The sequence below is a fragment of the Amborella trichopoda genome, chromosome 11 (assembly GCF_054954075.1).
Source record: "Amborella trichopoda isolate Santa Cruz 75 chromosome 11, AtrichopodaSantaCruz75HAP2 v2.0, whole genome shotgun sequence".
Taxonomy (NCBI): Eukaryota; Viridiplantae; Streptophyta; class Magnoliopsida; order Amborellales; family Amborellaceae; genus Amborella; species Amborella trichopoda.
This window is the reverse complement of record NC_142346.1, coordinates 40,344,547-40,416,635: the sequence shown is the minus strand read 5'-3', so window position 1 is coordinate 40,416,635 and position 72,089 is coordinate 40,344,547. Positions and strand designations below refer to the sequence as shown.

The window sequence follows — 72,089 nt, the reverse complement described above, 5'->3', positions numbered from 1 at the left end:
TGGAATTAAATATGATATCTTCATATGTAGGATGCAAAGTGCATAGATCAATCGAAAGTTCAAGTCTATCTGAACTACTCATTTTCAAGTGACATCCACATTATTCACAAACATTCATTTTAGACCTAAATAATTTCTTATAATTCAATACATAACAATTCTTGCATTGAACCCATAATTTTTTAAATTGTTTATTTTTCTCAAAATTATTGCATCTTCCTCTTATATGGTAAGAACTGTCACTCCTAGTACTAGTTCTAGTTCTAGTTCTTATACTAGATGTAATAATCCTAAAAAAAAAAAAAGAAGAAGAAAAGAAAAGAAAAAGAAAAGAAAAGAAAAAGAAAAGAAAAGAAAAGAAAAGATACTTTTAATAAGTAATGGTCCATATGACCATGATAGTTCTTAGGGACCATCACCATTTCAAAGCTTTTAGTTTGAATTTGTTTTGTTTGCTGCTGCCTTGCCACGTCCAGTGGACATGGGCTTTAAGCGTATAAGAGGTAATATAAACGTCACACCTCGTGTATGAGGTGTAACTTAATAAAATATTATTATAAAGTGTCGTAAGAGTTTAAATACAAGAGGCGAGGACTCCCAACCTAGAAAATTTTGAGGTCTCTCTCTCTCTCTAGCCGAATTTTTATCGAAAGCTCCCTCTCAAAATATTTTATGTAAGTGACATCGTCTTCCTGAAAAATAGTCTATTTTTAATAAATAGTGATATTTCCGTCCAAGATCTTTATTATATAAGTTTTGTGTGTAAGTGATTTCATTATCTTGAAAAATAATCCGCTCTTTTTAAAAATGAAATGAAATAATTATTTCTGCTTATTATCATGAATTTTAGGCACGATAAATTTTATGCGCAAGTGACCTCATTATTTTGAAAAATAATCTGTTTAATAAAATTGTGATATTTTAACTATGTTAGAAATTTTAAATACTGTAAAATTATTAGAAATAAATATGATATTTCTGCTGTTAGTAAAATTGTAAGATTTCTTTCTACTATTTTTGAATATTTAGACATTGTAAATTTCATGTGTAAATGACTGCCTTATTACTTAAAAATTGATATTTTTGCAATTGATTATAGCATTGTTGTGAAATGTTTATTTGCAAATTAACATCCCATAAATTGTGATAATTCCGTATTCTTGAATTTCTATAAGAGTTTTTCTATACATAATAGATTGGCAATTATGCTAAAATGTCTTTACGAACTGTTACCTTTTTAAATTTGAGCCCAAAATATTTGATTGGTTGAAATGCTATTGAAAGTGACTGTTATTAATGGTGTTAGTGAGATTCACATTAATGATTTCAATGATATGTTGAGTACATGATCTTTGCTACTTTCGAATGTTTAAAGAGATTTAGAAATAATTTAAGTATGCAAGTGGACTCATCCGGTTCGCCGGTGATGTATAAGTGGACCTATCCGGGACGCCTGTAGGGATTAAGTAGACTCATCCGGTACGCCGGTGAGGTATAAGTGGATCTGCAGGGATTAAGTGGACCTATCTGAGACGCCGATAGGGATTAAGTGGACCCATCAGGACTCTGATGGGGTATATAGGTGACCTACTTGGGACGTCAGTAGGGTATTTTGTGAAATCCTTTGAATTATGCATTGCCGTTAAAGTGTTATATGCATTTCAATTATTCGGATTATACTTAATTATGCATTTATTGAAAGTGAAACTGTTGATGCATTTCTGTTAATAGATCTTCTTTTTGAAAATATTGATATCTTTCAACCATGATTATTTTTAGGATTATGATGATCACTTACTGAGTAGCCAAACTCATCAAACTATGGTAAACATTTTTTCAGGATAACTGCGGATTCATTTTGAGTGCTAGTCAAGATCAACCTTGGAAGATATTGTTGTTGTGCTAGCTTTCTTTATTTACTTTGTAAGACGTCGCCACTGTAAATTTGTCATATCAGGAGATGTATATATGTTTTGGACTGTCACATCTCAAGAATATCTGTATTGAAATTTCTTGGGGTGTGACAAATTATGGTATCAGAGCAATAGGTTTAAGATTCTTAGGAAATTTAAAATGAATGTACTTAAAATCACATTTATTGTGTGTATTGACAAGGACAAAGTCAAGATTCAGAATAGTTGAAGTCAATATAGAAAGAATTCACAAAGCCTTGGAAAATATGGTTGCTCTAATGCAACATCAGATGGAAAATAACAATCTACCCAGGCAGTCAGTTATAGGAAATGATGGGAGTAATATCGAACAATTTAAGAAATTGAACCCCCCTTCTTTTAAGGGTGCTGTAAACCCACTGGAAGCCGAGGGATGGATTATGCAATTGGAGAAAATATTCGAGATAATGGAATGTCCTGATGATAGGAAAGTGGCCTTGGTAGTCTTTATGTTAGAAGGTGAAGCACAACACTGGCGGCGAATGGCAAAAGGAGTATTGGTCAAAGAAAATAAACCCTTGACTTGGGAAGTATTTCTAGAGGCATTTAGTGAAAAGTATTTCCCAGATTTTATTCGTGACGAAAAAGAAATGGAATTTTTGGAATTAATCCAAGGAAATCGAACAATAGCACAATACGAGGCCAAGTTTACTGAATTGGCCAGGTTTGCACCACATATGATTAACAATGAGGCAAGAAAGGTGAAAAAATTTGAAAGGGGTCTCAGGCCAGCTATCAGAAGCAGCATATCAGTCTTGAAATTAAGAACTTATGCCGAAATAGTGGATCGAGCCCAAATTGTCGAAAAAGATTTTGAAGATTACCAAAAGGCGAAAAATCAGAAAAGCCATGTTAGACCCACACCATCTAATCGACAACAGTTTGAAAGGGCAAACAAGAAGCCAAGGCCCTTGCCACTTTAAAGCCCAATAGAACCATGTAAGAAATGTGGGAAAAACCATGGATTCAGCCATTGTTATTGGAATACTAAAGCCTGTTTTAAATGTGGAAAATTGGGACACCAGATTAGACAATGTCTTAGCTTACAGATGCAACAGCTTCCAAAGCAGGGAGAGATAGCTCAAAAGCCGCTGATGAAGGGAAGAGTATTTGCAATCACCGAGCACGACGCTCAGGCCTCAAAATCAATAATGCAAGGTATTCTTATTATCTTTCAAAAAGTAGCTCATGTTTTGATTGATCTTGGATCTACTCATTCATTTGTGTCATCACACTTTGCATGCCAGTTAAAGGTAGAACCAGAACAATTAGAATACATTCTAGAGGTAGCCACACCGATGGAAAATTCAATTAACACCAATATAATGTACAAATCATGTGTAATAAAGATAGAAGAAAAGGAACTGTTGGTTGATTTAATACTCCTAAAAATTCAAGATTTTGATGTAATCTTAGGCATGAATTGGCTTTCTGCATGCCATGCAAGTATTGATTGTTATAAGAAAATGTTTACCTTTAGCATTCCGAATTAACCAGTATTTTACTTCAATGATATTAAAGAAGACTCCCCATCATATTTAATCTCTTGTATTCTAGCTAATCGCCTCCTTCGAAAATGGTGTCAAGGCTTTCTTGCCTATATCAAAGAAGATAGGAAGGAAGAAATAAATTTGGATACCACTCCGGTTATCCGAGAATTTTCTGACGTTTTTCCAGAAGAATTGCCAGGATTACCGCCTGACAGGGAAATTGAATTCTCCATTGAATTATTGCCAGGGGTAGCACCAATTTCTAAGGCACCTTACAGAATGGCACCTGCAGAACTTAAGGAACTGAAACAACAATTGAAAGAATTATTAGATAAAGGTTTTATCAGGCCCAATGTGTCACCTTGGGGTGCTCTAGTACTGTTTGTTAAAAAGAAAGATGGGACCATGCGATTGTGTATCGATTATAGGCAATTGAACCAAGTGACAGTGAAAAATAAGTATCCATTACCTAGAATTGATGATTTATTTGATCAATTACAAGGATCACAAGTATTTTCAAAAATTGATCTTAGATCTGGATACTATCAACTTAAGATTAAAAGTGAAGATGTTCCCAATACAACTTTCAGAACAAGGTATGGGCATTATGAATTTTTAGTCATGCCTTTTGGATTAACCAATGTACCGGCTGCATTTATGGATTTGATGAATCAGATCTTTAAGCCCTTTTTGGATAAATTTATTGTGGTATTCATCGATGATATTTTAATTTATTCCAAGAATCAGAAGGAACATGAGCAGCATGTAAGAATGGTATTGCAAATATTAAAAGAAAAGAAATTGTATGCCAAACTTAGTAAATGTGAATTTTGGCTTGAACAAGTGACATTTTTAAGATATGTCATATCAAAAGAAGGTCTATCAGTTGATCCTTCAAAGGTTGAAGCCGTTGTTAATTGGAAACAACCAAGTAATGTGACTGAAGTTCGAAGCTTTTTGGGATTGGCAGGATACTACAGAAAATTAGTAGAAGGATTTTCTCGAATCGCAACCCCATTGACTCGATTGACATAGAAAAATGTCAAATTTGAGTGGACAAGTGAATGCGAGGAGAGTTTTCAAGAACTAAAAGTTCGATTAACTTCAACACCTATTTTAACTATTCCTGAGGGGAGTGGGGGATTTGTGATTTATAGTGATGCTTCACATAAAGGCTTGGGCTGCATATTAATGCAATATAAGAAAGTAGTGGCATATGCATCCAGACAGTTGAAAGAATATGAAAAAAAATATCCAATTCATGACTTGGAGCTAGCTGCAATAGTATTCGCTTTAAAAATATGGAGGCATTATCTATATGGTGAGCAATTCGAAATATACACGGATCATAAGAGTTTGAAATACCTCTTCTCTCAAAAGGATTTAAATATGTGGCAGATAAGATGGATTTCTTAAAAGATTACGATTGTACAATTCATTATCATTCAGGAAAAGCTAACGTTGTGGCCGACGCTCTAAGTAGAAAATCTATGGGAGTTTTAGCTCATCTAATGATCCAAGAAATGAAATTGTTAGAGGAAATAGTGGATTGACATCCGACTCTGTCCATTAATGGTGTGGTAAGTATGATTGCCAACATTAAGGCGGAACCCCAATTAATCCAACAGATTCGATTGGCACAAAAGAAAGACCCTCAGCTTATAACAATTATAGAAGAGATGAAGCAAGGAAAGAGAGATGAGGATTTGCTAAGATTCAAAGGTCGGGTTTGTGTCCCGAATGATGAGAGTGTGAAGAAAGCTATGTTGGAAGAAGCACATCATTCTCGTTATACGATATATCCCGGAAGTATTAAAATGTATTAGGACCTGAAGAAAACCTTTTGGGGGAATAATATGAAAAAAGAGGTAGCACTATTTGTATCTAAGTGCGTAACATGCCAGCAAGTAAAAGCTGAACATCAAGGGCCCACTGGGTTGTTGCAGCCTTTACCCATTGCAGAATGGAAGTGGGAGCACATCTCTTTGGATTTTGTCTCTGGCTTGCCTAGAACAAATTCAGGACATGATAGCATTTGGGTCATTGTGGACCTGTTGACCAAAGCTGCCCACTTTCTATCTATTCGCACGACATACACTTTGGATCGACTGGCCCAATTGTACATTAAGGAAATAGTGCGATTGCATGGAGTTTCGGTCAGTATTGTATCGGACAGGGATACTCGGTTTACTTCTAAATTTTGAGCTAGACTACAGTCAGCCATGGGGACGAGACTCACCTTTAGTATTGCCTTTCACCCTCAAACTGAAGGACAATCGGAAAGGACCATCCAAACCTTAGAAGATATGCTGAGGGCCTGTGTTATTAACTTTACAGGAAGCTGGGATGACCATTTACCCCTGATTGAGTTTGCTTATAATAATAGCTTCCAAGCCAGTATTGAGATGACAGCATATAAAGCCCTGTATGGAAGGAAATACAGGTCACCCATCTATTGGGACGAGGTTGGTGAAAGAAATCTTTTGGGGCCAGAAATTGTCCAGATAACCACAGATAAAATAGCATTAATTCGTGAAAGGCTCAAGACAGCTCAGAGTCGGCAAAAGAGTTATGCCGATAACCGACGGAGAGATCTTGAATTTGAGAAAGGTGATCGAGTTTTCCTAAAAATCTCACCAATAAAAAGCATTATGAGATTCGACAAGAAAGGAAAGCTGAGCCCACGTTACATCGGACCATTTGAAATCCTGGAAAGAATCGGAGGTGTCGCTTACAGACTTGCCTTACCACTCGATATGGCAAATGTCCATAATGTCTTTCATGTATCTTCACTACAAAAATATCAGCTCGACCCATCTCATATCTTGAAATATGAACCTTTATTGATCAGGAAGGACCTATCCTTCATTGAGCAGCCAATTTTGATACTGGATAGAAGGGTGCAAGTGTTGCGCAAGAAGGAGATTCCTTTAGTCCGTGTATTATGGCAGTACCATTCAAGAGAAGAGTCGACTTGGGGACGAGAAGACAATATCAGAGAAAAATATCCCTATCTTTTTCAGTAATCAGGTTCATAAATTTAGAGGACTAAATTTCTTTAAGGGGGAAAGAATGTAATAATCCTAAAAAAAAAAAAAAAAAAGAAACTTTTAATAAGTAATGGTCCATATGAGCATGATAGTCCTTAGGGACCATCACCATTTTTAAAACTTTTAATTTGAATTTGTTTTGTTTGCTGCTGCCACGTCCAGTGGACGTGGGCTTTAAGAGTATAAGAGGTAATATAAATGTTACACATCGTGTATGACGTGTAACTTAATAAAATATTATTATAAGGTGTCGTAAGAGTTTAAATACGAGAGGCGAGGACTCCCACCCTAGAAAATTTTGAGGTCTCTCCCTCTCTAGCCGAATTTTTATCGGAAGCTCCCTCTCAAAATATTTTATGTAAGTGACATCGTCTTCCTGAAAAATAGTCTGTTTTTAATAAATAGTGATATTTCCGTCCAATATCTTTATTTTATAAGTTTTGTGTGTAAGTGATTTCATTATCTTGAAAAATAATCCGTTCTTTTTAAAAATGAAATGAAATAATTATTTCTGCTTATTATCATGAATTTTAGGCACGATAAATTTTATGCGCAAGTGACCTCATTATTTTGAAAAATAATCTGTTTAATAAAATTGTGATATTTTAACTATGTTAGAAATTTTAAATGCTGTCAAATTATTAGAAATAAATACGATATTTCTGCGGTTAGTAAAATTGTAAGATTTCTTTCTACTATTTTTGAATATTTAGACATTGTAAATTTTATGTGTAAATGACTGCCTTATTACTTAAAAATTGATATTTTTGCAATTGATTATAGCATTGTTGTGAAATGTTTATTTACAAATTAACATCCCATAAATTGTGATAATTCCGTATTCTTGAATTTCTATAAGAGTTTTTCTATATATATTAGATTGGCAATTATGCTAGAATGTCTTTACGAACTGTTACCTTTTTAAATTTGAGCCCAAAATATTTGATTGGTTGAAATGTTATTGAAAGTGACCATTATTAATGGTGTTAGTGAGATTCATATTAATGATTTCAATGATATGTTGAATACATGATGTTTGCTGCTTTCGAATGTTTAAAGAGATTTAGAAATAATTTAAGTATGCAAGTGGACTCATCCGGTTCGCCGGTGAGGTATAAGTGGAACTATCCGGGACGCCGGTAGGGATTAAGTGGACTCATCCGGTACATTAGTGAGGTATAAGTGGACCTGCAGGGATTAAGTGGACCTATCTGGGACGCCGATAGGGATTAAGTGGACCCATCAGGACGCTGATGGGTATATAGGTGACCTACTTGGGACGTCAGTAGGGTATTTTGTGAAATCCTTTGAATTATGCACTGCCGTTAAAGTGTTATATGCATTTCAATTATTCGGATTATCCTTAATTATGCATTTATTGAAAGTGAAACTGTTGATGCATTTCTGTTAATAGATCTTCTTTTTGAAAATATTGATATCTTTCAACCATGATTATTTTTAGGATTATTATGATCACTTACTGAGTAGCCAAACTCATCAAACTATGGTAAACATTTTTTCAGGATAACTGCGGATTCATTTTGAGTGCTAGTCAAGATCAACCTTGGAAGATATTGTTGTTGTGCTAGCTTTCTTTATTTACTTTGTAAGACGTCGCCACTGTAAATTTGTCCTATCTAGAGATGTATATATGTTTTGGATTGTCACATCTCAAGAATATCTGTATTGAAATTTCTTGGGGTGTGACACTAGAACTCCCATTGTCACTATCACTTACCCCCTCACTACATATGCAACTTTAAAAATAATTGTCACTACAATTGTCGCTACCACTTGAAATTGAATTATCACTACTGATTGCACAACGAATATAACTATCAATGTAACTATTAATGTTAATGTGATTATTCCAACTATAACTAGTGTCATGCATGTAACGATTACAGTAGCGGTTGTATCTCTTAGCTACTATTGAGATAACTAGAAATGAGATAACTAGAAAAAGAACTTTCTAGAGTCACTATCATTGTCAATCTTAAAGATCTTATTTTCAATACCAAAATATATGGATTAACTTTCCTCATTCCTATCCCTAATCGAAAAATTTCACCATAGATAAAACTCTAATGTCCCTGACATCGAATAAACGATGAACATGGCTACAACTAGAACTGCCATTATTACTCCAACTATAAATGTTGTTTTTTTGTATCATTTGGAATAGGGCCTCCACTTGCACCGCTATTTCCAACAGGACCAAGACTGTCGATTTACTTAGTTCACACTTGCGCCATAACTCTTCATTAGACAACATTGAATTGAACCACCATTTTTCCATAGAGCTCTCATGCCTCCTGTTTGGGAATATAATAGTATATAGATCGAATTATTAGGATCATTAAAACTACGTAATAATTAGTGAAAATGAGAACCAGTATTAAAAAGAATGATTCTCTTTTTTTTTAGAATATAGAGCATCGCTCATTCTATATGATGATGGAACCATTTTTTCAATAAAAATGAGATTTTCCTATGTTGTGGGCAAATCCCCATCCAAAAGATAAATATTTGTTCCCTCCTCTATGAAATTTATTTTCTTGGAACAAGTCTAGATTCCAACACGAAACAAAAAGGACAATAAACAGGATGGGTAGAAGGAATTGTCATCCTTAGTTTCATCTATGATTCGAAACTACAAGATCTAAAATGATCTACCAATCACAAAGATCTATAAGATTTTTTATGAATCCATTAATAAACAATAGAAGCATTGTGCTACTTAGTATTAGTCTTAGAGATGAAAGAGAAGAAAATGGATTTCTCCTTCGATGTTGCGATATACATATTGAATATTGCCCATTCTCTATTCGGCTCAATCGTTTTAGTAAAAGATTGAGTCGCATTTAGTTTCTATTGGGGGGAAAGAATAGGAATCACTAGATTACAAAACGTCCATTGCTTCAAATTCGAATTTGATCTCCTTCCATATCTCACAAGTAGCAGCTAGTTTTGGGTTCCACTGGCTAGCTTCACGGATAACTTCATTACCTTCACGAGCAAGATCACGTCCCTCATTTACAAGCTTGTATGCACATATCTAAAGCCACCCAATTAGCTATTGCACTAGGTGCATTTCCCCAAGGGTGTCCTAAAATTCTTTCGGCAAACTATAATACAGAATCATCCCCAAAGATCTAGGTCAGGGTAGGCATATGCCAAACGTGAATACCACATGAAGCCACATGTAGAACACCTGGCAGAGATACCCAATCTTGAGTGAAATAAATACCACGACTTGAGTGAAATAAATTCCACGAGTTTGTTCTTTTTCAATAAAATCATCACACAGTAGATCAACAAAACCCAAAGTGACATCTCATTCCCCTTTCAGTTTACCTACTACAGTAGCAGAGTAAATATGATCCCACTAGACAGATGCAATACTTTAGCTAGTACTCAAAAGTGTATACTATGATTCCTTTGTCTATCAATAACTGCATACATCGTTCGATAAATATGAGGAAGTAGGTCATTTTCTCAGCAATAATGGGTCAAACTAGTACTTACAGTGAATTATCCTGTTAAGTAGTCATGCATTATGATAGGAACTCCCATTTCTCTGGCAAATACAACTCTTTTGATCATTTCTTCATATATACCTGCAATAGCATTCAAGTAATGTCCTTTGATTTCATTGCCTCTGCATATGCTTTATAAATAGCTTCGGCATAAAATAAGAAAGGGTCCCTCCAACGCATAAATGGTTCGGAGTTCACGTTCTCATCATCCATGGAAACTCAAGTCCACCAGGAAGACATTCATAAACTGCTTGTTGAAGTTTCAATAACATAAATAGAGAAGAGAAAATAAATAAATCAACACATCATCTACGTGGTTCGACATGGTGCCTACTTCCATAGAGGGTAAACCAGTATCTCATTCATAGGGATTACTCTAGTTTACCTGAGATTTATAGAATTACAACTCTTACCTTTTAAGAAATAAATCCCATAACAATTGTAATCCCACAAAGTAGGAAACTCAATATAGAAAACTTAATATCGTGCAATATACAAGATAGGAAACTCAATATATGCTTTCTATAACTATCAACACCGCTCTACTGTAGTTTTTGGCAGATAACTCCAATATTGGTTTAATAGTACATCCTAATAGGGGATGACCATACTTGTTCAATATATCTCTCTCGACTTGGATGCCATGAGGAGGTCCTTGGAAAGTTTTGGAATAAGGAAGAGTAATTTGCACATCCTCTAGATGTAGAGCTCGTAGGGATTTGAACCCAAATACACTACCTACAATGGAACCTTTCTCAAAAAGATCCAAAGTATAAGCTACATAAGCAATATATTGATTTTTTTCCCCAACGTCAGGTTCGATGAGGTAGCATCGACCTTTGTAAGGATCAAGGCTGGTATGTCTGCCGGTCCACACAGTTGCCCATGGAACAGTGGAAGATTCGGTTGCTCCTGCTTCTTCAAGTGGAACTCCAGGTTGAGGAGTTACTTGGAATGCTGCCAAGATATCAATAACTAGGGTTTCATAGGCAGGAGTTTAATAAGTCAATTTGTAATCTTTAACACCAGTTTTGAATCCAACACTTACTTTAGTCTTTGTCTTTTCGTGACATTAATCCCTCCCTACAACTCATGAATTAAGAATTCTCACAAGGTTAAGGTCTACTTGACATGGATTACGTGTGAATGAAACTTTTCACAAAAATCTTTCACAAAATTTTCTACTATTACTCATATATGTGATTCAACATTCTCACGATCACTCCTAGCCATGGATTTCAAATTGGATGGTGAGGGGTATGTCAAGAAGTTTGCAACTTTTTTTTTGTTTTTTTGTTTTTTTATCTTTGAGTGTCGTTAATGACATGCTTACACACTCTCTATTTAATATTTAACAACCAAAATTGAATGTAACATCCTTGTACAAAAAGTAAATAGTTTATTTGTATACTATTCTATTTGTTTAGTGAGAAAGCATAGCCAATCAAAAAAAAAATCTTTAGGATATTTTTTGTTTGCAAGAATCGCTATATATGAGAGATTTCCAGTGACTAATCCACTTACCTCTGTAACTGCCCCAAAAAAATCCATCTACCTCTTAGTATTTTAACAGAAAAGCATCAACCATAAAAGAAAAAAATGTTTAAATCATTTTGGGTGTATTTGTTTTTGGAAGCCCCATCTTCCAGGGAACTGGATACCCCAATTTTCATGGTTCCCTATGAAACTAGTGGTATCCACTTTTTAATCATAAATAAAAGGCAAGTGGATGCCACAATATCCACTTTACTATAAAATTTCCTAGTTATCAAATAGGGAAGTACTACAGTACTTGCATATGTGCTTTCGAAAACTACATTTTCCATAAATCAAATACGCCCCTATAGAAAATCAGACATTTTATGGGAAAGTAACTTCATACCCATGGTAAGAATCGGGGTTTGAAAAATAATAGTTGGAAAAAGGTTCGAATGATGATGATGATGAATCACTGAATGTTTCGGTTCAGTTTTGGACAGTTATCTCATAGAACTAGACGATTCTGTCAGAGAAATTGCCAGAACCGGCCCCACTTAATTTTCTTTTTTTTTATATTTGAAATTTCTAATTCGATAAACCGAATTATCAATATGCCAAATTGGATAAAAAATTCAGATGAGCGATCTAGGGCACTGATTTGTTTAGCTTAGTAAGAATGAAAATCAAGACGTTATATTGTGACACCTACCACTTCAACCACATGCCTTGAGTCAATTCCCAAAATGACCATACCTTGCAAACATAAAACTGATTTATCAAAAATTCTCTCCTTGAAAGATATTTCAGTTGAAACAATTAGTCGAGAGAAAGAAAAATGGTGAAAAAATCAAAATATTTAAAAAAATTCGATAAGAGTAAAATATGGTTATATATCATAATCATCAAAACTTTTTTCCAACTACAAAAATTAACCGCTTCAATCTTGATCCACTATTCAGCTCTATCTTCAATCTTGAACTACTGTTGAGCTCTATCCAGCTACGCTTAGAGTTAGGGGTCCCATTATCTCAACTCACTACTTTCAGTATGTCCTCTTGGGCCCTTGGCACGCCTTCCACTTGAAAATCAAAAGTCTTACCATTCTTTATCCCCAATGACAGCCTGCATCGCGCGGTACATAATATGGCAACATCATACTCCGTGGTGCGCGCCTTCTCTAAACGCTACACCCCCTCTTTTCTCTCTCCTCTTCTTCTAAGTTTCAACGTCTGCAATTTGAGCTTCTTCCCTTCCTCTTCTTCTTCTGTTGCTCTCTCCTCTGAAGCCAAGAAGAGCCCAGCTAGGGCATGCTCTTCTCTCTCTGCATCTGCAACAACCATGTCTTTTTCCTCCTCTTATGAGAAAGAGCTTTCCGTGGCCAAGAAAGCTGCTTCCCTCGCTGCCAAACTATGCCAGGTAAGACCCATCTCTCTCTTGGTCTTTAGGTTTTATATGTGGAATAGAGATGGTTTTCTACATTGTGTATGAATGAGATTTCTTACATTGTGAATTGCCTGTAAATGTTTTGTGTGAATCAGGTTTCTTACATTTTGAATTGCCTGTATATGGTTTGAGCATTTTTCATGTCAGAGATGGAGTAGATGATCTCATTAAAAGATTTCTCCTCTATGCACTGTACATTACATGTTGGATTCAGTTGTTTATGAGGAAATGTTGGATAATGCTAGTTGCTAGACTTCTTTCCTTACCTCTTTTTAACATTTAATCCAAATGCTTTTGTTTGATGCAAAAAAAAAAAGAAAAAGAAGACCAGCAAGGAGATACCGAATTCTCGACAATGGCTTCGAGTGAAGCTGCGGTTATGATTTCCTTTTTTGTTAATCAGTGATGAATAATAGTGTCCACTGGTACACAATCGAATAACAAAGTTCCATTGACTTGTCCTTTGTTCCAATAATCTATGCTGGACCAAACCGTGAGATAATGTGGAATGATTTTCACTGAGAGAAGGTTCTGTTGTAGGAGACAAAGCCTTTTGGGTTGTAAGAGGAAATGGCTCATATATGCTTAAAATCTTTATCAATTGAAACCATGAAGTAGAAAAGCATTGATGCTTGTCTAGCTTGCTCATGTCGATCAAAACACTTTGACAATTCAAAGCGGGAATAGCAGAGATGGCAAGGCGTGCTTGCTGTAACTTTAAACATGGGTTTACGACTTTCTCTTTCTACTCTAGCTTTTTTTTTTTTTGGGCGAATTCTTGTATTCTAGCTTTGATATGTATAGAGGTGAGTTTCTTTGTTTTTACTTTTTTCAAATATACCTGCTCACACACTCACACGTAATATGGACCCTTCGACTTGAAGTTTGACATTGAGACCTTTTGCATGTTTAGTTATTTGGCTACAACTTACGATGTGAGTGTGAATGTGGTTCTTTGTTACCTCCATCGCTTTCGCGTGTTTAGGTTGTTTGAACTTCAACCTTGAAGAGGCTATTATTTTGTTTTGTAGTTTACTGATTTCATGCTATAACACATAGATTTTATTTTGTTGCTTCCAGGCAGTACAGTTCGAATTATTGCAATCGGATGTCCAATCAAAATTGGATAAAAGCCCTGTCACCATTGCTGATTATGGTCATTTCTAAACCCTCATAAAAGTTCTGGATTGTTTTTGGTAGGGCTTATCTTGCTTATGAGTTATAATTATTCTTTTGGAAAGATGTTTGTGAGTTGGTTAGGAAAAGTACTGCATTTTATCATTTGCTTAGTGTACGATGGATATATCTCATGGAACATATTATATGAATTCCTTCAATATGGATTTTTTATGAGAATGCTAGCACACGTTTGCAGAGTTCTAGAAAGAAATTTGGAAGAGAATACATTTTGGTCAAGTTACATGCAAAAACTGTGATAATGGTGGCCGAAATGGGGATTCAGAAGCTACCACATCAAAGGATACCTATAGGCCCTAATGTTTTCGTCTAGTTCTCGACCATCAAGTCAAGTTTTCAATCCTTGAAGTTATGACCTACCCGTTTTATTCAAACCTTGCTAACCTACCAAAAAAGAAAAGCATTCTTGACATGCAATTTTCTGTCTTCAAACAATAGGTTGACCACTAGGCAGGGGAAAAAAGAAAAAAAGAAAGAAAGGAAGAACATGTTCAACATTATGCTTCTTTTCCCCTTTCTCACCTTTGGGATCCACTAGAGCTCCTGCAATGTAGTGAAAGGAACTTTAACAAATACAAAATAATGTTATAAATCCAGGAGTGGCTATTAAATAGAGATGGTTGTGTGTCATCATTTCCCTTGTTTTGCTGGATTTAGATTTCATTGGCGTTAGTCCAAGATACCCATTGATACTTGATACTCCTTGGATACTTGTAAATATTAAATGGTTTAAATTTAAAAGAACAAAAATGAATAGAAATTAAGTTATGCGTGATGATATAATGTATCAAAAAATATGTCATTTCCAAATAAAAAAAGTTGTCTCATATTTGAACTACGCTACGAACATTTAAGATATATAGGTCTATATCTAGGACATGTAATATGCTACAGGTAAGTAACCAGAAAAAAGATACAGGTAAATAATATGATATCAATAAGGTAAAGATATGCAGTAATTTTTGTGTATGCATGTGTTTGTATGCATGAGCACGGGCGCGCATGTGTGAGTGTGAGTGTGTGTGTATGTGTGTGTGTGCGTGCATGCATGTGTGTAGGGGATAAGATACACATATATTGCAATCCATATCATTGTCCTAGAGTTTGTGAAATGCTGAGAGTTTGAGACAAACCCCTATACCTGTCTCGCATCTTGTCATTTTGGATATGAATTATCCTAATGCATTGACAGGCTTGGATAAAGATGGATAGGGCATCGAGCTTTGAAAGTCTCTCTATTGGATGGCTGCGTTCAAGGATACTGATGGCTGGTGATTACTGCTCTTAAATGGGATAGCCTTTATAAACCAATGGTTATCACTTTTTAAGGCTGGATTCACCATTGTCTATGTCTTATCCTGAGGATGGATGATTCAAATTGAGCAGCATAGATTACTATGATGAAGTTTTCTGGAATCCTAAAAGTCTTAAGGGCCTTCAGGATGGCTGCATGGTTAGTGACTAAGAGTTTTTATCCTTTTAGCCTGATCTCTCTCATTCTTTGGTGCTGAAGTTGGGTGGATAGTGATGAAGATCTAGTATAACACCTATTAGGAGGTACGAGTTAGTTCAAGTGGAAGGCTCAAAAAGAGCAAGGGGTGGGTCCAAAAGGATGGGTCCAAAAGGACATGGTTGGAAGTAGTAAGAAAATATGTGGGGACTTATAGCTTCACTGAGGTATGACCCTTCATAGAGCAGAATGGCAGACCAGGATTCGTGTAGTTGACCCCAGATAGTTGGAAAAAGGCTCTGATGATGATGATGAACCTGATCTCTCTCATTCCTTGGAGCTAAAGTTGGGTTTGATATTGTTGATTTATGTGGTTTGTGATGAAGGCAGTGGTGGGAGGGTTCTAGACTAGATGACATTTTGTGTAGTACTTGGAGTGTTTTGCGAGGTTATTTTCATGGTCGGTTTATATCTTAGACACCACATTCTTTCCAGTGTATGATTTCCATTCGGAAATGTGATGATTCCTTTCATTCTTATTAAAAACTCGCTGTTGCAATGTTCCATAGAAGCTCCCACTTTTTTCTCTTCTTTGCAAAATGGCTTCTATTTTCTTGATGCATGATTTTGGTGAGGCTAGTTGGCAAAGTTCATGGTCATGGATGTGCCTATTTTGACTTGGGTTGTTGTTCTCTTTGATGAGAAAAGAAGTTGTCTCGTGAGTTGTGAAGAAGTGGGATTTGGGCTCCCAAAGTCTCTCATTAGATAATGTACTTACAATATGACGAAGCCTTTGGACTTACGAACAATCACATAAAGGTCCTAAGGGCAAAGAGCAGTGTCCTAATCGTGCAAAGTGAGGCCAAAAGGTCCTATAACATATTCATAAATAGTATACACAATATATTACTGCGCTTCCCCTGAAGTTGTTGTGTGAATATCATGCATGCCCCACTTGGTTACAAATGTGTATAGGCGTCCTCTACATAATAGGCTAGTTGATCTCTAATTTAAACTTGAGGGCTACAAATGGCTTTAGACACCACCTTTTCCCCAGTAACATTACAATTCATTTCAATGTGTTTGGTCAGCTCACGAAACACAAGATTAGGGGCAATATAAATTGCTGCTTGGTTGTCACAAAACATTGGCATTGGGAAACGAAAAAGAGAAGTCCATATAATGAAGACGTAATTGAAGCTAGACGATCTTACAAGATGTTGAGGCCATGGTTCAATATTTTTTTGAAACATTGGTATGAACAACAAAATTTTGCTTTTTGCTCTTTCAAGTAACCAAGTTGCCTCTGATAAAACCTGCAATATCTTGTGCCAGTCTGGTAGGTCTTCAATCTATAGGGTTCCCAGCTCAATTGGCATCTGAGAAACCCTCTATCTCGGCACTAGAATTGTTTATGAGCTGAAGTTGCCTTCGGGTAGTCTTGAATAGTGGAGAGTACACCTGCATCCCATTGAGTGGTCCAAGGAGCATGCTATGAACTGATTGACCACGCTGACAACAAACATGATGTCATGTCGTGATAGCGAGGTCGATCAATCTACCAATTGTTGGGATTTGTGGGTCGTGGATCTGTTGGGTTGGTTGAAGTTTAGGGTGTAATTATAATTAGACATGGAGTGTGTAATTAGGATTTTATCTCGTTGCCAGTGTACTCTCTTAAAGGTTTTTTAAGGGAATTTCAGAAAAATAAATACCCTTTATTTTCTCAGTTTACTCACCTTATTTGGTATTTTAAATTTGTTTTTAAAAAGCAAATGTTATTTATGAAATTATTTTTTTGTATATTGATAAGGGATTTTTCTGGAAGTAATTTTTGTTTAATTGGGGGAGTATTTATGGGGTATTTGTGAGATGTGGACCTCCAAGTTGGCCTTGTTGATTGGTGGGCTATGTGGGAGGGTTGGAGGATCATGTGGGTCCACTGGTCATGGGGCCCATGCGGCATAATATTTTATATCATATGTTTGGTTAGACTTTCCAATGGTTGGTGCATATCCCATAGATGATTCTCTAGGAAGACTTAGTTCTAATATTGACATGATTTCTGAAAAGTGACTAGATTATGGAATCAAAGTTAGTTAGAATTTCATCTTGGAAAGCTTTTAGAAGTTTTGGAAAGATTTTGAATTGAAGATAGATTAGAAGATATGCTGGACAACCTATTAGAGTTGGAGATCTACTAGGATTTTTAGAGAGTGAAAGATATATCTAAATTGGGTTAATGGTGATTATTTACCCTTGGATTCATGATGGCTGACCAAGGATGGATGTCTGGGGCATCACATGAAATCATTTAGGCTAAGTGTTTGTAGAGAGAAAAGAGAGAGAGGTGTGAGAACCAGGGATTTGCGAGAGAGAAAATGAGGGAGAGGAGGGGCAAGTGCGTGAGAAAGACCCAAAGAGAATTTTCTTCCACGCTTTGTATGTGAGAGAAACTCTAGAAGAAGGTCCTGCAAATGCTTCCTCAAATGGAAAAACAGTAAAGCTATTTCGTTCTCTACCAGTGTGCAATCCGGGGAAATCATTAAGGGTGTACAAAACTCTTGAGGGTGATTCATGATGACTTTTAAGTCAGTTTTTCATTTCAGTTTTTGTCCCACATGTTTGTAATTCTAGCAACAATCGTGTCTTGCACTTTTTAGTTCTTTCTTCCTGTTTTCTTGAGTTTCATTGTACAAAGTTTCAGAAGCAATATCTGAAAAACAAGTGCGTTGTAGGTAGGGGTTGCTGAAAAGTTTTATAGTCACACCGCAATTTTCTTGTGGTTCTCTTGTAGCCTGCAATAATTCATGTTCTTCCTTTGCCATAGTGAATAAGCTTCCCTTACAGCCTCTGAAGCATAATGACCAGGATTCCTTGAGGCTTTATGCAGTCAATTTTGAACAATATTAAGGCAACCTTTATTAGTATTTCTACCACACATATATTTTGCAGGCGTTGCTTCCATGTTAAGGGTTCTTATCGTAGCTTGCGTTCTTATCATATCCAAGATATGATAAGACCTTAAAGAAAACAAGAGATTTGTTGCTGCCATGTTCACAAATATAACTCTTAAAACCTACATGAACAACAATAAAAGATTTACCTAAAAATCACCTAGAGTCACTCTCTAGGATTTTGGCCACCCCTTATGATTCCCTGGAATCCATGGTGCACCACTAGGAAGACAAATGCCTTGACCTTTTCTCTGTTTTGGAAAGATATGCATGCTGGTATCTCTGGTTTCAAACCTACCTTCCTCTAGGGTCTCTCTTAAACACAAAGTAGAAGAGAATTCTTTCTGGATTTGTCATTATGCACAACACCCTTGTGCCTTTTCTCTCTCCGTAAAACTCTAGTTTCACACACTTTCTCTCTCTTTTTTACTCGGAAAATAATGTTAAAAAACTCAGCCTAAAAGTTTCCAAGTGAAGGGCCGAAGCCTTGGCCCTTCTGGTGGAACCCCGCCATTTTGATCCCTCTTGGGGGACTACGCTGGTGGTTGAAGGGGATTCCAAGAGAGTCATAGCTTGGGCATCTAGATCCTTCCTACGTCCATGGAGATTGGAGTGCATCTTTGACGAGATTCTTCACCTTTGCAGTGTACGTACGTGGTTTGACAGCATACCTGGAGGAAGGCCAATGCTGCAGAAGACGCCCTAGCTAAGGAAGTCGCCTCACAGCAGCACATGCAGGGGACTTTTGAGCATCCTTTTGAGTCCTAATCAGCTCTTTTGTTTTATTGTACACACCATATGCATGTATAGCATTTTTTGGACCCTGTAAGGGGTTTTTGATATATGAACACCCGGGCTGTGGGTGTTCCGTTTTTTGTACACTTCCCTTATCAATAAAAAAATTAACACTCCCCTTTCCCTCTCACATGGCCCACCAGTTGACCTCAACAGGGCTCTACTTGGAGTGCCATGTGATCTTCCAAATCCCTAAAAAAAATTCTTTCCATAGTACTCTTTCTTTTAGAAACAAATTTGCAACACCAAAATAAGGTGACCAACTTGAGAAAATAACATGTATTTTTTTCACTAAAAAATCCTTAAAAAGATTTTGGAATGAACATTTAAGAGAGTGTTCTATCAATGAGATAAAATCCTAATTAGGCACTCCATGTCTTCCCCACAATTATGCCCCAAACTTCAAACGACAACCTAACAAAACCACGGCACACTTGTCATGCAAGGGCTTATGATTGACCTATTAAAGTTAGCTGGGGCCTAGTATAGCCATAGATTACAGATGTACTCCCAAGGACAAGTCTAGTCCAACCTGGATGATATGTCTGGACATGAACTCTTCCAGTGCAAGGGTATGCTCTTAGCACATGCCTACTGCTGATCCATCACTGGAGTACTGGAGTAAAGAAACTAGAGCTAACAATAAGCATACTGTGTAGGATATTATGTCCTGGATTCTACCACTTGCCCTTACAGGCCACCTTCCTATCATGCAGGAGTGTCTTGGTTTCCTCTTTGACCAACAATCCACCACTGAGCTGATCTGAACCCCTAATAGGGCAACTTTTTGGCCCACCTCGACATATCCAGGGATTCTATTGCTAGTTTCTATCCGACCCTGGCTCCACCTCCCTAACTACGGCTCAGCCACATGCCAAGGTGACAGTGACAGAGACCTCCAAGTCCCAGCCATAGAGTCCACTCAAAACCAGCACTCATGCCCAAAACTACCCTAAATCGGAGTGCCTGCACTAGATTCCATAGAGCCTGCTCTCATGGCCTGTTTTATCCATGGAGCCCAACACTCCAACGCAAACTGGGAGTCTTATTTTTATTGATATAATAAATGCATGTGTTCATGAGATGCGCGGGGAATATACAAGCCGTGGAACAAAAGTCACATGCTGAGGCCTTTAATGGCTACAAATCCCAACACCAAGGCTGATACATATACGGTGTTTTCCATAAGAGCACCAAATATCAGATTTAATTTGGAATTGGATCCTTAATAAGGTTGAGGACATTAAGCGGTCTAAGATCCTTAAGGTGAAGATGCAGAGATAAGTATTGCTTCAATTGATCAATGCCACCAGAATCATCATTTGTAATGACCATATCATTGACGTGTACAAGGATGATAGCAGTCCCTGGGGCTCTTAAGTGAATCAACAACTGAAGAGAAATGGGAAGAAAGAGGGGTAATTTTGTGGGTCTTCTTTTAAACTGAAAAAATTGTTGCACTTGGGCGAGTTTGACTGACTTGACAAGTCTGTCATAAACTCATGGGGTTTAATCTAACTCGCTTGAGTTACTACAGTAACTGTAGTAACTCAAGCGAGTATGTGAATGGCCGAAATCCAATCCACGAAAGAATTTGATCTATGAACAGCATCGTTGTGGTAAAGGTCGTAATGCCAGAGGAATCATTACCGCAGGGCATAGTGGGGGGGGTCATAAGCGTCTATACCGTAGAATCGATTTTCGACGGAATGAAAAAGACATATCTGGTAGAATCGTAACCATAGAATACGACCCTAATCGAAATGCTGCTTTAGGAAAAGGTGTTCCGGGCTAGGCAGGCTGGGGTAACTCGGATGAGACTGACTTTTTGAGCACTGGTCCTAACAATACAACATAAGACCAAAAGTCCTATAACATATACATAAGTATTAGGCTATAACATATACATAAGTATTAGGCACGACTATATCTTACAACAGCAAGATATAGTCTAGGGTACATTAGGACATCTTCGTGTTGAAAAAAGAGATTCCAACGATTCTAGACTAGGTGTCGGACTGGCGGTCGCGGTGATTGCAAATCTATGTGGCTGATTCTTTCATTTGGTTATTGTGGCTATAAAATTAAGTTTGAGCATGACTCCCTTGTGTGGAATGGTTAACTGGCATGCTATTTTCGAGACTGAGTAGGTAGAAGAAGGATTGAGAAGAAATTGGGATAAATGGTTTTCATGGACCGGAGTGGAATTTGGGTGTCATCTGATGGCAGGAGGTGTAATTGCAATCTGATTGGGCCTGTCTTGTCTTCATTGACATAGGTTTATTGGGTTTTTGGGAGTAGGTATCGGATTAGTATGATATTGTTTTTTGGGTCCAACCAGCTGGCAAAGTGAGGTTGTTGCTGCAGTTTCAAACTTTTTATTTTAATAATACAAGGCTCTTTAGAGGAAATTCGTATGATCTCAGGAAAATTGATGGTTTGAATACTTCCTTGGTTGTTGGAAGCGCAATGTTATCAAATTCGCTTCGCTTCGGCTGAAGAAGCCGAAGCCTTCAGATTTTAAACATAAACTGAAGCGAAGAGAAGTGTGGTGTTGCCGTTTCTGTTAGATTCGGACCGCTTCAGGCTGCTTTGGCCTGCTTCGGTTTGCTTCGGGTCTGCTTCGGCCGAAGCTTCGGGCTGCTTCGGTCAGAAAAGAAATACCTATATAAAAGTTCTTTTAAAAATACTTTTTTTAATTTTTTAAAATTTGAATTTTTTTATTTTTAATTTTTTCCATTATTTTTATATATTATCTATAAATATCTGATTTATTTCTATTAAATTAAAAAAAAAGTCCGAAGTCTTCCCCTGAATCGACCGAAGCACCGAATTGCTTCATTTTTCTTACTAACTGAAGAAGACTTCGAAGCGAATCTGACAACATTGGTTAGAAGGCTGAGATTGAGATATTCAGTTCTAGGTTCTTAAGCTTATCTGGCTTAATGATTGCCCCAGACTGAGAGGGTTTTGATCTATAATTTTTAGTTAGTAGTATACGAAGTTCATGGCTCTCCTGCTTTGGGAAACCTATTCTTCGAGGATACTCACTGGACAATTTCATAAGAAACATTATATATGTTTCTGTAAACCTCACTTTTAAGTTGTCTGTCTGCTATGTTATTGTCTTCCCCTAATTGATTCTGTGTGATAGTCTTATTACGACATCTCTTAGGTTTATTAACATGTAGTTGTTTAAGTTATTAAGATCTCTGTTTTTTGCCCTTTTATTCTGTGGTTTCTCAAAGTTGTTATTCTACCATGTTCCACTCACTGTAAGAGATGGCAAGTGAGAACTTTACTATTTTATGATAATTACATGAATTGGCAGTTTTGATGCAATTTGAAATCTTATTCAGATATGGGGATTTAATCTGCGGATTTGGAAATTCCCTGAGAGATGCTCCTTGCTATAGAATTCCCCTCTGATGCTAGATAATTTTTATCTCCATCTTTTCAGGTTCACAGGCTTTAGTTAGCTTTGTATTGGAGAGGGAGCTTCCTTCAGAATCCTTTTCATTGGTTGCTGAGGAGGTTATCATTCATGAATACCCATAAAAATTTCAAGGAAATTTAGCAATATCAGGAAGGATAGGAATTAATTTTTATTAGGCTGAACTGTTGCTCCTTTTCTAGGATTCCGGGGACCTACGTAAGGACAGTGCTCGAGAAACACTTGAGCGAATAACAAAGCTTGTTAATGAAACTATAGCTTTGGATGGCAGCTACGTCATTCCCCCATTGACAGCAGAAGATGTGCTTGCTGCAATTGATAGAGGCAAATCAGAAGGGGGGCCTTATGGGCGACATTGGGTATTGGATCCTATTGATGGTACAAAAGGGTAAGTTTCGACTATCACTTTTGCATATGAGGGAAACTATACTTCCCTCTTGCCCCCGTCCCCCTTTCCTCTCTATTGATCCATACTTCAGTTATGATGGTCTCATGCTCCTAAACTGAGTGAATATAATCTCCTTCAAATCCTTTTCTTAATTCGCAGATGACTTTTTTATTGCAGTTGAGTTCCTCACCTACTTAACTTATTAGTTGGGTGGTAAGGACATCCATTAATTCAATGTAAATAATCATGAATAATAATGAACGCTTCTGTTCCCCCTGCCTCTAACATTCCTATCTTTCTCTTTTCTGTTATTCTTTTGTGGGGGAACTTTAGATTATTAAGACCCATAAAGGTGCACCATTTCCCCTTTGGATTTCACTTATTTTCTTTTCTTTTTTCTGTTTTTTCTTCTTTTTGTCCTTAAGGAACTAATTGTGGTATTGTAGGAGATCATATTCTCTTTTTATGCATTATAATCCCAATGGAACTGTTTCCTTTATCTCATAATTTAGAAATGGACAAATTTACAGGTTTCTTAGGGGAGATCAATATGCAATAGCATTGGCACTGCTAGATGAAGGAAGAGTTGTAGTGGGTGTCCTTGGTTGTCCCAATCTCCCGTTGGTGCCAATCAATACCGTTGATAAGCTTGCTGTGGATTCTGCAAGAGGTTGCCTTTTCTCTGCTAGAATTGGTGCTGGCACACATATGGAGTCCTTGGATGGTTCTCAAACTCAAAAGGTTTGTGGATGGAGATCATATTTTAAATAAATATTGATTTGATATTCTAATTTAGATACCTGAATGTTCAGATTTTTTTTTTTAAAAAAAGATGCCTGAATGTAACCTTACTGTCTGCACTAGGTACATGTAAGTGCTACTGAGAATCCTGCAGAAGCATCTTTCTTTGAGTCATTTGAGGCTGCACATTCCATGCATGACTTGTCAAAGAACATAGCTCAGGTAACACTTGTAAGGTTTCCCTCGTTCTTGGTGTATCTTGGTTCTATCATAGGTCATAATGATGGTTGTTCAACAGAAACTAGGTGTTCAGGCACCACCGGTTAGAATAGATAGCCAGGCAAAATATGGAGCATTATCCAGAGGTGATGGAGCCTTTTATTTGCGTATCGCTCATCGTGGCTACCGTGAGAAAATATGGGATCATGCAGCTGGTTTCATTGTGGTCACAGGTACAAATAGTTAATTCAATATCTGGGGTTGTCCTACTAAATTTTTTCCCTGAAATAAAATGCACTTGAAATAAATGAGTCATATAAGTCTTTCTGAACATATATGTATCACAATATCACAGTTTGCAGTATCATTTTGGAGGGATGTGCACATATGTAGTGATTTCAGTTCAAGTATTCAGACAATAATGATCAAGCATATTTGATTTTTTGACATTCTTAATTACTTCATATGTCAAGAGAAATGCAAAATTAGTCCGGGCTTATGTAGCTGATATCTAACTGTCATTTATCTCTAAATGACATTTAAGGTAGTGACTTCGAAGAAAGCTGTTTTCCACTCAAGTTTGAGAGTGCACTTATGAATTTAGCATGGTTTAGTGAGTCACTAAGTTGACTTGGGACTCTGCCAAGCTGACTTGGTACTTAGAAAATAAACAATTCTGTTGACTTAAATGGGGAAAATTTTAGATACCCCCATGGACCCTACTCTCTATGCACCCCCCCCCCCCCCCCCCCCCCCCTCCTCCTCCCCCACACAAAAAATAAAAATAAATCACATCAATAACCCCAAAATTATTATTTTTGCAGTCACCCCCAAGTCAAAAGATAGGGTCTTTTGGGACGAAAATACCCGCAATACAACTTGCATTTTTCTCAAGACAAAAATCTAACCGGTCCGGCACTTTTATTTTAAACAATGTGCCAGTCCCGTGCACACTGTGCTGCACCGGGTTCACTTTTTAAAGCAAAACCAGTCCGGCATAATGTGTGCTGGACCGGCACCTTGTTTAAAATTTGCCTGAGTGGCACATGGTTTAAAATGATGCCGGACCAGCATCATTTAAAAAAACCAAGAGTGGGTGAGAGAAATGTGTGTTGTAAGGGAGGTCTTTTCGTCTTAAAATACATTACTTTTTGATTTTTGTCTTTTGGTTTTTCTGTATGTGTGTGTGTGGGGGGGGAGGGGCATGCCTAGAGAGTAGGATCAACGGGTATCTATGATTTTCCCAATTAAATACTTGTTGAGTCATTTAGAGGCTATTGCATTTACTCCCTGGACTTTGTGGAGTGATGCGTTGACTTGGCTTGTCTGAGTAAACAAAATTCAAAGTTTTGATATCTTTTGTGTAAAGTTTGAAATAAAGTAAAATCCTAGCAGAAAAGAAGACTTCTTTGAGGGTATATTTTAATTAACTTTTGGAGGTTCATCCAATGCCTGAGCTGTTGAAAATCTTTTTGCGTAGACTCAAGCACTTGAGCTTCCTTTCATTGTACTCCCTCCCTATTTGGGAACATTCTTAGCTTTGTTTCATAGCTCCCTGCATTCTAATACATTTTCTTTTCCCTTATTTCAAAGGGAAAGCGAAGGTCGAGCTAATGCCTGAGCCTTTAAAGCTTTTTGCCGTAGATCTCTCTATAACCACTTGGATTTGTTATCGTGCTCCCTCTCTTAGTGTGAAACCAGTCTTCGCATTGTTTCATATCTCCCTGCATTTTAATGCATATTAGACATGGATTGAGGACCCCAAACTCTCCAAATCCATCATTTGGACCTCAACAATCATGGATCTCAAAAAAGTAAAATCTATTTGGTGCCCTAAAATGGTCCATCTTGTACAATTTTTTCTAGATCGTCCATTTCAATTCTTAAAAAGTCTTCAGACCTGGGCCATTTTCAGAGCTCCAAATCTATTATTTATGCATGGAAATAGATTTGCAAGGCTTTGAAATGCTTTTTGGTCCTCAAAACATGAAAACCCGGGGTGGTATGCATCTGGGGATGCATCTTAAACTCACCCTTTTCAGTATCATGTAATAACTAGCAGGAAAGGGATGCATCTTACTTGAAGTAGGTGTGCTGTACATGCCCTGAGAAGTTTCACATGTTTGGCTTTAAGTTTGAGTTTCAGTGTTTTTCGACCAACTTCAGAAGGTGGTTGTCCTTTATTATCAAATCTTATCATACTTTGCAAGATCTTTGGAAGTATAGCATACTTAACCTTTTCATCCGCCCTGAAAAGCAGTTAAATGTGTTCTGCACAATTAAGTTCAGGATTACATTCGTTGCCTATACTCTGGCTCAAGTCATGATGTGTACATTGGTCCCTTTGTTAGTGCCATTCTGCGTAAAGGCCATCAAGTTTTTGTTATTTATCTTATTCTTTGTTGCGGTAGGAAGCAGAAAAATTCTGCTCTTTCTAGAGCCAAGGCAAGGTAGCGACCCCGACCAACAATCTTGTTATGCTGCCTTATGAAACCTTGGTTTTTCAGCTCAGCGCAGATGTTAAAAACTTCATGCTATGACAATTAGCAGAATGTCTCTGGTTATGCATCATGTAATTCATTCAAGGTTTTAAACATGTATAGTTAGATTATGACTTCCTCATTAAAAAGTGCATTCTTAAGTGATGGTGCCTTGTTATGTCTCCAGTTTCCACATCTTCACATTTGCTGGATGTTTTCCCCAAGTCATTAGCTTGAAAAGAGAAGAAGACAAAAAAAAAAAAAAAAAGAGGCTAGGTTTGTTTGTTTGGGATTTCTGCTACGGACTTTAGGGGTTCAACCCTTGATATCCCTTACCAATACTGATATGTCCACCACTATGCTGAAGCCTAAGGGACTTAGGGCTTCGGTTAGCTTGTTTAGGCTTTTCGGAGCAAACTTCAAGGGTTTGCATCCTTGATCTAACCCGATATATCCAAAGCTAAGCAGGGGCCTAAGGGGCTACTAAATCATTAGCTAAAGACTGGCATCAAATATCTCCATGCAGGCTCTCAGATTAATGTGACCACCTTGTGCCAAAGGTAAATGGTCTTATTCTATATATATATATATATATATATATATATATATATGGGAAAAGTTTGTATAGAGCCGAGGCTTTAAAAAATCAAATTAGAGCCTACTTCAAACATTTCACTAAAAGAGATTGTTTTGATGCCCATGCCCAAATATCCTCAAATTGATCATCTCGACATCAAGATGCATGGACATGAGAAAAAAATGGTTTTCAAATTTTGGAAACTAACACATTTTTGGACTATCAATTTTTAAGATTTTCAAGTTTTCATTGATGTGCTCAATCTATATTATTTTTTAAGCTTTAAATTTTATAATTAAAGATGAAAATATATTTTAAGGTTATCACAAAGATTTTCAGTATTGAAACCACATTTCTCGACAGTATTTGAAGGTGCGCTTGACTTTGATTGTTTAGAGCCTCTGCTCTATTATCTAAACAATAAAATTATAGCCTACCTCAAAAATTTCACTAGAGAAGGTTGTTTTGATGCCCAAGTATCCTCAAATTGATCATCTCGACATCAAGATGCATAGACATGAAAAAAAGATGGATTTCAAGTTTTAAAAATAGTGTATTTTGTAATGCATTTTTGGATTGTCAATTTTCAAGTTTTCATAGATCTGCTCGATCTACACTATTTTTGAAGTTTTAAACTTTACAGATACAGATGAAAATATATTTTAAGGCTATAACAAAGATTTTCAATAGTGAAACCATATTTCGCGTCACTATTTGAAGGTAGGTTCTAATTTGATTGTTTAGAGCCTAGGCTCTATATAAACTGCACCCTATATATATATATATGGAAGATACTACAAAACACCTATAGGTGAAAATGAGCTGTGATTTCTCCTATCCTCATCACCATCCAAAGTTCATCGCTCGGTCACGATTGTCTGGTTGTGTTTTATTTTTCATTTTTTTTTTTTACAAATCGGAATGACCTGAAATTTGAAATGTCTGTTCATCAAAAATAGGGAATCTACGAAAAATATCAAAAAAATATTTTACATGAAAAAAGTTGACCAAACTACCCCCGAAAATTTTCTGGGGTATTTTGGTCAAATTTTTTTTCTAATTATTATTTTTATATTTTTATTAGGTGCGCCTCACTAAGATGTACACACACGCTAAATTTCAGGTCATTCCGATTTGTAAAAAAAAAAATGAAACACTACCAGACAATCGTTATCGTGCGATGAACTTTGAACGGTGATTAGGAGAAATCACTGTTCATTTTCGCCTATAGGTGTTGGGAAGACTTTCTTATATATATATATATATATATATATATATATATATATATATCGAGAGAGAGAGAGAGAGAGAGAGAGAGAGAGAGAGAGAGAGAGAGAGAATCAGTAAATCAAGTTCTCAACAGATCTGAACATCTCTTTAAGGATGTGAAAGGGTCGGATCGGGGTTGGATCCTACCAGATCTGGATCCGAATAGTATACAACGGATCCGGTCGGATCTTGGATATTTGGATCCGGATCAGGACCAGATCCGAATAGTATACATCAGATTTGAATTCGTATATGGATCCAAATTATCGATACTTTTTAAAAAGTTATATATGTAAAATAAAAATTTACTATAAAAAAAAATCCGGTTGGATCTGGGTCTGGTTCAGGTCGGATCCACCCAGATCCGATCTGGATTTTAATTCGGATCTTACTTTTGAATCGGATCAAGATTCCAGATCCAAATTTTTGGTCCATACCCCAAGCCGAATATGGTACGAATTCCGGGTTTCGGATCTGGATTGGGTCAATTCTCACCCCTACATCTCTCTCTATATATATATAGAGAGAGTATATATATATATATATATATATATATATATATATATATATATATATATATATATAGAGAGAGAGAGAGAGAGAGAGAGAGAGAGAGAGAGAGAGAGAGAGAGATGTTTAGATCTGTTGAGCACTTGATGTACTGGATCGATTTGTTGCTCGCATGACTCTTCGTGAGTGTTATATTAGTGCACATTCACCAGGATGGTGCTTGGAAAGATGGCTAGACTGAAGTCCTTTAAATGCTGAAGTTGTCACACTATCAGCAACTGTTTAGTGGATTACTAATGTTATTTGCATCTAGTTTTATTTGATCATTAGTGGAGACCTTTGGAGCCATTAGAGTGGGCACGGTTTCCTGATTGGTTGATTAATATTGCAGAAGCTGGTGGTGTGGTGACTGATGCAGCTGGGAATGCTCTAGATTTCTCACGGGGTAGATACTTGGATGTTGATACAGGCATCATTGTTACCAATGCCAAATTGATGCCCTTGCTCTTGAATGCTGTGCAAGCTGCCATAAGAGAATCTCAATCTGCTGCATCTTTGTAATTAGTTTTATCAGTGAAGCTGTTTATGCAGTAATCTCTCTCTCATGATGTTGACACAAGATTAATAAGTAGGCTACTTTCCTTCAAATGACGAAGCCCGACAAAAACTTTTATGAACATCTAAAACTGCTACCTATCAAGGTCTTGTATCAGTGAACTGTTTATGCAGTAATCTCCCTCTCTCTCTCTCATGATGTTGACCCCAGAAAACATATGTAGGCTAGTTTCCTTCATACGAGGAAGCCAGAAAGAACTTTTGTGAACATTTAAAACTGCTACATTGCAAGATCTTGTATCAGTTTCTTTAGATGAAGAATGATGTAATTTATCCATTGCTTAAGTGGGAGGTCCACCATTTTGAGCCAATGAATTTTGATGGTCTTCTGTTAGTTAGACGTCGAAAGGCCACAAAATGCCTTTTATTGGGATGCTTTGATGCACTCATTTGAGTTACTGGGTCATGTGATTCACTGGCGCTTCTGACAATTCTCTTGTAGCATAGATGAGCAAGACAGATGTTGTGTTCATGTTGTAAAAGAATGGGAAATTTGTTGAAGTACATATAAGAGATCAACTACTCGACATTTTGTTGACATCTTTTGATTTAATTTCAAAATACCCATTATGGCCATGAGTTGGTATAGTTGAAAGAAGGTAAATTGCTAAATTGTTGAAAAGTTACATGTACTTAGATAAATGTCCTTAAAAAGTATTCTAAGGTTTTTTTTTTTTTTTTCGGAATTTTGGATGGAGAGAGTTGCAATCGTAGGCTGACCTCTTGATTAAAGCAATCAATGACTATAAACAACGTAAATCCTTGAGCCTGATAGGGTAGGTGCAATTTTCTCACTCACAAGCCAATGAGAGTGTTCTAGGGCTTTCATTTAGGGATTGAGAATCTTATGGATGAGGGCCTTTGTTGTATTTTGGAGGCGTGGGCGCCCATATATTGATAACAAGTCTTTAGGCTTCCAATAACATCAAGAAAACTCCATATTTTCTAGTTTGGATAGGACTTGTCATTATCTTCTATCATTAAGTTGGGTTAGATGTGCCCTAGATTTTCTCATCCAAATCTTTTTCTAATTTGGTTATGATTGATAATGAGGAGGTAGGTAAATGATTCATGTAGCCGACTCCAAATAGTTGGGAGAAGGTTATGATGATGATGAGTTAGGATTTGGTTTGGGCATCTTTATCCGAATATTTTTCTCAATTTGATAAGAATTTCCATTATCTTTACCCATCCCAATCTTTCCGTTATACTAATTATAAAAGGAAATCAAATACATCCCACTTTTGACTATTTAATATTTAACTTTTATTTCTACTATTCCAATTCAAAATCATGTATATTATTATGGTATTCTGAAATTAAATCAAAGCATATGGGTAATATGTTAAATAGTTAATACCTCAGGGTATTAAATTTTCCATTATAAAAATATAGTTGGCGACTCCAATGTCCATTTGGAGTTAAGCCCCTAAGGGGAACACACGATCCCATTGTAGGTTACATAAATGAGTTATTCTCTTCTCTTCACTTGGGGAATGATCACAATACAAGAGCTCTCTCGTACGACCTTGCGGGGAAAAAAGAAAAATTGATATCCAAATTAGCACACCGCGATAATGAATTGAAAAAATCTTCCACATTAGAAGAGAGCAGAGTGGAAAGTAAAGCAATCAGCCCCAAATCTAAAGTAAATAACAAAAATCCACCCGACAAATAGCTATCAAAAAGTTGGGGAATGATTAGTAATATTTGTCAAAAAAAAAAAAAAAAAAAAAAAAGAAAAAGGAAAAAGAACAAGAAATTGAAATTGGAGAATGATGATGTGATTTTTAAGTAGTGTCATAAAATGTATTGGACTCGTGGACCGCTCATAAAGAAATCTCCAAATTAGTAAAAGTCGGGAAGGATGCAGCCACTACTGCTTCATTGGTACAAAGGGAATGCATTCCAACGTGGCTAGTTGTGGTACGTGATGGATTATATTTGCCTTCAACTCATAGAGTTCATGAGTATGACAGTGCTTGAAATATGGAAGATTTCCTCTAAGTCATAACAATGAGAAGCTCCCTTCAATAAAATTATTTTGACTGATCTGTAAACATTGTGCAGAGCACTATCGTTATTAGAAAAACTCTGGTTCGTTTTGGTTGAGACAAGGGTTTGGATTGGGGCTGGAGGAGATTTTGGGGGATTGCATGAGAGAGAGGCAAGCGTAGCGGGCGGCTTGGGTGTCCGATCTAGGCGTCGGAGACGGATGACGAGATGAGGGTTTTGAGTGGCATGACGGATACTGTGGGTGACTTTGAGGATGAGAAGAGTGTGGGTATCGGATGTAGAAGAGAGGGACGAGATAAGTGCAACAAGGTTGAACGGGAACAGAGAGAGGGATGGAGGCAAAAGGCATTTTAAAAGAATGGGTAAAAACATTCCAATACATCATATTATTGTGCATTTAAACTAAACGGGTTCATTCCCCCCTAAAGCTTTAATTTGAACTAATCACCTCATAAAGAAATTAAAACAACGGAAAGGGGCTAGGGACATGGTAGTAGTACCCCACATCTTAATCACTAATTGTGGTTTTCACTCCCACCATTGATACTATTTTATTGATACTTTCAAAAAGCTTACTCCTAATCTAGTTGAAAAAAATGGATAGGACCAAGTCTTCCCCACTGAATTATCCGGGAAAAAAAGCACATCATGCAGAAATAAACCAAACAACAAAGTGTTATTCCTCATGAAGATACTTACGCTTCTCATTGAACTGAGCAAAGCTCGACAAACCCAAACACATCCTCCATTGCTATATGATCTGATGTATCTGAATCCACAGTCTAACCAATAGGAATTGGATCAGCAACCCATAACTCGGTGCCAGCGTTAGCGAATATGTGAATTGTATTTTCTTTGGCTCACTGCAATAACGAGCACAGTGGACGGTTTTCCTGCGGGTGAAGCAAGTTAGGGTTGACTTGTTCCTTGGAGAACTACTCCTATATTGCTTTCACTTTGCATTGTTGTCCCCAACCTTCATTTCCTCTTTTTTTAGTGAAACTTGTGCCTAGCCCTTGACCTTGGTCTGATTCCATCCTTACCGGCATTACAACCATCATTCATAAAGCAACACTCAGCCTCCAATTCCAAATGTCGAGATAAGTCAACAATGTTGTGACCTCTTATGCATCATCAATATCTTCATCTGATCCAAGGAAGGAGTGTTCAAAGTACCGCTAGATTCTGTTGCTCATCACTCCAAAGCATTGGCAACCTAATCAAGTCCTGAATCATATGTTACATCTTTTTCAAATGCTCTATCATGAGGCATTTTTGTGGCATTCGACGTCTCAAATGTCATTATGATTGCACGTTACATCATGAATGAGGTGCCAACAAATTAAAAATGTGGAAAGATAAAAAAGAGCAAAGGGAACGCCTAAAAATACATGGTTGGAAGTGGTAAGAAAAGAATAAGGACTAACGGTCTCACTGAAGGTATGGCTTTTGATAGAATACTGACCAGAATTAGCCAAACCCAAATAGCTAAAAAGAAAATCTTATGATGATGAGGACATGCTACATTCGCCAGACCATCGCAAAACCTACCTTCAACTTGGCCAATTAGTTTAGAGCCTACCTCCAAAATTTCACTAGAAGAGGTTGTTTTGATGCCCAAATATCTTCAAATTGTTACATCAAGATGCATGGACATGTGAAAAAAGTGGATTTCAAGTTTTGAAAATAGTGTATTTTATAACGTATTTTGGACCGTCAATTTTCAAGTTTTCATAGATCTATCGATCTACACTATTTTTGAAGCTTTAAAATTTATAAATAAATATGAAAATATATTTTAAGGCTATCACAAAGATTTACAGTATTGAAACCATATTTATCAACACTATTTGAAGGTAGGCTCTAAAGTGATTGTTTAGAGCCTAGGCTCTATACAAACAGCACCTGCACCCATTAGTTTATTGTGCATATTAGCACGCAATGGTGAAACGAGGAGAACAAGCTCCACCAATTTTTTCAATGAGGATGCTAGAGCACAACAAATGAAAATTCATGATAAGCTACTTCTTGGAAGGAATTATGCCTAACGCCCAAAGTTCTATTTTTTTTTTTTGTAATCGATGACTTTCATCTTGTCAATCTTTGCAATTGATAAATGGGAATGCTCTCAAATAGATGGACTTGGTGCTTCCTAAACAGATGAATAGCAATATGGGACGTTAGTTAAAGGTGAGAATATGACATAGAACATCTCCATTACTTAAGTAGGCACAACAAATAATTTTTGGCAGCAAGTTTTGTGCATACAAAAGCTATGAATTCTGCCACAAATGAAGCAAGAACGTCATAGATCTGCTCAAGATATAAGATATGGGGTTATCTAAAGATAAGGGGTGATAACGGGTCAACCTGACCCTGGTCTGGGCCTAGACCCACCTAGGGACCCAACAGATCGGGTCCGGTTCCCAATCCATGTCCAACCCGAACCTAACAGGATTGGCCTGGAGTTGACTGGACGGGTGCACAAACACACATATTGGCCCAAACACGACCTAGACACTCTGTTTACAAGCCCAGTTCAGGAGCCTCTCTTCTCCTATCCATTGAGAGAATGACAGAGCTGGGCCATATCAAGCTTATATGAATTCCTCTAGTCAATTACCCTATTTTTCCACAAAGAATGTGATCATAGGGTCTATGATTTTCTCTCCAAACAGAAAAAGGTCTATCCTCTCTCCTCTAGCAAAGTATTTGAGGTGTAGAAGCAGCATCTCCATCTCCTATATCGTTTGCTGGAGGAGGAAATGCCGGCATCGTCTGCAAAACAACATTCCAACTAATTTCCCATCAGTGAGTCCATTACTAATTATTAACCAAAGAATGGATCAAATTTACCAAAGTTTATCAGGCTCTGTCCTTGGAGATCACTTCGGTTGAACACTTGGCCTGGGAAGAGGGTAACTCAATGATATTTGCGGGGCAGGCCATTCTCTGGAACTGTAGAAATTGCTCAGGCTAAGTTTTTAAAGCTAAGTACTGTAAATGTTGAAAAAATATTCTGTGATAGAAGACTATAGGGTTTCAAAGACATCGTCACTAGAGCCAAATACTCACCCATTGTAAAAGCTCTCTGATAGAATCAAATCCATCAATCTGTCTCGCATACCTTGTCAAGAGATGAAACGAAACCAAGAGTCTAGGGTTCCGAAAAATACAATTTGAAGGCAACTTCAACACAACCATTGGGGAGGTTAAAATTATTTGAGTCGGTTCCTTCGTTTCTCTCTCACTCTCTCCAATTTATGTTTCACTGTGAAGGGGCAGTCCAAGAAAGTAAATCACCAAAGTATGGCCTTCTAGCGAGGCTTTATGTTCTCCCCTCCACCCATAAATAGAACATAGTCGTTTTTCTTAACAAAAAAATAGAGAACATGGATGTTCATGCTTGTATGTTCTCTATTTTTTGTTTGTTAGGAAAGACAACCATGTGAATGACTTTCATTTATGTATAAACAGTCCAATACAGCATACTATTTTCAAAGGCTCACTGGTGATAAATCCTAAAGCCCAGTTGCTCCCTCAAACTAAAGAAGGTAAAGAGACAAGCCAACCCTTTCAGCAATGTTACCCATAGAAGATCTGACACCAAATTCTTCTAAAGAATACCATGCTGGAATTCCTTTTGTCACACAATAACTTGATAACAAACTATTGCTTGTACAGTCTCAATTGACAAAAGGAGATGGATCTGAATTTTTCAAATGATTATCCACCACTCCGATGAATACAGTACAATTAAAATTGATACATTATCAACATGATGGATTTATTTTTTTATTCCTAACTAACCATATCAATGATCTAAAGAGGCACGTCGAGGGGGTAATCTTTTGGATGCTTTGCAACAGTTTCTCGGATATATTTTTCTTGCTCAACAAGGTGGTTGGGAAGAGAATCATAAACATCGGTAAATAAGTCTGCAACTGAAGGCTTCTCCTGTCTTTCTGCAGCTTGAATGGCATGTAACACCTACAAGGATGACAAAGCATTGAGAGAGAGAGAGAAAGAGCGAGCGAGAGAGAGAGAGCGAGAGAGAGAGAGAGAGAGAGAGAGAGAGACTCCCACCTTCTTCCTCACTTCACTTCGGAGTTCTGATTCCTCTTTGTCGGTCCACCAGCCATTTCGATCAAGCCACTTCCTAAACCTGGAAGTTGGATCCCGCACTGTCCTCCAATGCTCAATTTCTTCCACCGGGCGATACTTGGTGGAATCATCTGAGGTGGAATGATGGCTTACTCTATATGTAAGGGCCTACAAGTTCAGAAAACAATAATTTGCAAGAACGAATAGCCATTATTACCATTTAGATAAAATTGCATTCATTTCAAGTATACAAAAAACTTTCATTCTACAGATAAAACTTTCACCTCAATTAAGATGGGTCTAGATTCCTTGATGGCCATTTCACGTGCAACACTAACAGCATGATATACAGCAAGAGCATCGTTCCCATCCACCCTTATGCTTCGAATTCCATAAGCAGGACCCTTAACAACAACACCATCACCTGTAAAATCCAATTATGTAAAGGAGAAGAACGTGAATGACATGATAAAATCTATAGGGAATGTTATAGTCACTGCAAGATTGGTCATTACTTCGAAACTGTTCTGAAGTTGGAGTACTGATTGCCCACCCATTGTTGCGACATATAAACAGAACAGGGACCTCTGTCACTGCTGCAAAATTTAAGGCACCATGGAAATCTCCCTAGCAAATATGTGTGTGTGTGAGAGAGAGAGAGAGAGAGGGGGGGGGGGGGGGGAGGGGATAGAGAATAATTAGTAGAAAGTTGAGAATTCCTTTATATGTGAAATACATTTTAACTTTTGGACAGGCATGTACCTCACTAGTGGCACCATCACCAAAGTAGGTGACTGTGCAAGCTTGTTTATTATCCATCTTTAGAGAATATGCTGCACCGACGGCATTAGGAATTTGAGTCCTAATACAAACAATCCATGAGAAACTATCCCAATTTTCATCTGGATCTGTAGAACTCAAGGGAATGATGGTTATGTTCTGAGAGTAAAGTGTTTTAGCAGCTTACGCAATTGTTGACGAAACGGTGAAGTAATTAAGGCTTCTAGACCCATAGTGTATGGGCATCTGACGCCCTTTCCCATAATCATCCTTGTTCCCAAAGCACTGGTTTGCAAACTCTTGCAGAGTGAAGCCGCGCCACAGAAGAATGCCTGGTTCTCTGTACTGCATAGTGGTAACAAAGTAGTTTTCAGCAATTACTTGGGAGCTTAGAAAGTCAAAAAAATTTGTATTTCAGAAAAAACTTGACAGATATTGCTAGAAACATGATATGAGACTTGTAATGACTAGGAAAGAGTACCCCAAAAAATCTATTCAAGTTCAGGAAAAATTAGAAACAATTTTGCATTTCACATAAGGGACTTTTAACCAAGATTTCATTATGAAATCATTAAAATTTGTAATGTTTATCTTTTTGCTTTTATATTTTGAGTTCTATGAATCTGGAAGTATCGGAAAACTCTTAAAAATACTAACCTGTTCTGGTTACCAATCCTCACACAACTCAAATAAGGTGAACTACATGCATAAGGGAATGGTTTTGTTGAACTAAAAGTTGATAGCATAGAGGATATAGATCAGTACAGCCGAAACTAGTAAATGTTGTTTTGCCTATTTCAGGTATACCTGAGGAAATATGACATCATGGATTGTTAATGCTGCTGCTGACGCAATGTTGATAGCTTCCTCTCCAATACTAGTAAGATAGAATGATATCCGGCCTTGCCTTTGTGCTTCGTAAAATATGGTATCCATGATTTGTAATGTAACCATATTACTGTACATGTTCAAAGCAAGTTCCTTTCCAACCTAAGGGAACCAAAGCTAAAGAGAATTAAATTACACAATCCTGAACTGAAAACTGAAACAATTTACAAGTTTCTATGATTGAAGTTCATGCTTCAGTGGGATAAGTTTAAATCGGAAAACACATTAACCAAATCCTTCTCAAAGAAAACAGGTATCCATGTGTCATCTTGATTTCATATAAATCAGTTTATAATCAATAATGGGGGTACCTCTTGGAAACTTTTATCAGTTACTGGCAGGCCATCATCATCCAGAACCCTATAACAACTAGTTCGTTGTCTTGCGGATTCCGATATGAAGCTCATTTCAGATGTGAGAAGAACTGGTCCTCCTGGAAAATCCAAGACCTGCCATAAGCAATCAGTTATGCTAGCAAAGAATGGACAAACTATCAAAAGTTCCAAAATCTGAAATCCAATCCACATCACACACACACACATGCATGCAAGTGCTCGCGCGCACACCCCCCCCGCTCCCACACACACACGCGTGCACATGCCTATGCAAAACCTATTTCAGAAGAATGAAGTATTAAATGAACCATAAGCACTCAATGCGACATTCAAAGGAGACGTTTAATAAAAGCGTTGATGCCCAATAAAATTAATCCCACCAGGATAGATGATAAATGAATTCATAAAAGCCTGGCCACCCAAGTCAACTAATGTAAGAACATTTCCATCATACAACACACACAGGCACGCAAGCATGCATATCCTAACCCCCCTAAGGGGCAAAGGGGGCTGGGGTCAGCATCACTTAAGATTTCCTTCAACAAGAAAGGATTGCTGCTGCGAGTGATTATGCACTATAGAGAGGATCAGCGGGTTGATTATGCATTATAGAGAGGATCAGCGGGACTAATTGATTGAAAATACCCACTAATAGACCATGGGCAGATGCATCATAGTTTGAGTTACCGCTGTGAACAGACAAGTTACATAATTATGTAAAGCCTTGTCCATAGCCCCACCTCCCGGAGGCCCTGCCCATTTGGTGATTGACCAAACATATAGGCCTAGATCTATGCCCCTAAATGAATTGAATCGTCCTCCATCCTTCTTTTGTTTGATTCTGACGGCCATTATAGGTCTCATGAAACCCCACCGCTCATTAGACAAGGGAACATTTAAATTCAATTCCTGGAAACCCTTCCAGTTTCCACAATATCTCAAAATCTATGAATGTGGATCAAGGGCAAAGCAATTTGTTTTTTTAATCAAATACAGTCAGTTTTGTCTGTTTCAATGTTTCAAACTCGTCTAGACACCCACGAACTCTGCCCTGGCTTGGCCTGAACCGAGTAAGTGGACTCGACCAAGTAGTGCAAAACACAAAAAATTGTTTCAAACATAGAAAAAAAATGTAAAAAATCATTAAAAAGAAGGAAAAAGTAAATGGAGCAGTAGAGTTCATTAAAAATCCATAAAGATCCAAAAATACATAAAAGATGGATTATTGAAAATTTTGATTTATACCTTGAGATATTCATAAATAAAATAAAAAAAGAAAAATAAAAATTGGAGCATGTTGAGAAAAAACATCCCAAATCATCATAAAAGCCATATTAATGATCTAAAAACGTCTTTCTAAGTTATTTAATTAATATTCTTTTAAAAAAAATGCATTTTTAATCATTTTAAACAGGGGCCCTGCTGGCCCTGAAACGCCCCTCGGCTATAGGCCGGAGCCGAGTCACTACGCCGAGTCCGGAAAAGCTGGTCTGTTTCATTCATATTTCTCTCCATTTTGAGAACCAGAAGCTTTCTCCCTGGTTCATTTAATTTGGACCAAACAAGTAAACGGCACACTGTGTGTTTCTTATTTCCATAGATTCCATATCCACGAGAAAACTATGCAAAGAAAACAGATTCTCACATCAACATCAACCATGAAATTGAATCAGACAGTTTCACAAATTGGTGATTCAGAGAACAAAACTCAGAGAATTATAAGCCATTTTCTCAAAAAAAAAAAAGAGAACTATAAGCCATTAAGGGGGAAAAACATGACAATCAGCTAAAATAGTTGAATACTGTCTGATTATAATACACATTACCGAAAGAAGAAACTACAACACAAAAAGCGAAGAAAATAAAAACAAGGATTGCTTGCAATTATTTGAATATTATAAGACTTTGGTAAAAGATATAAGATACTACCTGATCTGTACATATGTCAGGATGTTGGAGACCACCTTGTGTTTCAGTGGACATGGAATGAGAATTTTGATTCCAAACTCCATTAAAAGTTGCAGGGACAGGAGATGAAGAGAGAGGTAAGAGATTGGAGGTGGGGTTCTGGTTTAGATTCAGAGGAACTGCACGCCTTTCAGAGAGCCTCCTGATGAGATGATGGGCTGCCCTGAACCTTGACAAGAGAGAAGCCATGGTTGAAATTAGAGAGAGAAAGAGGAGGATTTACCGCAAGACTCCACCGTCTGTCAAGCAGATGTCATCAAGATGATGATGAATCTAGAGAGAGAAGAAAGATGGCTTTAGTTTCTAGAGAGAGAATGAGGACAGGTACAATTGGTGAGAGAAAATAAGGACAGGTGCAATGGTGAGTATGGGAAAATCCAAAGTTAGAGAGAGAATGGAGACAGGAGCAGAGAGGAGAGAGAGGAAGGTGCAATCGGATATTTGATGGTGTAGAGAGAGAGAGGGGGAGGATATCTCATGTAAATAAATTTAGAGCGAGAAGACGGCAGGCGTAAGACGAAGTTCAAGAGGCAGGATGAGTTTAGAGAGAGAAAGAGTGAAATGTGGTCGTGATGAGGAGAGGAGAGAAGAGAGAGAGCTGTGTTTCGTGGATTTGGATTACAATCGATCCACGTTAGCCTAGTTTTGTGGAAGAGACAGACGGATACCTCCAAATTTTACGATGAGGTGTACATATTTTTTTATAATATCTGAAAATTTGTATTTATTTTTAATTATAAAATTTTAAATCTAATTTATTTTTATTTTAATTATAAAATTTTGAATCTAAAAAATTATTAAAATTAAATAAAATCTTGCAAATAGACGGTATGAGTAACATGTTGCACTATTTTTATGACTTCTAAAATCTTAACTTTTATTTTCATCTATCAAAAAAAACCATCATTTTCATTATTGTCGGCCGGATGCTTTTTTCTAACAAAATAACCTTTACAATAATCGCATTTCAGTGAAATTATTAAAATACTTAAATTACTGTAATAATCGGCCAAGTAAAGGAAGCAAAGTCTGAAATTATTAAGATAAATAATCGGCCAAGTCGAGAGGGAAGCAGAGTCTGAATCGTGGCAGAGTATGAATCGTGCGGTTTATATCGAAAAACAAGGCAAAAGAAGAAGAGATTTATCCTGAATATCTCACTCTACTTTCTACCCTCTCTCTGAGTCTATTCCACTTTGTCGTTTTTTCCTTATCTTCCCCTTGTTGCTGGACAAGAGTTACAGCTTCTCGGGTTCAAGACCAAATCGGAGAAGTTCCAGGAAGATTCAATTTCCGACCAAAAAGGTGCCGGAAAGCCAAGATCTGGCAGCTCCCAAAAACCGTCAAATAGTCCAGAGAAGAAGTGAGCGAAGATTAGCCCCAAAGCAAGCATCCGGGCCAGCATTTGGCCAGAAAGGTAGGCTTCTGGTGATGATTTGATCAGAAAGTGCGGTTTTCAGTCAGAAATTGGCAGAAAAGTGAGCATCCAGCAAGGATTTGGCTGTGGATTCCGGCTAGAAATTCGCCGGAAAGTGAGAATTCCAGAGAGAAGTTGGCCGGAATTGATTGATAGGAAGGAAATGAAGATTCAGTGTGATGTTTGCGAGAAGGCGAAGGCGGCGGTGCTCTGCTGCGCGGATGAGGCCGCTATGTGCTGGAGCTGCGACGAGACCGTGCATGCCGCCAACAAACTTCCATTGCTCCTCAATTCATCGCACCATGCCAGTCCTGAACCTGACATTTGCGAGGTCTTCTCTCTCGACTCCCTACCTCTCTCTCTGCTGCCTACTTTCTTTTCATTTTCCTTCTCACTACTATGGTCTCTCATATCCGTTTTTCTTAAAAGTTTTACTCCCTCTATCATTCTTATACTTAAAGTCTTTTTTTTCATTTTTGTTTCCACCAACAAATCACGGTTGTTGGGGTGTCATTACAAAATGGGGTATAGTATTTTAAGTACTAGCGTATTCATTATAATATTTTAAATATTGTATAATATAAGGTATTCATTATGATATTCTAAGTCATGTGAAGGTTATTTTGGTCACAAATCATTCAATTTTTGTTTTTTTTTTTAAAAAAGAAAGTTGTGGATGAGGTTTATAACTTTTTTTTTTCTAAATAAACAAAAATTAAGATATATTTGTGATAATTTCTCAAATTATTTTTGTATATTCATACATATTGATGTTGAGATGATTAATTAAAAAGTTTTTAATATTAAAACAACCTTTTCGATGGATTTCTGAGGTGTAGAGTAGGTTTGCAATCTTATATAAACATCGAAAAATTATGAATACCTCAAAAATAAATTTTATAGACATTCTACCCCAATACTTTTAATTTCACACCCATCTCCGATCACTGTTTTATTTGCTTTTATTCTTAGAAACCGTTTAGGTACCTGGATATTTATTACATGACAATAGATTACATTTCTATTGTTTGGGTACAGTTTAATACTAACATTTCTATTCTTTGGTGTCTTATTTGCTTTTATCCTTAGAGGTTGTTTGGGTACTTGGAAATTTATTACATGACAATAGATTACATTTCTACTATTTGCGTACAGTTTAGTACTAACATTTCTATTGTTTGGGTAGAATTTAATACTTGGTACAATTTAGTACTAAGGAAAGGGAAAGTAATTAATCAATATTACCCAGATTTCTCAAAAATCACGAAACGGATTACGCCCCAATGAGAAGTGAAAAATCTATTAAGCGCTTTCACGGGTAATCTTTGAGAAATCTTTCACACGTCTTTGCTCTATCTCCACTCAAAAAAATTTCAAACCCACCATTTTCCCTCTCTCACTCAAAAAAAATGTCGACCGCTCATTTTTTCTTTCTCAGCATCAGAATTTACCAAAGCCACACTTATCTCGCCATTGTGAGCCCTAATATCTCTTTTCTTGAGAAATAATAATTGATTTGCATAGGTGCTCCCTTCTTCTCTGTGCCCGCCCGAGCCATAATAACTTGTTTGCATATGTGTCTTCTTCCTTTTCTGAGGCTTGATCCCTCCCTCTCTAAACCTGCCCTCCTTTCGTGAGCTCTAATAACTGGTTTTCATAAGATGATCCCTCCTTTCAATCACTACTCTCTAGTTTTGATGGCAGTGAAAACTTTCTCTCTCTTTGAGCCATAGGTGCTCTTTCCCTCTCTAAGCCCGCCCCCTCTCTTGAGCCCTAATAATTGGTTTGCATAATGAGTTTCCTCATTTTCGAAGTACCTCCATCTTTTGCCCTAATAACTAGTTTGTTCATTCTCTCTTTAACTAGTTATTTTGGTGTAGATAGAATGCTTTAAAATTTTCTATTGCAATTATCAAACTTTTGGTGTAATGATGATTTTTATTCCGCATTTCAGTGGAATTTTGTAACAGAAAAAGAAAGAAATGATAGTTTATAGGCATGTGGTGGTAAAATGTTGGTAATTCATTTTCATATTTCTTCCATATATAGCAAAACAATAGCAATGTATTTTTCAGATTGCATCTAAATACTACCCAAACAGTAACAAATCCATTTGCATATAATCTATTACGACAGTAATATATTTCACAGACAATATATTTCCAGTCATCCAAACGGCCGTTTAGTACCCTTCTCCTGCTTTATTTGCTTTTATCCCTTAAGGGTCGTTTGGATACTTGAAATATATCGTCTGTGAAATATATTACTAGCGTAATACATTACTACATAACAACAAATTGATTGTTACTGTTTGGGTATTATTTAGATGCAACCTAAGAAATACGTTGTTACTGTTTGACTATGTTTGGAAGAAATATAGGAAATGCATTACCAACATTTTACCAGCTTATAAACTATCATTTAGTTCCATCTTGTCACAAAATTCCACTGAAATACGGAATTAAAGTCATCATCGCACCATTCCAACAAAATTTTCTAATAATAACATGATCACCATTTTATAGAGAGAGAAATAAAGGTATTAATAATCACCATTTCAAAGATATAAAGAGTGCAAAGTATTGATCTTAATCATCACCATTTTAAAGAATGAATAACAACGTGAAATAAAAATGTCATTGTTCTAACAAGATTTACTAATGTTATCATAGATATAAAAACTGACAGAGAAGTTCATCATCATCCACCAAAAGAGAGAGATAATACATGTGTGTGTTAGAGAGATAATGTATGGGGGTTTGAAGAATTTTATGTGAAGTCCTATGATTGCATTCAACACTCGGTTAAAGTGTCGACTGACAGTTTCTCTTGAGTGACCAAACTCATGACCAATTTTTCAGTTCTTCAAGTTATGGTTTAGAACGTGCGTGAACATCACAAGTTGTTCATCAAATGAAACCCCCATTGTATTAGTGATATTTCCTCTCTAAAATAATATTCCTCAAGAAAAGTAAACTCTTTTACTCATTCTAATATGGTTTCGACAGTCCACCTCAGTGGAGTTAATTATAGTTTTATGGTACTTTGTACCAATTGAATTATGCTTTGACGCAGATGATATATGCACATAACTCACTAGAATAGTAGCTAATATAGCTAGAGTACTACCAGCTGCAACAAAGTGATGTGACTATTTTCATCTTTACCTCATGCTTGAGGTTTTGATTAGTACTCACCATGGGAAAAGATTGATCACTCTATAAGACTTAAAAAAAATCCCAATGGGAATCACAAAACATATACATGTATACAAATTAGTCATTTTTCAACGAAGTGCTTATGAATGAGGGCCACAAAGAGACAATCCGATTATTATAAATACCTGAATGCATTGGAGTTAATGCAACGATGATGCTAATGGTTAATAAATTTAACAACCATGATGGGTGATTAAAAGCAAACATAAGTAAGCATAATTTAATATTTTTATCCTACAATAGGTGGTAAAAAAGATTTTAATCTATGAAATCTAGTAAGTGGAGAAGAGATAAATACACAAAAAAAATTTCCAAAAAAAATTTCTATCTTTGCCACAAATTGCTTGTTGTTAACATACATTTGGGTATCAAACAATATAAACTTTTATAGAAAAATTTGCTGATCCAAACAATATAAATTTGTTGCTCTCGTTACAAGATGTTCAAATCACAAATATTCACTCCACCTAATAACTCTTGACTTTATCAAATAAATATTGATAAAATAACAAGAACAAGTTACCAATATTTATGTAACTTAAAAAAATGAGTTATCTTAAAAAAAATGTACAAAAAATACAAGCAATATATTACTAAGAAAAAAGCAATTAAAACAATCGTATATTTTAAAGTAATAGGAAAAATTAGGAGAAGAGCAACCTAATAAAAAATCTATTTTTTTTCCAACCCATAGCTTCTTTGTAAAGAGCAAGAGAGAGATTCAGTAATACTAAAGATTTAGGTAGCTATTCAGTGCGAGATTCATATTTTGTTGAGCATTTTTTTTTTATGCATAATGAAGTTTCATTAATATCAATTTTTTTTTTTTTTGTATTTTTATTGGTGTATACAACATAGCATTTTGGATGGACCACTATTTTACATATTTGGGTCTTTGCATTTTTTTGTTTTATAATTTGCTGCAATCCTATATTGAGAGCTTTTTTTTAGTTTTTTTGAGAAATAATCCTATGCCCTAATTTGTTCTTGTGTTTAGTATTGTTGTTGTTATTTTATTTTGTGCTCGCAAAACATCTACGATATGTTTGTGATGTGAGAACAAAGTAAGTATTATTGCTGGATTTAGTTAAAGTTTCAACAAAAAAATTATTAAGTAATGACACGACTAATACTATAAAATTAGTGTTTAGTGGCTTTAATATATCTATACAAAAAATTATTAAGTAATGACACTAATAATACTATAAAATTATTGTTTAATGGCTTTAGTATATCTATACAATAGCTGCAAATCATAATCCTATATGTTATCATCTTTATATATTTGACTTTTCTCTTTTAATTTTCCTCCAAATCTTTTATTTTTTTAAAAAAAAAAAATCCATTTGTAGCTGTTTTGGTCGGTCGATATTTTATTATCCCCCAACTTGCAACCTTTGCCCCTGTCAAAGAATGCGAGCTTGGTGGTGGGAGCGGCTGGGCAGTTAGTTAACGATAAAGATTACGAATTCACGGTCTCACTAACCTACTTCTCTCAAAAACTGAATCACCTGTCTCTAAATAAGCCTTCGAATTTATGAACTCAATGCAGCCATCAATGGCGAGAATCAAGACTAGAGCAAGCTGGAACTTGCCTTTAAATGGCTTGAGCTTTTTCTGTTTTTTGGGACCCAACAGAGAGCTCTCCCCACGTTCTCCTTCAGAGATCCAAAGCCTCTCAATTGAAACAACCCGTTACTTCTTCTCAGCCGGAAGTAGCAGAAACTCGCCGGAATTTTGAACCCACCTCTTTTCCTGGAGGAGGCCATAATGGCAAGAGTTTCAGAGGAGGTGGGTTTCCGGCAAGTTGGGGGTGAAGCTCACAAAACAATTTGCTTTTCTCGACATTCTTTCTCTCTAGACAGTGGAATGAGGATTAGAGCAAGCTTGAGCTCGTCTTTCAATGGCTTGAGCTTCTTCTTTTTTTTTTGGACCCAACAAAGAGCTCTCCACATCTTCTCTTTCAGAGACCGGAAAACTTTCAATCGAAAGAACCCATTACTTCTTCTCGGCCGAAAGTTGCAAGAAGGCGCTGCAATTTTGAACCCACCTCTTTTCCTAGCAGCCATAGTGGCCAGAATTTCAGAGGGGGTGGGGTTTTCCAGCCAGTTGGGGGTGAAGCTCACTAAACTGCTTGCTTTTCTGACATTCTCTAAGTGGAAGCAGTGCATCTTGCCTTGTTGTTTAGAGAGAGATAGCGAGGGGGCGATTAGAGAGAGAGAGGCAAGTAGAGAGAGAGAGGCGGGTAGAGAGAGAAAGGGAGTTGGGAGAAGCTCGAGTTTGATTCAAAGTGGATCCCCTTTATCACCATGCAAGAGTTTGATTCAAAGTGGATCCCCTTTATCACCATGCAAGATTATTACGGAAACTTGATCTTCATATTGAGCTTCATCCCCTCCTTAGTAAAGTGTACCTCCGCTTTCTTTTTTGGACATTCATATGTACGATGTTTTATTTCATTGCATCGGTAACAAGTGATCTTTGAAATATCCATTTTTTCTTATTAAATTTTGGTTGACATGAATCCACTTTCGGAGTATAAAATCGTTTATCAATGCTCCATTGGTATTTCGTCTCTAATCGTAAAGCAATTTGAAAAACTTCACTTAGAGTCCATGGCTGATGTAGAAAAACATCATCCCTAATGGTGGGTTAAAGGTTATTTATATATCAAGCAACCTTTGTCTTTCTGTTTCTTAGAGGTTATTTCAAGCAACTAATCAATAAAACTTTATAGTACAACCTTCCACTTTCTTATCATTTTGTCCAAGATTTTGGAGTTCTTGAAAAAATATTTGCTGGTGAAAGAAACATTTTTTTTTTTAATTTTTTTTTATCTTTTGCTAGTCGGTAATTTTTTCCTTTCCTTTCTACTATGAAGGCATGATTGCTGAACTTGCTTCCCACCAGGCTGCTTGGTTGCAACAAGTTTAACTTTACATAGCTCTGGTAATTCACTCAATTCAAAATAATTTTCAACTCACTTAACCAATATATAAAATCCTCAATGTGGAGATTACTATGAAATTCCAGGAGATCGACTTTAGTATTGAAATTTTGTAGACGATCTATGGGACGTGAATCTTGTTTGCAAATATGTTCTTAACGTTCTTGATCAGTAGCCCAGGTCAGTCGAGGAGGTCGATTCGTCTCTATAGTGAAATTCGGCGCCAAGTCCACGAGGTTGCGAGTGCCCTCGTCTTGAGGAATGACGACCTCTAACCATTGCAACTTTTGATCCAACCATTGCATCCCTTGATTGGTTTCACTTATATCTCGTCCGATACGCTTCTAGGCTATATTCAATCTCTCTTGAATTTGCTGACCCACATGTTCCAAGATTTACGACAATATATCATCAATTGTAAGAGCAAGGTTCAACGACATTGTAATTGATGGATTTTACTTGCTCTGATACCAACTGATGTAGAGTGAAATAACAACCTTGAAAATAGAAATATAAAATAAAAAAAAAAAGTTGAGAGAATATATCATCTCTCAAGATCTTCAAAGGAATCCACCTTAAAAGATCTTTTCACAAAATCAATTATACACAATTTCAATATTTGATCTGTTTACAATGAAAGGACCTCCCTTTAGATAGATTTTTTAGAAGAAAAATAACTCACTCTCTCTTCCTCCATATTTTCCTAATTGTTTTCTCTCCTCATGTCTCCCTCTATCCATTCTCAATCCTTCCATATCTTTCTCTAACTTCCATGTGAAGAGAAACTTTCCCCTCTTGTTAGCATTTATAAAAGGTCATCATAAAGACAATACCTGTCAATGTTATCAAATTTAATTTGTTTCGGCCGAATAGGCCGAAGTCTTATGATTTTAAGCATAAACCGAAGTGAAGAGAAGTGTGGTGCTGCCAGTTCAGTCAAATTCGGACCGCTTCGAGCTGCTTCTTCGGCCATCTCACTATACAACTGCATTGATTTTGATAGGTTTGGGAAGTCAAAGGAACAAGAGTTGATGGGTTTTTAGGGTTCCTTATTGAGCTAGAGAGAGAGAGAAATCCCAAAAAAAAACCCCATCTTCTGCATACAAATGTCTTTTATATCAAAAGAGAGGGATCGGGAGAGGATGAAACAGGGGAGAAAATTACACCAAAAATATTACCTCACTCATTCAGTTAGAAAGTCTCTCTCTTAAAAAAACCAAGCTTCCAAAGAATGTGAAAGGATGAAGAACTCCACTCTAGGGATTTAGGATCTTTTCTTCCCAAAATATCAATAGAGAGAATAGATTTAGAGAGAAAAACAAGACTTTGTTAAAGTTCGATAGAGCATGAGCAAAGACATTGACTGTAAAAAGAAAAGAGATAAAATAAGATTATGGAGAGAGAAGAGAGATAACACAAGATTTAGAGAGAGAAGAAGAGAGATAACACAAGATTTAGAGAGAGAAGAAGAGAGATTGAAATTGGAACTGAAAGGTTTTTTTTGGTTGGCACTTTCGAGTGGATGTTTTCTTTTGTGAATAGAAATTGGAACTGGAAGGTTTTTTTGGTCGGCTCTTTCGCGTGGATGTTTTCTTTTGTGAATAGAAATTGGAACTGGAAGGTTTTTTTTTGTTGTGGATGTTTTCGTGGATGTTTTCTTTTGTGCGGCACTTGGGCCGGAAGCATCCAATGGCATGCTTATCGGGTGGTAAGGGAGCAACTATCCATGTATGATTAGCTTCTAAAGCCTGTATTTCTGCTGTCATAGCATTTCGCCAGTGAGCATCTTTCATGGCAGATGTGAAAGTCCTGGGTTCATGGTTAGTACTAACGGAGGCAAGAAAGGCTCTATGAGTAGGAGAAAATTTATTGTAAGAAATGAAATTTGACAGTGGGTGGGAAGTACATGTGTGAGGAACTAGCGAAGAAGAATGACCGTCCAGGGTGTTGGAAGAAGAGATGGCGGGAGAACATGAGTAGTCGGAGAGCCAGCTAGGTGGTCGATGGGGTCGATTGGATGTACGAGTGGGAATGGGTGGTGTCAAATAAGTGGAATTGATGGGGGGTGATGATGGTGGAGCAGCTGGAGGTGGTGGTAAAGCAGCTTGAACAACTGGAGAAGAGGAGGTGTCAACGTCCTCAATGATGGGCAAAGGTGTGGAAGGTTGATGAATGGTGGATGAATTGGGGACCTTCTTCAAAAGAAAAGGGAATTCCTTTCATGAAAGGTAATGTCTCGGCTGACAAAAAAACTTTTGTTCATCAAGGTCATAATTCTTGGATCGCTTAAATATTATCTGGGAATAGAAGTCACCCGATCCAAGGAAGGCATCTTTTTATCTCAAAGAAAATACATCCTTGACATCCTAGCCGAATCCGGTCTTCTTGGAGACCAATCCTTGACATCCTAGCCGAATCCGGTCTTCTTGGAGACCAATCGTTGACATCCTAGCCGAATCCGGTCTTTATGGAGACCAAGTGAAATTGGAATTGGAAGCTTTTTCTTGGTCCGCCCTTTGATGTTTTTCTTTTATGCGGCACTGGGGCTGAAGGTTTTTTTGTGCGGAGGTTTTCTTTTGCCCAACTTGGAAGGTTTTTTTCAGCTCTGTCAAGTTGATGTTTCGAGTTGATGTTGTCTTTTGTGCGTCACTGGGGCCGGAGGCTTTCTTGCGAGAGGTTTTTTTGCGCAGCACGGCACACGGCACTTGAAGTGCGACACTTGGGGCTGGAGGTTTTCTTTTACGCGGCAAAACACTTGGAGCCCGAGGGCACTTGGGGACACTTGAGCCGGAGCGGCGACAAAGCACTTGGGGACGGAGGCACTTGGGGCCGGAGGTTTTCTTTTGCTCTGATACCACACATTAAATGTAAAGAAAAGTAGAGAGATAAGACAAGATTATGGAGAGAAAACAGACATTGAATGTAAAGAAAAGAAGAGAGATAAGACAAGATTATGGAGAGATAACAGATGTTGAATGTAAAGAAAAGAAGAGAGATAGGACAAGATTATGGAGAGAAAAGAAAGATAACACAAGATTTATGTGGTTCAAGCCGAAGCTTTACCCATCAATCCAAACCCAATAGCTACACCAATAGCTACATCTTCACTATTTGGATAAAATATTACACAAATACGTGCCTCTATATAATCACAATGAATCTTGGAGATAGAAGAAAATATTATGAAGCTTATCAATAATCAACTTGACCAAAATGAATCTTGGAGTTAGAAAAAAATATTATAAAGCTTATCAATAACCAACTTGACCAAATAATTTAATTTGGTCTATTTTAACACTCCCCTTCAACAGACTTGATAACAACATGACCCCATATATATGTGATTCGCTCCAATAATTCAATAGGGAAAAATAGATTTAGAGAGAGAAACTAGACTTAAATATCAGCTGCATGACCCCACATCGCTCCAATAATAGAAGACAATCGAGATCTAAGGGCTTCTTCAATGAAGAAAAATGAAAGAGAGGAACAAAGGCAAAAAAATAAAAAGAAACTAACAACAAAATCAGAAAGGCATGAAATGAATTTAGATTGATAAAAAAAAGAAAAAGTTTATATAAAGTGTGAGGCTTTAAAATTTAATCGGAAGAAGTTGTTTTAATGCTCAAATATCCTCAAATTGAACATCTCGATCTCAAGATGCATGAACACGAGAAAATAATGGATTTCAAGTTTTGGAAATAATGCAAATACATTTTTGTACAGTCAATTTTCAATATTTTCATAGATCTACTCAATCTACATTATTTAAGCTTGTAATTTTATAATTAGAGATGAAAATATGTTTCAAGGTTATCACAAAGATTGTCAGTATTGCAACCACATTTCTCGATACTATTTGAAGGTGCAGTTTATTTTGATTGTTTAAAGCCTCGACTCCATACAAACCGCACCCTAAAAAAGATATGCTTATTCCCACCTTGGAGAGGAGGGATGATTGGGTATTGGATTGAAGAACTTAAAGATTTGAGGGTGATATGATTGTTCTTTTAGGTGTCGGTTCATAGAGGCAGAGGGAGAAATAGAGAAGGTGGGTGAAAAATGTACTTCTTAAAAGAAAGGGTATAAAACTCTTATACATCTTAATACTGTGTATTTTCAATGCAAAGGATCATTCTCCTTGTTGCGATATCTTATTTTTGGAGAATATATTGCTTTTATTTATTTGTACACTTTTTAAAAGGAATTTATCGGTAAAAAAATTTATGGATTTTTTTTTGTTAAGTTAAGATTTTAAAATTTAGAAAAATATACAATGAGACCATTTATCTTTGATACAAGGTGGTCATAATTAATCTTGACTATTGAATGTAAAGTTAGATGGTTGCATTTATTCCATTGATCAAACTCAAACTTCAAAAGAAATTTTCTCATATTTTGTAGTACATCTAGGTTAGCAGATTGCACAATTGATGGTGGTAAGTAATTGTGACCTCATTGTATCAAAGGTAAACAGTCTCATTGTATACAATCCTTTTTAATTTATTCCATCTGTTTATGTGCATATTTTTCAACCAAATTTCAATAATATTAAGTTAATGGAGAAATAAAGTTAAAAAAGAGAAGTTTTTTTTTAAAAAAAAAAAAAAAAAATTACAAATTACCCTATGACTTCAGACATTATAAATCTAAATTTATGAGGTAACAAATGTAGTTTCTGTAAGGCCTGGGCCTTGAAACTTTAAGCATGGGAAATCTTTAAGATAGCTAAAATTTATTTTTACCATGAATTATGAAATTTGTAGCTCAAAAAATAATATAGATATTGTTGATCGGTGGATATTTAAAAACTACAATAGATACTTAGGACTTAAATTATCTCTCTCTCTCAAATACAACAATAGATAAAATGAGGAAAAAATAAAGAGATAAGTTCCTATTTCTAATAATGACCGATTTAGAATTTCAAAATATAGAAAATCCTCAACCTCAAAAGACCCTACATCACCCACTAAGAACCCCGTATATCCATTTCACTTGACTTTATCAAGTCCCACTATCAAAACATAAACAAAAATAAATTGAAATTTTAAAATAACCAAGATACTACGCCCTTTTCGGTTGTGGATTATTTGGCCATTTTAAATTTTGCATTTAATTTAATCTTTTGGTGCACCTTGGAGAATCGCATATGCCACCAAAAATTAAAACCAATATGATTTATGAAACAAAACTTAAAATCAAACAATGAGCTCCCACTTTGCTTGTGATATTTGGCTGTAAATCTAATTTATCTAAAATTTAGGGGTATGTATATCTCTAAACATCTTATGTAAAAATAAAATATCAAAAAAATAATTAACAAAAAATAAAATGACAAAAAACCCAAAAATATCCATATAGGTAATTTGGACATCTTAATTACTTGAATTGTTGTTTATATTTTATTTTAGGTGCGCATTATTGAGGCTCACGCACCCACAGTATTTGAAGTTAATTCAATTTGTAAAAAATCATGACTTCTGGCGAACTTTTGACAGTGATGTGCTATGAGTGAAATACTGTTGAGTTAATAACAATATTTTGTAATTGTTATCTAAGGTTTTCACGAGTTTTCTATGTCCATAATACAAATTTTGTAAATTTGGCCATGGCCCAATTTGAATCGCCAAACGACGATTATTCATCTTTGAGAAGGCATTTGGTCAACTTTTAAGAGCTTATCATGTTTTGGACCGTATAAAATTTAAAAAAGGGGTCTCCACCTCGTGTAAACTTGAATCATCTCAAATCTAAATATTGCCTTCTTTCTATATTTAATTGAAGGAGAGTCCATGGAGAAATGACTTGACACTTAAAAATCAATTTTTGAGATGGATTTTTGGGTCCAATTTTTAAGAATATATAATCTCTAACATGGAGATCATGAATATAAAAAATAAATAAATTTTAAGAAATAAAAAAAAATGATTTTATGAAGAAAACATTTGGACTGTTAGTTTCTATTGTTTTTAGCTGGACCAACTATTTGCATCCATCTTTAAAATGGATGCTTTATATCTTGGGACCGCATATTGTAAAAATGCGGTCCAGCCCGCATGAAACAATTTTCCTTAATTGAAAATCGTAAATAAGGAGATTTGACTATAAATTTTTTTTTTAATAAAATACTTCATGATTATTTGAACCTTAGAGTGACACATGAAAGAAAGGCCTATATGATATTTTATAGGGGAAATACAATTTTTTTTTTTTAATAATAATCACCCTTTAGAATTTTGGCAATAAGATCACTCACAAATGGTCTCTAAATCTTAACCCCAAAATTAACTTAGGCTTCCCTCTAATTTTTCCAACCATTAGTTTCTTCTTAGATCTAGAGAGTAGAGAGAGTACTACCTAGGGTTTTGGAGAGAGAAAGTTAGAGAGAGAAATATGGAGGAGAGAGAGTAGGGCGTGCCCTTCTAGGAGAGAGAGTGGGATATGGGAGAGAGAGAAAAGTGTGTAGAGATTGGGGGGAGAGCACCCCTATTTATAGTGAAATTTAGGTCTAAGGTTTTTTTAGGGTTTCCCATAGTTTACCTATTTCATGAGATTGAATCTAGACCGTTGATCAAGGTGACTTGTGGGGTGAGAGATTTGAGTCATCCATTCCATAAATAGGCCATCAATACTGTGGAAAGTGCTTGAACCATTATCCTCCTTTCCTTAAACTATTTTCCCATCAATATATTTAAATAAATTAAATCCATTAAAGATATCTTGCATTCCAGAAAATTGCATTATCCATCTCATATATTCCATAAGAATATATCAAGAAATATCAAGTTAATATTTATTATCTTAAATAGATAAGATATGGTCAATATTTACTATATTACAAATTGACCATATGTCATAAGATACACTTTCCATATTTAAATAACTTGAACACAAAGCTACCAAAGGAATCCAAAGGGGTGCGGCGTGCCACCCCTATGTGATACATGTGGGTCCCCACCCACATGCTACATGGTGGGCCCATATGCACTTTGGGCCCCCATGAAATTTTATAAAAAGTTTTAAAATTAAATAAAACGAATTAATATATATTTGAATTTTTACAACTTTGTAAAATCAATAACTGTATTTCTATAAGTCCAAAAGTCATAATTAAAATATTGAGAGATTCATAAAAATTCAAATAATAAAACTAAAATTATTTCAATAATAAAATAAACACAATTAAATTAATATGATGGGAAAATGATTCATATGGTTTTAGGAATTCAATCTGTAAATATGGGGTACTCTATATTCAATTATGGACTACAGACCACACTAGCTTCATTGAACCGACTTAGTGTTTCTCATAACTTACAGTCCAAACATGGGTTCATTAACAGGTCACCAAAGTCTGGTCGATGAATAAAGGAGTTGTAATCCCATTTTGTGGATTACAGGTCCTCCCCTCGAGACGAGTCAATGTCACCACAACCTGATACGACCAGAACTCTTTGCCGCATGGGGGTATTTCTCGCACATGCATACGTTTCACCCAAAATGTGGATAACTTGCTTTCTCAAACGATCTATCGATATGCATGCCGTGTGATAGAACATGGATGAGGTTTTGGCTCCCGTCTCAGTAGGCCTACTATCACACATAAGGGTCACATTGTCATTCGGCTCACTCATCTAGGCATAAGCACCAACCTCATCAAGGGCTAACCAAAAACCTCATCGGTTAATTCTTTATGCCCAGGTACCTTGGGTTTTCAACCGACTGGCATAGATTGATAAGTACAGTCCGGTATTAGTAAACATCATTCGCTGAGTATGAGGACCATACTCCCTATGAGTTTATAGTTTACTATAATAAAAGTATTTCAATTCACACTTATAAGGCCTATAAAGGCCACAAAAACCCAACATCTCCCACTTGGCCTTTGAAAGCCTTACATTCTCTCTTCCTCACTTTCTCTCATCCCCATCTCTCTCACATGTTTTACAAAAACATTAGGGACAACTCCCTTAGTAAGAGGGTCTACAATCATCAAATCTGTAGATACGTAGCTGATCTCGATCTCTTTTAATCTCACTTTATTTCTCAGGTGATAAAAATAAGGCTTAATATGCTTAGAGTTCTTGTGAAAACGAGGCTCCTTAGAGACGTAAATAGCCGCAGTGCTGTCGTAGAAAATTCGTACTATCTCACAACGTACAGTATGAAAATTCAATTGATTAAGAAACTTCTTAATTCACACGGTCTCCTTGGTTGCTAGACAGCATGCCATATACTCGGATTTCATAGTGGACAAGGCTACAATATCTTGTTTCTTTGACGTCCAGGAAACCGCATCCCCTCTAAGCGTAACACATACTCAGATGTAGACTTCACATTATCTAGATCCACGAGATATCTTGCATTTGAATATCCCTCTAGTGTTAGTTCAGTTCCCTCCTTATAAGTGAGCGGATAGTTCATGGTCCCCTTTAAATATTTGAGAATTCTTTTTACAGCTTTCTAATGCTCACTAGACTCATGACAAAAGATAAGTCAGGCCTTGTTCCCATCATGGCATACATAAGGGACTCAACTGCGCTTCTGTATGACACTCTCTCCATGGCTCTTAAATCCATGTCTTCGATATGACACATCTTATTACTAAGCTTCGTCTTTTTGTCAATTGGGGTAGACATGGGCTTACACATACTCATATCAAACTTTTCCAGTATCCTCTTATAATAGGTTGCTTGGGAAAGTTGGATAGTCTTTTCTCTCATGTTTCTTATTATCTTGATACCCAACACATATGAAGCTTCTCCAAGATCCTTCATATCGAAGTGTTGTGCAAGAAAATTTTTCGTCTCTACTACTAGGGCAATTGAGCTACTAACAATTAGCATATCATTCACATGTAACGATATGAAGACCACATCATTCCCATTGACCTTTTGATATATGCAAAGTCCTCATTATTTGTAGAGAACCCTACAAGAGTAAGGGTATCTTGGAATTTTATATACCGCTGTCGCGATGCTTGTTTCAGGTCATAAAGGGACTTATTAAGTTTGCATACTAGGTTCTCTTTCCCTTTCTCATCAAATCCCTCAGGTTGGGTCATATATATTTCTTCTTCTAAATCTCCATTTAAAAAGGTTGTTTTGACATCCATTTGATGAACTTCAAAGTCAAAATGGGCAGCTATAGCTATAAGGATTTAGATGGATGAAAATTTGGCAACAGGGGAAAAAGTTTCATCATAATCTATTCCTTATTTTTGGGTGAAACCCTTTGCAATCAACCTAGCTTTGTACTTTTCTATATTCCCCTCAGAGTTTAACTTTTTCTTGAAAATCCACTTACAACCAATGGCCTTACGTTTATGAGGTAGAGGTACTAATTCCCATATATACGTTTGGTTAATGGAAGCATACTCATCTTCATGGTTTCTACCCAATATTCTTTTTCAGGACAGGTCAAGGCTTCATGGTGAGTTCTGGGTTCTGAATCTGGATCTTCCCCAACCTTATCAAAATGTTCTTCAAGGTAGAAAAAATATTCTAGGTAAAAAGGTGGTCTACTGATTCGGTTACTTCGTCTTGGTTAGGTAAAGGTTCACTTTCTATAAGGAGTTCAAGATCAGGTTGGGTTGGTTTAAAAGTTTCAAGTTCAAGATCTTGAACTACATCCTTGTTTTTGGCCTTTTCATAAAAGTCCGCTTGTTTTTTACTCACCCTAGCTTTAAGGAACTCTTCCTCGTAGAAGTGAGCATCGCGACTTTCAATAGTCATACATGTTTCAAGGTTGTAGAATCGATACCCCTTACCATGATCTGGGTAACCAATGAAAATGGTTTTGATAGTTTTAGGTTGCAATTTAGTTCTATTTTGATGTGGGATAAGGACATGGGCTGAGCAACCCCAAACTATCAGGTGTTCAAGGGAGGGAGTACGACCTGTGAAAAATTAGTGAGAAGTAAGTGGGGCAGCTTTTGTAGGAGTCCGGTTCAAGATGTAACATGCCGTTAATACGACTTCTCTCCAAAACTCCAATGAGAGATTACATGCCCCATCATACTCCTTACCATTTCCACTAAGATCATATTCTTTCTCTCAGCTACAGCATGCTGTTCATGAGTATAAAGCATGGTGTACTGATGGATGATCTTAGTTTCAATGCACAATTCTTTGAAAAGGTCAGATAAATATTCCCCCTCTCTATCGGTTTTAAGGACTTTAATTTTTAGGTTGGTTTGATTCTTTACTTGGGCTTTATGTTCTTTGAATTTTTCTAAGGCTTCTGATTTTGCATGAATAAGGTACATATGGCCATATCGCGAGCAATCATCTATAAAAGAGATAAAATATCTTTTTTCACTTTTGGTGGTAGCTCTTTTTGCCCTGGTGGTATTTTTTCTTATTACTTTTCCTTACACACAAAACTCGTACACTTTCGATAAATCTCCTTTATAATTTGAAGAATCACATCCCTTTTTAATCTTTCCATTCGTTTGATATTAATGTGTCATAACCTCATATGCCATAAGGTAGCATCTAATTCATTAGGGGACGAGACATAAGCAATATTCTCTTTTATTTCAATAGTAAATAGCCCTTCTATAAGTCGTTCAGTCATGATCACATCTTTCCCTTTTTGACTACCACATTCTCCCCAATGAAAGTGGTTATGAATCCAGCCATAGACATCTTAGGGACCGAAACCAAACACTTCCTCATATCAGGAGCATAAAGTGCTTACTTTAGGATTAAGGTGCTCTCACTCTTTAGTTTCAGCTCAAAATCTCCAACTTCAAGTACATAAGTCTTCTGATTTCCTCCCATATAAATATGCTACTGTCTTGGCCCCATGGGAGTAAAAAAACGGAAACCATTATTGGTATTTGTGACATGGCCCATAGCCCTCGAGTCAAGACACCAAAAGGCTCCCTTGGGGTTTAGCCAGCATAGACTCAAAAACCACACGTGCCAATTATTTGTTGGTCCCTCCAGATTTGTTGAACCGACAGCTATTGGTTATGTGGCCCACCTTCTTGTAAATAAAGCAAGTTCGAGTCTCTCTCATTGTTCTCTTATTTCTAAAATCTCGCTTTTTGAAATCTCCTTTCTTTCCAAAATTATTTCTTCCATTTCCTTTCTTAAATTTAAAAGAAGGTGGAGATTTTACCATATGCACTGCTACTCTTGGAGTTGTTGTCAGTAATTACCTTGAATTTTTCCTATCATCTTTTGTTTTGATTGTAGTGATGAGCTCCTCCAGTTTTGGTGCTTTCCTTCTAGCTGAGATGGAAGGTATGAAGATCTCCTATGAATTAAAAAGTGAATTCATAAGATGAATCACTTGCATAGGTTCATTCGGCTTCATGCCTATATCTTCTAGCTCTCTAACTAGCACACGAAACACGTGCACATGATCTACATACTTAGTACCTTCTTCCATCTTTAATTCGTTATACCTCCTCATAGCCATGGTTTGCTTCATAAGAGAGGATTCAACATACTCTCTCTCAAGTTTATCATAAATTTTGCTTGCAGTATAGATTGACTCATACTCAGAAGCATATGAGTCAGTCATGGCAAATAAAAAAATGTGTTTGCATCTCAGATTTCTCCTCTTCCAATTGGCGTACTCATCTTTGATTTCTTGAGATGAGTCGTCAGTTGGACGACGAGGTAAGTCCTCAAAGAGTACCTGCTGCAAGTTTTCCTTATAGAGCGCAAATTTAATTTTTCTTTTCCATGAAGCAAAGTTGGTCCCATCAAACATTTCAGCTTTCAGAATCTCTGAGATGAAAGTACGAGCAACCATACATTTCTCTTCTCAAGCTAAGAAAAATAAGAAAAGACTCATAATGACAATCAAGTAGAACCATCTCTAATACCAATGAAAGAAAGACCTATGTGATCTTTTGCCATGGAAATACAATTTTTTTTTTTATATAATCATAATCACCCCTTAGAATTTTGGCAATGAGATCACTCACAAATGGTCTTATTACAAATAATAGAAATTTCAAAAATAAATAATACATCAATAAAATAAATCTCAACTACTTGATGTCATTCATACAACTTAATATTGTGCTTGAGAATATAAAATAAAAGAACAAACAAATAAAAAAAAAGACGTCGGAGATTACCTCAATTGGGCTTTTTACACCACACACCGAGTCACTACATCCAATGGCGCGAGATCTGTGGTCTAGCTTCAATCTTGAACCGAGATAGTTGATTTAGGCCAAACTATGTAACCACTACTAAAATCTCTATTAAATCTTAACCCCAAAATTAACTTAGGCTTCCCTCTAACTTTTCCAACCATTAGTTTCTTCTTAGGTCTAGAGAGGAGAGAGAGTACTACCTAGGGTTTTGAAGAGAGAAAGATAGAGAGAGAAATATGGAGGAGAGAGAGTGGGGTGTGCCCTTTTAAGAGAGAGAGAGGGATATGGGAGAGAGAGAGAAGTGTGTAGAGATTGTGGGGAGAGCACCCCTATTTATAGTGAAATTTAGGTCTAAAGTTTTTTTAGGGTTTCCCATAGTTTGCCTCTTTCATGATATTGAATCTAGACCGTTGATCAAGGTGACTTATGGGTTGAGAGATCTGAGTCATCCATTCTATAGATAAACCATCAACATTATGGAAAGTGCTTGAACCATTATTCCCCTTTCCTTAAACTATTTTCCCATCAATATATTTAAATAAATTAAATCTATTAAAGATATCATGCATTCCATAAAATTGCATTATCCATCTCATATATTCCATAAGAATATATCAAGAAATATCAAGCTAATATTTATTATCTTAAATAGATAAGATATGGTCAATATTTACTATATTACAAATTGACCATATGTCATAAGATACACTTTTCATATTTAAATAACTTGAACACAAAGCTACCAAAGGAATCCAGAGGGGTGGGGCATGCCACCCCTATGTGGCACATGTGGGCCCCTACCCACATGCCACATGGTGGGCCCATGTGCATTTTGGGCCCCCATGAAATTTTATAAAAAGTTTTAAATAAATCGAATTAATATATACTTGAATTTTTACAACTTTGTAAAATCAATAATTGTATTTTTATAAGTCCAAAAATCATAATTAAAATATTAAGAGATTCATAAAAATTCAAATAATAAAACTAAAATCATTTCAATAATAAAATGAACACAATTAAATTAATATGATGGAAAAAGAATCCATATGGTTTTAGGAATTCAATCTGCAAATATGGGGTACTCCACTTTCAACTGTGGACTACAGACCACACTAGTTTCATTGAACCGACCTAGTGTTTTTCATGACCCACAGTCCAAGCAGGGGCTCATTAGCGGGTCACTAAAGTCAGGTCGATGAATCAAAGGGTCGCAATCTCAGTTTGTGAATTACAGGTCCTCCCCTAGAGACGAGTCAAGGTCACCACGACCTGATGTGACTACAACTCTATGACGCATAGGGGTATCTCTCGTACATGCATACGCTTCACCTAAAAGGTGGATAGCTTGTTTTTCCGAACGATCTATCGATATGCATGCCGTGTGATGGAACATGGATGAGGTTTTGACCCCCGTCTCAATAGGCCTACCATCACATAAAAGGGTCGCACAGTCCCTCGACTCACTCATGTAGGCATAAGCACCGACCTCATTAAGGGCTAACCCAAAACCCTCCTCGGTTAATTTTTTATGGCCAGGTACCTTGGGTTTTCCAACCGACTAGCCTAGATCGAAGCACAGTCTGGTATAAGAAAACATCATACACTCCCATTGAGTTTATGTTTTACTATAATAAAAGTATTTCAATACACACTCATAAGGCCTATAAAGGCCACATAAACCCAACACACACATGAAGAAAGATTTTCTTCCATTTTAGGGATTATTATCCTCAATTGAGATGTAATCCTAATACATAACTTGTAGAGATTTTTTTTTTCTAAAAATATTTTATTTGTTTTATAAAAAAATGTGGCATGTACCTATTGCTCGTTAAGAATTGTCTCTCTTTTTCATTCTTTAATCTTTTTGACCCCTTTATGTGCGAGATTGGAGTATGGTCCTGATCACATTGTTCAGGCAGTGTAGGCTCAAGCCCGGCCCGAAACAACATATGGTAAGGCTCAGCATTGCCTAGACTTTATCGTAATTATGCCTAAGCCCAACCTAGGCCCAAAAAATTGCCCTCAGCCCTATGTAAATATGAAAAAATTGTTTATTATTATATATACATTAAAAGACTGAAAAAGTTTATGCTACCTTATAGTGTAGAACTATGAATGCCCCTAAAAAATCAATCGGAAAAAGTAGTTTTAATGTTGAAAAACCCTTTGATTGATCATCTCGACATCGAGATGTATGACTATGAAAAATAAAAAGATTTTAAGTCTCAGAAATAGTGCATTTTACAACATATTATCTACACTTTCTATTTTCAAGATTTTCATATGTTTATAGATCTACTTGATTTTAACCATTTTTTAAATTAAAAATTTTATAATTAGATATAAAATAGATTTTGAGATAATCCTAAGAACATTTTACATCAAAATTATATATCATGATAAAATTTGAAGGTGCACCTTACCTCTACACTTACGGATGCATCCGTATGCAAACTGCACCCTTAAAAGATTTGGAAAAATTACGTAAATATCCGTTATAGTTTCCGTTATTATCAGAATACCAAATAATTTTCGTTGCAAACTGCACCCTTTTTCGGTTTATGAAGAACCGAAATTCTTAAAATTTCGGTTTTCAAAAACCAATTTCTTTTTAGTTTCGGTTTTTCAAAAAACGAAAATTTTTGCTTGAAAAAAATGCATTTAACCCCATCATGCGAGCATATAGGAGCATTATTCTTGATAATTTAGGTTTCCAAAAAATTTATATCTCTTATCCTAAGAACTTTTATGTCCTCCAATACTGTATCCCACAAACTTGAAGATATTTGCTCTCAGTGTGGTTGTGATCGATACCTTTCTTACTCATGTCTTATACTGTTGATTAATTTGGTCACAATTAATACAATATTTTATTTTTGTATTACTATTTATTGTGTATTGTTGAAGTGGACTTTTTTTTGGGTAAATATTGTTTAAGTTGTTTATTTATGTAATTATTTGTTGTTTATTTTGTGGTTGTATTAATATTTATTGTTTTGGGTAGTTTATTGAACAACCGATTTATTTAGTAGTACATTATGTTGATATATATCGTAGTACGCTATATTGTATTTGTTGTATTGGGTAAATATTGTTCAACTTGTTTGTTTTATATTTGTTATTTATTGTTTATTTGTTGTTTATTTTGTGTTTGTATTCATATTCGTTTTTTTTGTTGTTTATTGACTGATCAATTTTTTTAGTAGTACACTATTTTGATCTATTATGTAAAATTCACATTTTATGAACCCTAAATTAGTTAGATATATCCTAATTTTTTGTATTCCTTATTGTATTGATTTTTTGTAACATGAATTTTGGCATTCATTTAATACAATAGCATTTATGATGGTTACCGAGGGAGTGCAATTGGTATTTCGATATGGGGTCTCATTTGAGACTAATCCAAATGACAGACGTGTTGTTTATAAAGGGGGAAAATTGAAGGTTACGAAATATAATGGAAATAATTCATTGTACTAAAAAGTTATTTTGGGAATTTAACATCGTGCGATCCAAACAAATTGACTATTATGTACCATAACACAAGTTTATCTAGTGGACTTGAATTGATTGATGTAAATGATGATATAGATGTATCTTTTATGTTGGGAGTCTTCGAGTATTGTTGTATTCATTGCCTCTGCAATAGAGATCTATAGAATTTCGAATGGCAAAACCTGTTAGTGATGACCCATCTACAAGGAATAGATACATCTACAATTTTTATTTTAACCTCTAATTTCCTTTATTTAAATATTTTATGTACACAAATTGTTGCTTCATCTTACATTCTATCTTTTGTCAACAGTCAACGTAATTCTCCTTTACCTGATCGATATGAGAACATTCAAGTGGTGCCCGAGCCTGAGCTTGTACTAGAATGTGATGTGGAGGATATTAAACCAATTGAGAGTCCATGTAGAGGAGTTGGTAACGAGGTTTAATTGAAAATTGGTCAATTTTTGAAAATATTAATGAATGTTGGCATCATTTGATTGATTTTACTATCCACAATAATTTTGTTTTGAAGTTTGACAAAATCGAAGAGGGGCAGGTGTGGGCAAGTTGTAAGTTAGATGGATGCACATGGTAAATACGATGCTTATGAGTTGGCAGTACGACATACTTCAAAGTGAAGTCCATGGCTAAGAGCACACATGTAGTAGTCCAATGGGGATGGTCCATTAGCCACTAGCTCGTAGTGATTGGGTGGCAAAAAAAATTAAAGCCCGTATTCATGACTAATAAAAAATTAAAGCGAGACATTATAAAGGATGTCCTGCAGGATCACGGTGTCAGGCTTTCTTACATGCAAGCTTGGCGAGGAAAAAATGTTGCTAGGGAGATGATAGATGGATCACATGACCAACAAGATAATGACCTCCCCTTATATATGGAGAAACTTTGAAGAACTAACCTTAGAACCAAAGTTCGCATCCACACAGATAAAGACAGGTTCAAACGACTATTTATTGTTTTTAGTCTATGTATCATGTAGTTTGTTAATAGACGCAGGCAACTAATGGGCATTGATGATACATTATTAAAAGAAAAATATCAAGGCATACTATTGTGCGTCATTGACGTTTATGCAAATAATGTGCTCTTCCCAATGGCATTTGTAGTGGTCGAGAAGGAGACCTACTAGAGTTGGTATTGATTCTTGAGTTACTGAGTGAACTATTGAATGAGTTTCACAATCTACCTGCCTTAACAATTGTATTAGATCATCAGAAAAGTCTACCAAAAGCAATAGAAAAATATTTTTCCACATGTTTTCCGGCATTCTGCATGCGACATATGAGAGAAAACTTCAAGGAATTTATGAATAAGTCAGTAATACTAAAATATTACTGATGCTATTTTGGAAGGCTGTCCACAAAGCAACCATTGATGGGCTTGACAAAATAATGTTTGATATATAGTATACTGACTCAGAAGCATATGAGTGGATTAAGAATATCCCTCTCAAATTTTGGGCAGATGCCTATTTTCCAAGGGCTAGATACAAATATATTATCTCTAACATAGTCGAGTCATTTAATGTATGGATTTTATCTACTCAAGAGAAGCCGATCATTGCAATGTGTAAAAAATTAAGGGTACAGTTGATGACCATGTTTGAAGAGAAGAGGGAGTTAACTAATAGTTGGAGCGGCGTGCTATTACTCGACTTGTGAAAGATGAAAGCAAGATTTTTACACCATGTTATATCTACCATGGATACGTAGTTTGAAATCCACTATGCATGGAAGAAGTATGATGTCAATTTAACTTATTGGACACGTAGTTGTAGAAAATGACAACTCTGGGCATACTTTGTAGTCATGTCATTACAACTATTAACAATATGTACTTGGATCCCACTGCATACTGCAATAAGTATTTCACAAATGGAATGCTTTAAAAGGGCCTTCCAAACTCCCTTTGGGCCTGTCCCGAATGATATTGAGTTCACTGGTATGTTTAATTGGACAGTGTTGCCACCAAGAATGTCATGCTTTCTTGATAGGCCGAAAAATAACGAAAAATATCCGAGACCGAACAGTCCACCACCAGGGCTTTGAAGTGCAAGTGACACGGCACAATGGGTCATAATAGAAGGACTTGCAGAGAACCGATAGGCCATTAGGAAATGAATCATAAGTTCATGATGTTGTTGGATTGTCATTTTGTATTGAATTATCATTTTGATGAATTAATGAAGATCTTGAATTTTGTGTTGTCAATCTTGTGTTTTTGTACTTCGTATTATGTGCGCATCATTACATGCATTAAACTTAATAGAAAATGTGATATATTTGTTAAAATAGGTACTTTGGTGAATGTGCGCATCATTACATGCATTATACGTAATAGAAAATGTGATATATTTGTTAAAATAGGTCCTTTGGTGCTAATTCTAGATGACATGCCCTTCTAGGTGTGGGTAATAACGTTAAGGGATTGTATATAATGATACCATTTCAATCAAGCCCTAAAGAAATGGTCAATTTCAAAAATTATTATCATTTGGGTTACATGTGGGAAATAATGTTAAGGGATTGTATACACTCATACCATTTATCTTTGATACAAGGTGGTCACATTTACTTACAACCATCCGATGTGAAAATTTATTTTGAAGTTTGAGCTTAGTCAGTGGTCAATTGTCTCATTGAAAGGTGTTCAAAACAATGGCCAATGGTCTCATTCTATGAAAGGTCAAGTCGATGGTCTCATTCTTTACTTTCTCTTATTAAACAATCAAAGGCAATGGCTTCAAATAAACTACTTTTTTAATGGCTAACAAACCAAAAAATTAATCCAATAAGCTTCTGGAATTGGAAGATGTGTTTTCGGTTTTGAAAAGCCGAAAATTTCATATTTCGGTTGTTCAACAACATAATACACAAATTCAATATCCAGTAACTTTCTAGAATTTGAAGTTGTGTTTTTGGCTTCGGTTGTTGAACAACAGAAAATACAAACTTTTTGGTTTTGCAACAACCAAAAATTAAGCATTTTCATTTTTTCATCAACCTAAAGCTCAACTCCAATTCTAGAAGGTTATTGGAATTTTAAACAAGGTTTTTGGTTGTTCGAAAACTGAAAATATTTAATTTTCGGTTGTTGCAAAACTGAAAATTTCGTATTTTCGGTTGTTGAACAACTGAAAACACAAGTTGAAATTCCAGTAATTCTGGATTTCAACTTGGGTTTTCAATTGTTGATCTACCAAAAATCCTTAATTTTCGGTTTTGCAACAATAAAAAATTAAACATTTTCAGTTTTCACCAACCAAAAACTCAACTCCAATTCCAGAAGGCTATTGGAATTTTAAACGAGGTTTTTGGTTGTTGAAAAACAAAAAATCCTTAATTTTCAGTTGTTGCAAAACCAAAAATTTAGTATTTTTGGATGTCAACAACCGAAAACACAAATTTCAATTCCAGCTCGTGGATTTGAAGTTGGGTTTTTAGTTGTTGAACAATCGAAAATACGAAATTTTTGATCTTGTAACAACAAAAAATTAGGCATTTTCGATATTTCAACAATCGAAAGCCTCGTCTAAAATTCCTGTAACCTTCGGGAATTAAAGTTGTGTTTTTTATTGTTGAACAATTGAAAAGACTTAATTTTCAGTTGTTCAACCACAAAAAATTAAATATTTTCAATTGGTCAACAACCGAAAACCTCGTTTCAAATTCTAGAAGCTTATTGATTTTAATCATATGCTTTCAGTTGTTGAAGAACCAAAAATCTTTCTTTTTTGGTTGATGAAAAACCAAAAATTCGAAATTTTTGATTGTTCAACAGCTGAAAATTTATATTTTTTTGTTTTTTTAACACTATTTGAAAGGTTTGTTGGTCATTGCTTTTCCAATACATGAGGAATAGAGAAGATGATAGAGATTGTTTACTTTCTTTGTTTGGGTAAATAAAGGGCACCTTTTTTGAGATTACCAGAGATGACTAGTAGAGTTGATGGTGAAGACGACGACAGAGAAGAAAAAAGACAAATTAGTTTGTCAAAAATGTTTGTTAAGACAAAAAAAATAATAATTAAATCAAATGTAGCAGCAAGATGAAGGACTAATTAAATCAATATGGGAATATTTTAATCATATTGTCAAGACATGGAGTTATGTGGCACATTATTTCCAACTATTAACCATTAACCTTCTAATCTATAGGGCATTTCCAATAAGTCAACAAGCAACTACAAATACCTACAAACAATCAAAATTAATTCATAATAAATCTTGTAATATCAAAGTTAACACTAACCTCATTAAGTTGGAGGTTATCGAATTTTTGTCTAATGGGATGCATCAAGTTATGTGGATTGCCATAATAATTCTTTGGTGGTTTCTATCTTTTTGCCCTAGGCATATTTGGAGAGCTACTAAGTGGTATGGGCCTCATATGCATAATATGCTCATAAGACCAACACTGCATTATATCAAGATATGACAAGCAATAATTATTTTTGGAAAATAATATAAACTATTATGTTTATGTCAGATACAAAATATAATTTATATGCATAAGAGTGGCTGAACCACTAAAATGTCTTCGTTTGAAAGTACAAGCCTTTCCAAGGGAACGATATAGAGGGCTGCAATACCCTAAGCATACCTGCTGCCTTCATCAATATTCTCAAAGAATTGCAAATACCTCATTGGCACATTTACCTGCGATGGATCTGAGAAAATTGTGACGCTGATGAGGAAGAGCAGCTAGGCTTGGGTATATCTCAGAACATCAGGTGGCAATGTGTGAAAGTTGGCCTTCAAGCATTAGTTCTTGATGACTGCCAAGTTGCCTCGAGGGGGGACTATACCCAAATTATTTTCTATAAACTCTCAGAAGTCACTAATTGGACTACATGTAACACGGTCGTCTTCCACAGCCAGTCCCAATATCTCGTAAGCATCAAATAATGTAGGTGTCATCTCACCAATTTGAATGTTATGATGAAAAGAATTGGTCTCAGAACGCTACATCTCTACATTAGCTGTGACTAAGGGAAGGTCTATTCGACCTGACCGAATAATAGATAGAGAACCTAACCCATACACATTCAATAATTGAATTTGCTCACTAGTTAGATGCCAATCGTTTAATTGAAGTATTTTTTCATCGATTCTTATTTCTTGTTTTTCCTAGAATACAACAAATAGACAACATTTGGATACACAATATATATACATGTGCTTCCTATATGATGTTTAAACAGACTACAATTTATTGAAAAATAACAAACTAATAGAAAGAGTAGATGAATATACATATATACATATCATTCCCAAATGAAATAGGATGAATATTCTGAATGCAGCTGCAGTAAACTAGGCTCTTAAAGACCTCCTGTATGTTCCCCATCTGGATGGACTCGATTCATAGTCACTGAAACCCTATATAGTGACCATGTTAATCATAAAGTTAAATATGCAAAACTTAACTAGATAACTCATTAACAATTAAACGGAAAAGATGGTCAATTTTAGACCATAACCTAGTGTTATGGAGCTCTTCAGCTCAACCTATAGGTTCTAATACAAGTCCCATACTTGGCTTATCATCATTTTTCTCTCTTTACCATTAACCATTACAATAACGAGCACTACACTATAAAAAGAACGTGATAATATAAAAGATGAAATCGAGATACCAATAACTCATTACGCATTTGTATATAGAATCAATGAAACAATGCTCAGTCACAGATTAAACCTCCAATTAGGTGATCACAAATTTACATATTGAATGAGCTCTCAAATAAATATAGCCACGAATTATTCTATACAAAATATTGAAGCATAAAACATAACGTTATTTATTTCGTATGTACACCTAAAACCAACCCTTTCGTAAGATATCACTATATCTATCACAAATTTATACTTAAACAATCTAAGAGTATCAATGTTAACACACCATACAATATAATGAAAATTTTGGCCAACATTCAAAACAAAGCAACACATCAACAATATATTCAAATGTGTTACCTTTCAGACATGATCAATCACAGTTCAGTAAATTTCCTCACATACACAAAATTTTCTCACAGACACTAAAAAAAATAATTTACTCAATGCAACCTCGTGTATAAATTTTTAGTTCTAAAAAGGCCCCCAAATTTCTAGTTCTTAAAAACCTCAAATTTCTAAAATCTTATACAAACAATATCGACCCATAAATTAACTGAAATTAGCTCAACTTAACGAGAAAGAACTAGTATGCTTGAGTATAAACCCTAAATAAAAATCTTATACAACGTAAATTTATAAAATCGACCCACAAATCATTGTATACAAATCATTGCAGCCTTTAAAATCCGAGAAATGCCACCAAAGCCTTGTGATGATACCTTAGCTTCTAATCTAATCCAAAGTTAGGGTTCGATTTTTAGTGCGAGAATGTTTTTTTGAGACTCACATAGGAGTTGCTATGAGACTCACATATACAGGGCACAAAGCATGGGACGCAGAGAAGAGAACATAAGTGTTTAAACTGTTGTGGCTATTTTTGGTTTTTGACGAGCCGAAATGAGGTACATTTCAGTTTTTGAAAAATCGAAATTCCAACCATTTAAAAAATTTATTATGAAGGAAAAAAACAGACATTACATTAATAACATAAATGGTAATTTAAAAAACCATAACGGATATTTTACGTAATTTTCCTAAAATTTTTTGTGACGTACGTCGTGCTGGACATGCTCTATCGCAAAATTATCCAAGCCTACCAAGTCAGCATGCAGGCATTATCACATAGCCCAAAACCAAGTCTACCCCAAAACCAATTGGCCATCCCAGCCAGCCCGATTCTAAAAAGGCAGGGCATGTATAACAAATTATGGCCCGAAAGCCACGCTAGAGTTAGTTCTAGACCCGCGAAACCCGACCCAAGTTAGTTTTAACAGGGCCAGAGCTAGAGCTAGGCCTAGGCTGGTCCAATAGGGACAAGGGCCGAGTACGCCCAAGGTGGCCAGATCCGGGCCCACACCGCTTCCACCCTTACTTCCAATTTTGAGGGACACGTATTGAAGGAATTGTCCCTCATCCTCTCTCTCTTATATGTCACATCTACATATTAGGAAAGGCAATATCGGTCCGTACAAGATGCCAATACATTCAAAGCATGTCATTCTCATATTTCCCTTCCGGATAATTAGATAACGATGATAATATGCTGTGGTGCTTTTGTTTAACGCGTGATAATGAGTAAGTGAGTTGTATTTTTTATTTAATTTTTTTTCAATATTTATATTATAGAGTAATTTTTTATTTACTTAATAAATTTAAACACTTTTATATTTTTGTTTTGTATATAGAAATTTTTTTTTTAATAAAGATATTTTTTGTCATTAAAAAATATGTAACGTCTTCTACATGGAGTGTGATATCACTTGCATAGACCACTAATATGATCCATGTGGTAATGCCACATCCTTTCTAATGACCAAAAATACTCTTATTAAAAAATTAATCTATGTACAAAACAATGGTGTAAAAGTATCCAAAATTTGTTGAGTACAATGATAAATTACTCTATAATTGAAACAACCTAACATAACCGTTGTTTATATTGTCATAACAACTAGCATAATCATTAATGGAGCTCAATCCGGAAAAAATGTTATGAGCAATGGTTTTTGGTGGATCTTGGCTTGTGTTTTGGTGAACAAAGGGCCGGACGACTTCACTTCCGCAGGCTTCAATGGCATTCTTAAAGGCTCTACATAGGGACAACGAGCATAAAGCCAGATTGACTACATCGGTCTCGAGTAAGACACCTATGGCCCAAACCTAATAGAGCAACGATTTCATGCAAAGGTTGTATAGTAACTCATTCCACCTTTTTCATTGGGTTTTCCTTATGCGCATTTTGGCCCTTTTGGTGATAGGAATAAATGGATTTTGGCTTGAAAAGTTGGGCCAAATAACCTCGCCCCAACAAAAGCTAGTATATACATATCATGGATATTTATCTACAAGGTCCCAAACGACCCCTAAGGTAGTCAAAATATCCCATTTAGCAATAACGTGGTTATGTGTTGAGTTCCTTACAGCCAAGTACTCCCTAATGAAATGTTAAAAATTGACCCCCATTGCCTTATCTAGGATTAGAATACCTAAGTGAGTAGTGGCGTTTTGATGACTTAGCCCATTTTAAGTGGCTCCAACCAAATGATGATAATACTTCTAGTTATTAAAGGTTAGCAAAATGGAAATGCTAAATAGCGATAATACCCATGATTATTCAGTTGTTGTAACTCGGAACTCAATGTTTTTTTCATGTACACCTTATGTCTATTTTCCTAATTCTAAACAACTAAAGGTAGTTTCTTGATTTAGCTCATTCTACTTAAGTGGAGCTAAATTATCAACATGCCATTTCTTATTCAAGGCTCACAATCTTGGAGCAATTTGGTTATTTTTAAAAAAAAACTGCGAAGGAGGTACCAGAATGTAAATGAAACTTAAAAAAGTAACCATGTCAAAAATAATGATATTGAAAAAGTGAAAAAAACATTTAATTGTTATTCTCCTTTTCTTTTTTCTTGAACAATCACCATCTCTCCTACTTCTTCAACTTAGGATCACAATCTTTTAAAGGCGCTCCACTCTTTTGCTGCAATGTACGTTCAACATTTTGTTTTCCCCTGGTTAGTTATTTTCTTGAGGAAACCTATTTTATGATTATTATTTTTTAAATGGCAACTTGTAACTTGTCAACTAATGAATTCGAAATTTACAGGCACACAAAATAGTATTCACAAATGTGATCTATAAATGAGAAAAACATTTCTATGTGGCGCCACCTGCGAATAAGACATATGGAAGGAGAACTACGATATTTTTGGTTATAGGGGGGAGTTTTCTATGTGACCCCACCCATATATATATATATATATATATATATATATATATATAGTATATGTGATCTTTGGTCTCGGCCGCCAGATCTAAGAAGATGGTGGAGATGGCTTGAGTCATAATATCACAAGCTAGCTCTTAACCACTATATCTTGATCAGATGGCTCATAGTCTTTTTTTTTTTTTTTTATTCTACAAATAAATTTGAAGCAAAATTTGGAGCATGAATAGATTAGATAGGGGCACACGTGATAATAATAATAAAAAAATATTTCCGGTGTCGAAAACTTAATAAAATACCCTTGAA

At 36.0% G+C, this 72,089-nt stretch overlaps 2 protein-coding genes across 7 annotated transcripts; one reads left to right on the top strand and one right to left on the bottom strand.

Annotated features, from left to right (window-relative positions):
- Positions 1 to 12,676: 12,676 nt before the first annotated feature.
- Positions 12,677 to 29,916, top strand: LOC18436938 (3'(2'),5'-bisphosphate nucleotidase 1). The gene is made up of 8 exons (XM_006847159.4): positions 12,677 to 12,926; positions 14,034 to 14,109; positions 22,813 to 22,886; positions 22,989 to 23,194; positions 23,725 to 23,935; positions 24,059 to 24,157; positions 24,234 to 24,387; positions 29,382 to 29,916. Exons 1-8 carry the CDS (start codon positions 12,849 to 12,851, stop codon positions 29,549 to 29,551), a joined length of 1,068 nt encoding a protein of 355 aa, XP_006847222.2. The 5' UTR covers positions 12,677 to 12,848; the 3' UTR covers positions 29,552 to 29,916.
- A 5,319-nt stretch (positions 29,917 to 35,235) lies between these two features.
- On the bottom strand, positions 35,236 to 43,176 carry LOC18436937 (thiamine diphosphate-binding fold (THDP-binding) superfamily protein). Of its 6 annotated transcripts, none has more exons than XR_016043595.1 (9): positions 39,658 to 40,104; positions 37,705 to 37,842; positions 37,313 to 37,495; positions 36,693 to 36,850; positions 36,488 to 36,587; positions 36,241 to 36,321; positions 36,010 to 36,149; positions 35,708 to 35,893; positions 35,236 to 35,611 (listed from the first exon to the last, which is right to left on the bottom strand). XR_016043595.1 is itself a non-coding variant. In XM_088850744.1 (9 exons), exons 2-9 carry the CDS (start codon positions 37,798 to 37,800, stop codon positions 35,444 to 35,446), a joined length of 1,143 nt encoding a protein of 380 aa, XP_088706870.1. In that variant the 5' UTR covers positions 37,801 to 37,826; positions 40,858 to 43,176; the 3' UTR covers positions 35,236 to 35,443. The 6 variants fall into 6 exon arrangements, 5 of the variants coding, with proteins under 5 accessions (XP_088706870.1, XP_011624380.1, XP_020524476.1 ...); XM_088850744.1 differs by lacking the exon at positions 39,658 to 40,104 and adding an exon at positions 40,858 to 43,176 and having other exon boundaries at positions 36,241 to 36,352; positions 37,705 to 37,826; XM_011626078.3 differs by having other exon boundaries at positions 36,241 to 36,352.
- Between the last annotated feature and the right edge of the window lie 28,913 nt (positions 43,177 to 72,089).

Bases quoted from the DNA above. Each gene is read 5' to 3' on its own strand.
- LOC18436937 (XM_011626078.3), bottom strand. From the start codon at position 39,885: ATGGCTTCTCTCTTGTCAAGGTTCAGGGCAGCCCATCATCTCATCAGG. The intron at 36,851-37,312 runs GTATACCTGAAA...ACCACTATGCAG, and splicing joins ATGATGTCATATTTCCTCAG to TACAGAGAACCAGGCATTCT. The intron at 36,588-36,692 runs GTAAGCTGCTAA...TGTTTGTATTAG, and splicing joins ACCGTTTCGTCAACAATTGC to GACTCAAATTCCTAATGCCG.
- LOC18436938 (XM_006847159.4), top strand. From the start codon at position 12,849: ATGTCTTTTTCCTCCTCTTATGAGAAAGAGCTTTCCGTGGCCAAGAAA. The intron at 14,110-22,812 runs GTCATTTCTAAA...CCATCTTTTCAG, and splicing joins TGTCACCATTGCTGATTATG to GTTCACAGGCTTTAGTTAGC. The intron at 24,158-24,233 runs GTAACACTTGTA...GTTGTTCAACAG, and splicing joins TGTCAAAGAACATAGCTCAG to AAACTAGGTGTTCAGGCACC.